The sequence below is a fragment of the Lampris incognitus genome, chromosome 2, assembly GCF_029633865.1.
Source record: "Lampris incognitus isolate fLamInc1 chromosome 2, fLamInc1.hap2, whole genome shotgun sequence".
NCBI classification, from domain to species: domain Eukaryota; kingdom Metazoa; phylum Chordata; class Actinopteri; order Lampriformes; family Lampridae; genus Lampris; species Lampris incognitus.
In genome coordinates this window covers 130525857-130597139 of record NC_079212.1, presented here as the reverse complement: position 1 = coordinate 130597139, position 71283 = coordinate 130525857, and the positions used below count along the sequence as shown (strand labels likewise).

The following is a 71283-nucleotide window of genomic DNA, read 5'->3' as shown; positions in this document are numbered from 1 at the left end:
AAATGGCGTCTGCACTCGGCAGAACAACAGGTTGATTTGTTACAGTGCAGGGGTCGCGTTCTCTCACACACACATACAGACACTTAGCTAAGCTCGACAAAATTTGGCTCTAATTTGCTCAAAATGTCACAATAACAATCTCTCTGAACTCTTTTAACATGTTAGCAAGTTACTAAAGTCACATTAACTGTTTATAATCCACAACATACCTGAAAACGGGGTGAAATAATCACTAAAGTGATAAGACAGGTGTTCCCTCAATGAGTATTTTATTGGAATGAGGAAATTACCGCGAATCCCCCTAGGTAGTGGGTGGAGACAGAAGCAATCGATCTCAGACTACCAGATCAAGACCACCCTGTAGATCACGTTCGACACCATTACCGCTCAAATTGCACAACAAAGAACAAAGAAAGCAATGAACACTGTATTGCTAATTTGCAACAGAATTTGAATGCACCATTCATCCTTCCAACCTGTCACACGTGCATTCCAGAGCGGTGACACCACATCTCCTATTGTGCTGTGTCTCTGGGGAAGCAGCTTGCCTGTGTCCTGAACAGTGCTTTGAAATCAGCTCAGGTTCACTAGATGTGATCCTATGTTTCATCCCCTAATGTGACACACGGTTTATGCTATGATGATCTATTCGAGTGTGACCTCATTTTAGGAATAATGTAATGTTACACTGAACCCTGAGACAAGGGTGCGAGAACATCTTAGCTCTGACCACATAAAACCCTGAAGGGGAAAGATCTTTTTGGGTAGTTTTTACATAGTAATTGTGAAGAAATAACAGTAAAGCAAAATCTGTAAAATTAATAAAATGACAGGTTGTAGTAGTAGAATTACCAGGAAGTATTGTGTAATTATAGAGTAAAATTAAAGCCGAATAAAGAGGGTTGGTCAGTAATTACATGGGAATTATACAGGGTAAGACAGGTGGGTTGTTTCTTCACATTGGCCTACCTCCCTGGCATGTTTGTTTGTGCTGTAGTACAAATGTGACGTGTGTACAACTTGTTGTCAGTTAGTCAATAAAGGGGAAAAAAACTCATTTACTTCCTGTGTAATGTCCTAAAAGAGTCCAGGGATAAAGGATAATAATAATAATAATAAAACTAATTCTGTTTAACTCATTAAAACACCTACAACAAAGTGTTTTTATAGCTTTTCCTCTTTTTAGTTATGCAGCAGATTATGATTTTAATCACTTCAGAATATTGCCCAATGGGCCAGTTACTTTACCATCACTTGACAATACAAAATATGTGAGGTGATTCAAAACACAAATTAGCCTTGTGTGTGTGTGTGCGTGCATGCGCGCACACACACACACAAACACTGCACCTGCACACAACATATATATACACACACACACACACACGTCATTTCAAGCCTGCTATTTGTCCTTGATACGATGTTAAACTGCAAACGTCGGGTCGTTGGCGACTAAACCGGCACCCCCACTTCAACCCTTGGGTTGTTGTGAAGGACACCCAGCAGGACTAAAAACAAAACCTGTCAAAGGGTGGATGAGTTCCTCTGTGAACCAACGGCCATCCATACCTGGAGAGGAGATAGGGACTACCAGGTACTCCTACTGAAACACAATGATGACTCAACCTGTTGATCCGTGATCAACTGCTGGAACACTTGTTAAGTGATAACATTAGAGAGAGGCTGTCACTGGAGCCAGACCTGACTTTAGAGAAAGCTGCAACACTAGCAACACAGATGGAAGCTGCTGTTGATCAGGCTAAAAAGATGACTGCTGATGGCGGCGCTCCAGTGCAGGCTGTAAAGTTCAAGCCACGCAACATGAGAAATAAACAGCACCATGCGGTTAAGTTCCCTTCTGCTGATACCCCTTCTCCACGCAGATCGTGCTTCAGATGTGGCTCTGACACACATTTAGCTAACTCCACTCAGTGCCCTGCAGCCAAAACCCAGTGTAAATTTTGCAATGAAAGAGGCAATTTTTCTCGTGTATGCCATTCAGCTCCTTCCAGTAATGTGCATGAGTTACCGTTAACTGATGTGACCGTGCTCTACTTAGACAACTCTGTCCATGCCCCAAAGAGACTGCTGTATAATGTCAGTATCTCTACTCCCACCACCTCTGCAAAGGAGATACAGCTCGTTGTGGACACAGGCTCTGCTGTATCTATACTGCCACACCATATTTACACTCAGTACTTCAGTACCAGCCCGTTGTCTGCATCTTCCACCAGGCTTGTGACTTATACACGGGATTGCCTTCCTGTGCTGGGATGCCTACAAGCCTAGGTATGTGTGGGGAACATCTCTGCTGCAGCCACGTTCTTTTTAGTGGAAAAAGGGACTGCGTTTTTGGGTATGGACTTGTTCACTGCCTTGCATCTTTCTATCAGAGGAAATACCGTTCTCACTTCAACCCCAGTGCCACCTACTTCTGTGATGTCTACAGGTACCACAACACCTCTGGCTACTGTGCCTTCTGAGATGGGGTGTGTTAAGAACTTTGTACACAAGGTGAAACTTGATCCTGCAGTCAAACTGGTGCACCAGAAGTTGTGGCGCTTGCCTTTTGCAATCTGGGATGACATCTCTGCTGAACTGAATCACCTGCTGAAGGCTGGCATCATAGAGAGAGTTGATGCCTCTGCCTGGGTTTCCCCCATAGTGGTCTCAGGGAAGAATACAGATGTGCACTGACCTTCGGGAGCCAAACAAGGCTGGAGTCATAGATAGCTACCCATTGCCTTATGTCAATGAGCTGCTAGCCAGCCTGCGAGGTGCTAAGCTGTTCTCCACCTTTGATTTGGTAAATGCATATTACCAGGTGTCCCTATATGATGACAGTAGAGACATTACAGCCTTCATTAGACACGAGGGGCTCTTCAGATATTGTAGAGTCCCCTATGGCTTGGCATCTACACCCTCTGCCTTCCAAATAATGATGGCAACCATCCTGCAGAGTGTACCTCGCGTTCAGAATTACCTAGATGACCTCATTGTCTATGGTGCCACTGCCGATGAGCATGACCGTAATCTTCAGTTTCAGTATTGCTGAAACTGAAAGAGGCTGGCTTGGTGTTGAATGACAACAAGTGTCACTTCAGAAAGTCTTTACTGCGCTTCCTTGGTCATGTTATCACTGCTGAGGGGATCCTGCCTGACCAAGAACACTTTGATGCCATCCTGAAAGCCCCGCCCCCATGTGATGCACCTGCCTTAAGGTCTTTTTTGGGCCTTGTGTCCTAGTACTCTAAATTTCTCCCCAACTTTACTACAGTTGTGGCCCCGATGTATGAGTGTACCAAAGACAAAGACACATTTACGTGGACTAATGCTGCTCAAAGCAGTTTTGATGAACTCGAGCAGCTCCTGGTGGCCAGTCTGGCCCTCGCTCTTTATGACCCTACTCCCCATTCAGTAATCTCTACAGATGCGAGTGACTATGGACTGGGTGGTGTTTTTGCCCAGTTACAGCCGGACGGCTGTATCTATATCTGAAACCAATGGCCTTCGTTTCCCATATGCTCACTGCAACAGAGCGCAAGTACTCTATAGTTGAAAAGGAGTCACTGGCATGTGTGTGGGTTACAGAAAAGTGGCAGACATACTTATGGGGCCGTCATTTTACCCTGCACACTGACCATCAGGCGCTCACAACATTGCTTACTACAAAAAGTATGGGTAGAGCTGGGATGCGCGTGGCTCACTGGTCAGCGTGTCTGCTTTGCTTTGATTATGATGTCGTGTATCGTCCAGGCTCCCAAAATCACACGGCTGACTGCCTTTCCTGTCTCCCTCTGTCTGTGCCTACTGACCTCTCTGCTGATGTGGAACCTGAACTAGTGGCGCTAATCTCCTCCACACTGCGCTCCCTTCCAGTTGCTGACTTTGAAGCTGCCTGCTTTGCGTGCCCTGAAATGACAGCTCTTTGTGAACAGATTCACCATGGTTGGCCACCATCCATCAAAGCGGTGAACCAGGGCTTGACACTCTACTATAAGATAAGAGAAAAATTTTCAGTTAAAGACAATTACATTTTCAGAGGTGCAAGGCTCTTAGTGCCTATCTGTTTACGCCACACTCTGATTGCCCTGGCCCATGAGAGTCACCAAGGGGTTGTCCATACAAAACAACATCTGTGTGACCTCTATTGGTGGCCACGGATGGACTTACAGGTTCAGGCCTGTATATCGTTATGTTTTCTCTGCCAGTCCAATGATAAAACGGCCTTCACCCACCCTGCCCCCCTGCAGCCTGTTGACTCGGTATGCTATTACACAAACAGATTACTATTCCAAGTGGCCTGAGCTTGCCTTCTCCTACAGTGCTACAGCTGTGGATATTATAAGGTTTTTAACTTCTGTCTTCAGCCGTCACGGCAACCCAGAATGCATTGTCACTGACAATGGGCCTCAGTTCACTTCAGCTGTCTTCACTGAGCATGGGGCATACATCATACCCGAACATCAGTCTACTATCCTGCAGCCAATGGAGCCATTGAAAGATTTCATCATTCCCTGAGAAGATGCATACAAACAGCAATTCTGCAGTCACAGCCATGGAAAGAGACTGTGCTGACCTGGCTTCAAGTGTACCACATGACACCACATGCCACCACCTCCACCTCACCCCATGAAATGCTCTACGGCCAGAAGATGGGTACCAGATTGGACATCTTGCCTCTGCTTCCTGTTGCGATACCTCCTCTTGCTGATGTACATGACAAAGTGCAGAAGAAACAAAACAAGATGAAGCTCTATGCTGACTCAAAACGTGGTGCATGTTCTCCTCTCTTTCGTGAGGGGGAGAGAGTGAGGATAAGGATTCCCCGGTCAACTCCTAAAGCTCACCCCAGATTCTCTGCCCCTGTAACAGTGGAAAAGGGAGTGGACCCCAACACCTTGTTTCTGAGTGATGTAAAAAAAAGTGGAATGCAACACACCTGGCCCATTTTCTACCTGTGACTGAGCTAGGACAGACAAATCATACACTGCCACACCCACATACAGATACAAACCTAAATGGCATCAGGACTGTGTTGTGTACTGACCAATACTACCCTGCACTAGGTTAAATGCAGAGCTATGCTCTTTGGGAGATAATGTCATTTCATTTGTACAGCATTGATTGGCATTATTTTCTTTTTTTATTAGTTGTACTAATACACAATCCATGTTCATGAATTTGATGGTTATATACTTAATCAGTTGACTACGGATTATACCTTCTGAGTGTTTGATTATGAGGGTTTTGTTACTACTTTTAGAACTTTCATCCAACGGTGAGTCATGTTTACCACTTTTTAATTTATTGTCGACGCAAGCAAGAGTATTCTTTTACAGAGAGGAGACGTCCACCCATCCATTATCCAAACCGCTTATCCTGCTCTCAGGGTCGCGGGATGCTGGAGTGTTCTGCAATGGTTTATCTTGTAACGCCGCTAGGAGGCACTGCTGGGTAATGAAATGTGTGTTCCACGTTAATACAGAAGAAGAAGAGAATGTAAGCCGTGTGGTTGGTGGCTAAGCGTATAACGTTGAACGCGTATCGATCTCAGTAAACCTTTTCCTGTTGTCGTTATTGACATCTACGATACTGTAGAGCCGAAGTAACGGAGAAGACCGTAGGTTCACACTTTAGCCGTGTAGGCAACTTTCTTTAATCCACGGTAAATCAGCGAGACAAACAAAACCCACAGCTCGACTGAGCGGAGGTGGCAAGAATAACCAGAAAACTGGCTGGACAACCATAACTTAACCCTGCGTTAACCTGCCAGGGCAACCATGACTTAACCCTTAGTTCCTGGGTTGAATTCTGTCCCCAATACGTGTCCACCACATGAGCCCCCCCAGAATTCGCCCTAGTAATCGAAGTCAGGCAGGCGCGGGTGGACGACAGGCCGTCCGCGGCGGCTCCGGATAACAGGGGCCGGAGTGTCTGTGGGAGGCATTGACGCGGGCCTGTGGAGGTCGGCCTGAGGAGCAGAAGAGGCAGCTCGGGCCTCCACGGGGGGAGGAGGCGGAGCTGGGGGACGACCGCGACGAGGAGGTTGGGCTAACTCCAACGGCTGCGTCAAGTCCAGGTGTGCGGGTTTAACTCGGTCCACTGAAACATGCTCGGCCGTGCCCCCAAAATCCACCACCAGGTGCTTAGTTCCCCGTTCCAGGACGCGGAAGGGGCCGTCATAAGGGGGTTGCAGAGGGGGGCGGTGTGCGTCGTGACGGATGAACACGTAGTCCGCTGACTGCAGACCTGGGGGCACCTGGGACACCGGAGCGCCGTGTTGGGCGGTAGGGACGGGTGTGAAAGCTCTGACCCCGTCCAGCAAGGAGGCTCGTTGGTCCACAGCTGACCAGGGACGCGTTGCATTGGGCATGAAATCGCCTGGGACTCGCAGCGGCGTGCCATACACCAGCTCCGCAGAGGAGGCTTGTAGGTCTTCCTTCGGGGCGGTCCGCAGGCCCAGCATGACCCATGGGAGCTTGTCAACCCAGTTGCAGTCCTTGAGAGTAGCCCGAAGCGCAGCCTTCATGGACCGGTGGAAGCGCTCCCATTGGCCGTTCGCCTGAGGGTGGTAGGCGGTAGTGCGATGAAGCTTGACGCCCAGAGCCTCACCCACAGCATTCCATAGCTCTGAGGTAAACTGTGGCCCACGGTCAGATGAAAGGTCGGAAGGCGTACCGAAACGTGAGACCCACGACCCAATAAAAGCCCGGGCCACATCAGCAGACGTCGTGGATGCCAGGGGAACAGCTTCAGGCCAGCGCGTAGTCCTGTCCACCACAATACCACGTTTATCACGGAGAATTTGATTTAAAACGAAACGCTCACAGTTGTTGCGCAGCCGGTTGTACAAATCGTAAAGATGGTTAAAAACAAGCATCTGCATTTTTATCGCATGCCGAAAGGGAAAACTCCAATCGAAAAACGAAGAGGAAAGGCGTGGATTCATGCGACCCGTCGGGAGGACTTTAAGACGCGGTCAGAAGAGCAAACGCGAAGATTTGCAGAGAACGTTTCATCTCTGGTATGTATCCGTTTCTTACACATAAGTATTGTGATTGAACATACCTAAGTAACGGCTCTCAATGTGATACTGTCCCAGTAGAGCAACTGCCAAACCAAAGTTCGAGTTGTTAATGCCTAGCCTTCCCCAAGTTTGACAACGATTACATCAGCTTTCTTGCATCATTATATTTGAGGTGATAATTTGACTCCAGCCTCCATCTCATAGCCATACAAACAATTCAACCGTACAAACAATTAAACTACGAGGGCTTACCTTTGATTTGATGAAGCAAAACTTGTTTTCCTTCGACTACGGATGGTAAAAGCAGTCTGGGACATGGCAACAAAGTAATCGTATGCTTCTATAGACTTGTATGCCTTCACTTGATTCTTTCGTAAATATACTTGGTGTTTCTACGAGGTATTCAGTCACATCCCTCCAGCCGATGTTTGGCAACTTCGTGATGTCACTTGTCCACTGAGCTTCAGCAAGCATAAACGGATCGGTAAGTTTTTCTCCAGTGCTTAGTGTAAGTTTAGACTCGTAATGCCTTCTGTATTCCTTGCTTAGACCTTCAACATATTCTGAGATTTCCGTTTTCTCAAATCTCTAACTTTTCTCTGTTTAAGTTTTATACGCTGTCATTTGTGAATTTTATAGGTTCGCATGGTGTTTGTCGGCCATGTTTTGCCACACGTTCTACGCGCGCATCTTGTTTACAACGCAGCTTTATATCACGCGATAAAGGGTCTGTGTGGACACCAATCCTGTATGCACTCTCTGCCCCCAGTAAAAGTCTCATTGCCATCTTTCCATGCATGGCTTTCTTCTTCGCCACGACACTTCCGTTGCCTAAATGCGCGCGCTATTTTTGATGATGTTAGCTGTAAAAGAATAGACTAATCCGGCAAAGTACCGGAAGTTAACAAGTCGCCATTACTGCGGTGGCGCTACCCTACAATACGCGCGCGTTTGAATGCAAGCTGTGCTAAGAAGTGTACAATTTTCTACTTTTATCTTTTTAACATTATTCAACGTTACATTTCACAACGATGTCTAGGAAGTCGGGAAGAAGCTGTGCAGTTCTCGGCTGCTCCGACAGTAGTGGCAAATTTCAACTTTGGGAAAAGACTGAATGCGAAATACACAAGCCTTTAATTCATGAAGATTGCCCCTGTCTGAGACCATACAGTTTACATAGATTCCCTGGCTGTGCAGAGGACCAAGATATTCGCCACAAGTGGATTAAGAATACCAACAGAAAGGATTTTGTTCCCAAGAAAAACAGCACGGTAGGTTTTGGTTAACAGTCGACAATCTATATTCATCTCACAATGACTAATGTTAGCATTAGGTATCTGCTGTCTGTTGCAAGTACCTTCAGACTCACTAGGCTGAGATGATTGACAGGAAACAGCACCAAATGAATAATTTGTTATTTTAAAACATTTAGCTGCGTCAGCCTCAGTGGACTTCAGCTTCTTCTCTCTCTAGTTTTCAGCACCACCGTTATGTCTTTTTCTCTTTGTTTGTCCATCTTGCTCCACTCCACTATTTTTCCAAACGTCACCACTTAACAGAGACAGGAAAGGGGCAGGGCCCAGGAAACGTTAGAATGGGCCGGACCAAAAGTAATTGGCTGGGAGAGAGAGACTGACAGAAAGGGCCGCTATGTCAATCCAGCATCTCATCAGTTCTCTAACAGTTCTCCTCTCCGGTCTATCACTGGTTACACTATCCATCAGTCTGTGCATATTCCTGGCTCAAAAGTACATGTTTCTATGTTTCTGACCACATGTGGTGATCCCTGTGGACGCGGTAATCCAGTCAGGAGGTTTGAGGCAGGCTATTTTTAGGGCACCTTTTCTAGCCTCTTCCCCAGGTGGAGTGAGCAGAGTGGATCCTAAAGACGACTACTCAGTCGTGGGTGCAGCCGCCAAAAGGCTCTTTCTACCTCATTCCAAGAGCCCAGTGACTGAATCTAGCACCCACCACCTGATGTGCCGGCTCATGAATAGGGGCTTCCAGATCTCACAATCCTGCCCTTGTCGCCACTTGCCGGCCGCCATACAACTTAATCCAGGATATTAGGTGGGGATTCCCTTTATGGAGGACGTCTGTATGTGACTTTGTTTAATGTAGGCAGACTGGTGCACAGACAGCCGATGGATCTGGGTCAGGATCCAGTAGCATGGAGTCCCAAGACGACTGGGGGTCCATTTCTGCTGCAGCCTTCATCCACCTTCCAAGCCATTGTGATGCTTCCCTGAAGTCATCCATCATCCTCCACTTGTTTGACCGTTGAGGTCTTGGTTGGATTTAGCATTGTCATGGACCTCCCCCTTGACCTTACAGTCATGGTGGACCCTACCAGGAGCATAGCTCCAGGGGGCATTGTTCTCGGGATCTCAGGACCATGCAAGTTTCTCCACCACAAGAAGGTGACAATCCACGGAGAAGACAGTAATACAACCACAAACACGCGCGCACACACATGCGCATGCACACATTCTCACTCACTCTGACATCTTTTAATGCTTTTATGCTCTCATATCTTCCTTTGTTGTATTTTACAAGCCACAGTTTGCCCACAGTTAAGGAAGGTACAGCTATTGTTATGGTGAAGTCAGTCCTGATTTTGGGGCATAATATTGATTTCCCTTTGTCAGGTCATTCTTTTTAAGTGGAAGAGCTGATCTATCTATTGAGCCTGGGGGTGTGCTCCTTTATCTTTTCTTTATTGTCTCATCCACAGGGACCCCACTATAAAACACTGTTGTTCAGTTATCATAACTGCATGGAAATGTGGGTCAGAGTTACTGACTAAGGTTGTTTGGCTGCACAGGATGACATATGATCTCGACGGTGGCCATTTGAGGATATAATATGCCCTTTGCAAGTGTAATTTGAGTGGTGTGTCCCCTGTAGCCTGTTATTTGTAACTCTGTAAGCTGGCAGGATGCAGAGAAGGAATGACTACCACAGACTGAATCTCCATCCCTGTTCTATTTGAACCAGTGGCCTACTTCTTGTGAGATGGAAAACAACACTTTGTTTATATACTATGTTCAACACGAGGGAGACTTCAAAGCCAGCAATCAGGATTCCACATGAAAGTACATCAATAAATTATTACAAAATGAAATTAACGCTTCATTTCGACACACTTTCAAAGCTGACCAAGTCATTTTGAAGCATGAGGTGGTTGAAGGCTGGCTTGAGAATTCTGAGAAAAAATTACAATGAAAAAAAGGAAATTTTCACTTACTCCTCCTGCTGCTGTCAGACCTATTTACTGCGTTTGCACTGCAAACCGATCAATGTCTAGGTCACAGGTTCACAGCAGTGCATTAACTTAGAGTTGCTCTGATCAATCTCATTGATTTCAATAATTGTGGAAATTCTGCCAATCATTTCCTCTCCATTTTTCTCCCTGTCTGTCTCAACATCATAACCCTATTAGAAAAACTCTCACATGCTTTACTGAAGGGTATTTGTTGTTGTTGTTGTTGTTGTTTTGTATTGTATTATGCCCTGGGCATAATCCATCCTTGGGGGTCATCCCAGGTCATCCTCTGTGTGGAGTTTGCATGTTCTCCCTGTGTCTGCATGGTTTTCCTCCAGGTAATCTGGTTTCTTCCCACAGTCCAAAGACATGTAGATCAGGTGAATCGGCCATACTAAATTGTCCCTTGGTCTGAATGTGTGTGTGTGTGTGTGGGCGGGCCCTGTCATTGACTGGTGGCCTGTCCAGGGTGTCTCCCCGCCTGCTGCCTAATGACTGCTGGGATAGGCTCCAGCATCCCCGCGACCTAAACTAAGCGGTTTGGATAATGGATGGATGGAATTACAATGAAACAAAATGAATGACTGTATTCACTGTCACCAAATGAATAAAATTTTACATGCCTGGTGCTCCGTTCGGTGTTTCTATGCACTGATGAATTCAGCTGTCTATGTGGGCTGGACTTGTCGGGAAGAGGAAGGAGGGCCGGGCGTGTTGACGGGAGTTGGGGAGGGTATCATTGCTGAGGATGAAGGTTCAGAGGAACGAGGGACGGGTATCAGAATCACTGACAGACTGGCGAGAGGCAGCTGTAGCATGTTGCCCCCATGCAAAAGCTTTTAATCTGAGAAATCTAGTTTCCTCAGAGTCATGGCTTTGATCCACTCGTTTATATTCCTCACATATTTGCTGACCCACCATGACAATTTCAAGCAGAGAAGGTCCACGGAAATTTAAAACAATCGGACGATATGCATCTCGGGTCTATCTTCCTTTAATCAACTCCGTATAACATTCATCAGTATCTTGTTCATTAAAACAAAAAGTAATTCAAGTTAATGCATGGAAGTAAGAAGTAATCAGACTCCAGCTTCCTTAGCAGTTTTTTTTTTGTTATGAACTTCCAGGGTGGCACGGTGGTGCAGTGGTTAGCACGGTTGCCTTACAGCAAGAAGGTCCTGGGTTCGAACCCCGTGGTTGTCCAACCTCGGTGGTCATCCCAGGTCGTCCTCTGTGTGGCGTTTGCATGTTCTCCCCATGTCTGCGTGGGTTTACTCCGGGTGCTCCAGTTTCTCACAGTCCAAAGACATGTAGGTCAGGTGAACCAGCCATACTAAATTGTCCCTAGGTGTGAATGTGATGGACTGGCGGCCTGTCCAGGGTGTCTCCCCGCCTGCCGCCCAATGACTGCTGGGATAGGCTCCAGCATCCTGTGACCCGAATTCGGATAAGCGGCTTGGATAATGGATGGATGGATTAACTTGCAACCACTTTACCCCACTCAAAGTTCAGACATGAGACACCTTGTGTCTCGTGACTGATGCTTCCTCTATCGCTGATCTTCGGCCGTGCTTTAGTCACTGGTGGATAGAGGTTCACTCTTCACATAATTACAGGCTAAAGGAAATGGGATCTGCAAAGTGTATGCACAGACATGCATGGCTGCCTCCATATTCACATGCAGTCACACAGCAGGGTGGTGTCATGGTAGGTCACCCTGTGGCAAGGGTGTCTCTCGGGGTCAGGTGTAGAGACCAGGGGTTTCCCTGACAGGACACTAAGAAACCACACCTCAGACAAGAAACCTTCTCCTGATGAAACACGTCCAGGCTCAAATAAAAACATTTACAATTTTCTTTTTTTCTTTCTAGCAACTGACCGTTGATTGTCTGCTCCAGTTATTTTGTGGTACACTCGTACATAGTGCTCAAAATAAACAACTGCTGGTAATGCAGCCCCTAAGACACAAACACAAGAGCATCTAAAGAGCAGCTTCATTTTTAAAATCAATAATTTGGATATGAATATCAATATACAAGTAGTCTTTTAGGGGCAGTACGGTGGCCCAGATTTTGTTTCACAGCAAGAGGGTCCAGGGTTTGAACCCCAGACTGTCCCAGGTTCTTTCTGTGTGGAGTTTGCATGTTCTCCCCGTGTCTCAAGGGGTTTCTTCCGGGTGCTGCAGTTTCCTCTCACCATCAAAAAGATGCATGCATGTTAGGTTTAAAACTCCTGCCTGTACCCATGACCAAGGTAATGGAAAGAAGAACTTTAGTTGGTCCCTGGGTGCTGCACGGTGGCTACCCACTGCTCCTATACAGTAGGATGGGTTAAATGCAGCTGATGAATTTGCCCACAGGGATTGATGAAGTATATCTTAATCTCAATCTTTCAGTTACAATCATTTTAACTTTTTTTTCTCCAAAATCAAATCAAATCTAAATATGATAACTCACTGATTTATTGCTGCTTTGTGGTTTGACGTACATCATGTACCCTTGAGAATAACAAGTAGAGTCCTCTATTGACCGAATAGAAGATGTGGTCAATAACAGTCTTTTCAAGTAGGCAGAGGCTTAATTTGGAAATGGTGTTTTTATTGATCAGAATTCCACTCCAAGATGATGAGATTTCTAACTGCAAGAGTCGGTGTAATTGATGAGATTATCACTGATAAAGGTTTACTGAGGCCCTGTCTTTGATTTGTCTCATTGACATAGCTCATATTCACATATGGGGAAAAAAAATCACTAATCCTGCAGGGCCTTAAAGTGTGATTCATCCAGTGCCACATTAACACTAATTTTAACACAGATGAACAGATACCCAAATGTTCAGTTGAGATTATGGCAGTTTAGTGTTGATCTTTCAGATGCAGTAAATCAATAATCAAAAGCATTTAAGTGATTATGGTGACAAAAATTACATCTCTCATTTGGTCCTGCCTGTATTCATAGGCTGTTCCAATGGTTGAATGTTGATACCATTAATGCTAATCTGTCTTTTGTATTCATAAATGCCAGCCTAATCCACTTCTTCCTTATCAAATAAAACCCCGTCTAAGTGAAGCAGCTCAAGTGGAAAACAAAATTGAGGAGAGTAGTCAAATTTTTGCTTAGACGGTGATTTCCAAGAGGATGGATGTAAAAAAACAACAAGAGTGAAATTGTCTTGCAAGGTCAGGATTTGCTGCCATGACTGATTTGACCATCAGTCCATAAATTTCACACTTTACATACAGGAGGTAGTTGAGTAACGCTTTACGATGAATATTTGATCTGTGATTTTTGAGTATTTCAACAATGAATCTACAGTATACTATACATCTTTGAGCTTATTACATACACGTCACTTGCAAATGCATCATCATGCCATAAACCTGGTGAATGTACGTTTAATAGCTCAAGTTGTTTAATTGTTGTATACAAATTAAATTGTTTGATTATTTCTTGAGAGCTTGATATGGTTCTAAAGATACATTTGTTGGATTACATGTTCATTACACTGTGCATCTGTGATCGTTGAGTCGAATGTAAGGATGTGATGTTGAAATCTTTGTGGAAATGTGCATTTGCCACAGTTCTCCGACACAGAGACTAGCCCCCAGATGGTAAATGAGGGTGCAACAGCCTGTTTATTTTTGTTTTATTACTTTATTGATCCCCGTGGGGAAATTCTTCCTCTGCATTTAACCCATCCTAGCTGTGTCATTAGGAGCAGTGGGCAGCTGCCGTGCAGCACCCAGGAAACACAGGGTTTATTAAAAATATGCTGTGACAATTTGTTAAAAAGAAAGCATTAAGGGCGTCCAGGTAGCATAGCGGTCTATTCCGTTGCCTACCAACATGAGGATCACCGGTTCGAATCCCCGTGTTACCTCCATCTTGGTCGGGCCTCCCTACAGATACCAGTGGGAAGCTGGATATAGGTATGTGTCCTGGTTGCTGCACTAGCACCTCCTCTGGTCAGTCGGGGCACCTGTTCGGGGGGAAGGGGGAACTGGGGGGAATATTGTGATCCTCCCACACACTACATTCCCCTGGCGAAACTTCTCACCGTCAGGTGGAAAGAAGCAGCTGGTGACTCCACCTGTATCAGAGGAGGCATGTGGTAGTCTGCAGCCCTCCCCGGATTGGCAGAGGGGGTGGAGCAGCAATCGCGACAGCTCGGAAGAGTGGGGTAATTGGTTGGGTACACTTGGGGAGAAGGGGAGAAAATAAAAAATAAAGTGTTAAAAGCCACCCAAACCATTTAAAATGACTAAAAGCAGGTGTCTTTAGAAAAGTGTTATGATCTTTTGGGCTGTGTCTTCCTGGCTCTGGTGTGAGCCTTTGTGGGAAACTTGTCTCAAGCCAGTCAGGCTGACTCCAGGCCGGTGCGACCCCGTCCCACTCACCACCATGTCCTTGGACAGGTTATGAGAATTGAGCTTTGGTGTCACTGCTGCAATGAGTAGCACTACTTCCCACAATAGAACATTAACTGTGACTTTCTACATGTCATCTAAAGCTGAAAATTGACCCTAGGTGTTAATGTGTCAGCCCTGTGCTGGCCTGGCGGCCTGTCCAGGGTCTCTCCCAGCCTGCCACCCAATGACTGCTGGGATAGGCTGCAGCATCCCGTGACCCTGATTGGGATAAGCTGCTTGGATAATGGATGGATGGACTAAACAGTTGCATCAAGGCAAGGCTATGCATTGCCAAGTCTTCAACCTTCAGAACATGGAAGTCAGAAACAGCTACTCATTTTAGGGATGAAAACAGCTTCTGAAATTCTATATCATCCAGTTGCTCTTCTTAAATCCTTTTGTATCGCAGATTATATCTTCAGTTAGATTCAAGACATCAAAGTTAGCGTCATTTTTGAACTGTTCAGTACCTCCATTCGACCATTGCCATATGGAAGCCAGTTAGTGGTTTTGACTACTGTGAATCTCAGGCCAAATTGACAACGCATATTACCTTTGGATAAAGTTGGTGGCTCACATATTCAAATTTTTCTCGGCCGCACTGTAGATCTCCTCTAACGTGTTTATCTAGAAACGTACCAAACTGATGGCTCTGAATAAAAATGCATGTTTCTTGGAAAAGGTTGTGTTGACAAAGCTGATTTGGTACATTTGATACTGATTGTGAGAGCTTCATTGTGAGAGCTTCATCATAACAGCTCCACAAAGAGACATAAGAGTATGGTTTTGAACAGACTTTCTGAGAGGGGTCCCAAAGACAAATATCCACTGCTGTGTCCGTTGATGGGGCTTGTAGCCTAATTCCTCTGTTTCCAAAAAAGCACTATCCCCTACCTACCCCGCTCCCAGCCACCGATGAAACAAAGCTAGCTCCCAGCGTCGTCACAGCTCGGCACACCTAAAGACAGCACAGCACCGTGGCTCTAGTTACAAGAGCCAGCTCTCCTCTCGCTCCTCCCTCACCCCCCCCCCCCCATTCAAAGGATGAAAGGCTGTGAAAAAAAGGCCTGGCTTATTTTCTGGAAGGAAAAGCAAGCGTAGCTCTTTGGGGGTTTTTTTTCTTCTTCAATTCAGTTTGCATTTACAGACAAGGTGTTGCCACTCCAGAACAAAGACAAAGGTGTATTTAAAAATAAAAAAAACAAACAAACAACAAAACAAAAACCAATGCCCCCCACCCACCCCGTCCCTACATTGTGTTGGTCAGGATAACATTGACAGACAGGCAGAAAGAGAGACAGACAGAAAAAAAGAGACAGACAAACAGGCAGAAAGAGACTCTGACTCTGACAGACAGATGGGCATGCAGACAGACAGACAGGCAGAACAAGAGACAGATGGGCATGTTTATAATTGATCTAAACAGGTACTATTGATGCACAACATGAATATACATTGTTATGTATATATGGGGGAAAAAAGATTGGGTGTTGAGGTCCTAGTTCACAGGCAGATTCAGAGTTTTTGGGAAGGGGGCCCAGATGTTATGAAATTTAGCTGTTTGCTGTTTGTTAGATGCAGTGATTTGTTCCATTGAGAGATTTTCTGTTAACGAATTGAGCCATTGTGATTTTACTTGTATGTTTTGAAGTTTACCGTTGTCCTTATTCACAGGTCAGTTAGCAGATGATCTCTCACCCTTTTTCTCATCACCTATTTTGGACACCAAGCCGATAAGCTAGTGACATGACGTGATTATCACCTTCTCTAAGTTCTCCACTTAAGTGACAGCAATTTCATGAACCATCAAAGGCAGCAATATATGCCGCAACACTCCAAATTACAAGCGCCACAATTTCAATTTGCCATGCAAGAGTGACCTATCAATGCCTCTGATGCCTTGCTTGATGTCTTTTTTTCAACCTCGCTTGCTATCACACGAGATGAAGCTACCCAGACTGTTATAGAGGAAATTACATTTTCATTACTCCAGAAGCTTTCCTTCCCATCCACTCCTGCCCTAAAAATTGACAAATTCTTACATTACTTGGTTTGACTTTCATCCTTGCCCATTTTAGATCATCAATCAGTCAACTTATTTGCATTTGAATATGCTGCCAACCATTGTGTACTACACTTGAAAGATGACCCCTTTTGCTCTGAGACGACAAATAGGCATTTATTGTCCAGTCCCTACCGCATCCTTCTGAAAAATAGCTACTGCTCTCGGCCAACCCAGTGGAATAACTCTCTTTTTCCTTTCTACCACATACACCTGCAATATTTGAAAACATCAGGGGCACTCTTATAAAGCCGACAAGGAACCCCATTAAGTCCCTGTGCAGAAGAGGCCCATACGCGCCACACAATATCTTGCTGCTCCATCCCACCGTGTCATAAGCGCAATCCCCTCCGCATCATCCCAGGACTCACGCTCTTCGTCCCAGTATCCCTAATTGTCTCCCTTATCTTGGTCACTCCCCCTGCCCAAGTTTCTCTCTCCTGTTTGTGTATGTGTGCTTCAGGATTGGAGGCAGATGTGTGGCAGGCAGAGCAGAGGTCCACCACCTGCATCTCATCTACAGCAATCAGTCCTACTCCTTATATACCCAGCCTTGCCATATCCACCTTGCCAGATCGTAGCGCCTACATAGTCAGTTCTATGCTGCCAGCCTTTAAACCTTTCATTGTTTCCTATTGAGTACCAGTCTAACACAGCTTTCTGTGTTTCTGTAGTCCCGTCTGCTCTGCCCAGCCCCTGCCTCCAGTCGTTGGTCTGTCTCTGTGGAGCCCCACTTGTCTTCCTGCTTCCTGGTTTGGTCAAGGTCCCCCTCTAGTGTGTGCTCTTGCCCTGGACCCAATGTTCCCTGTCTGCTCCTTGCTCTACCAGCTCCTCGTCTTGTCTGGCATTACTGAAACCCCGCCTTGAGTCTTGTCTGTGTCAGCATATTGCACTCCCAGGTCACTGTCCGTTTATTCCCTTGCCATCAGGGAAAAGATACCGCACCATCAAAACCTGGACTAACAGGCTGAAGAACAGCTTCTTCCCTAGAGCTGTAGCCTCAATCGCCCCCACCCCACCCACACACACACCCCTGCCTATAGCTGCTGAGGACTAACTGGTGCTAAAGCCGTTGCAATATGGACAACTATGTGCAATAATCCCATGCACTATTTTGAGCTTTAAAAGCCGCTGCTCTCTTTTATTGTGTCATTATCATTTTTGCTACCTCACTTATTTTTACTACCTCACTTGTTATACTAAATGTTGTTTGTCCTTGTTTTTATCTTGCTTTTAATCATTAACCTTGTCGAGTGTTGCTGGTCTGAGAGTCACCAAACGACATTTAGTTGTGTGCGCACAATGACAATAAAGTATCTTATTCTTATTGTATTTGGCCTTGCAGCCCCAGTTAACACCTTGATGAGCTAACATCAACCTGATATTCTTTCTCTCCAATTGGTGGGATATCTGCCAAAGACAGATGTTCCCAAGCCCTCTCACTATCTGTGTGCAACCTGTGATGGTAGTCCTCTAACTCCTGTCTTTCCACATTTAAACTGCCACTTTTTTTCCTTGTTGAACAGCACCCTGAGACAGATTCACTTTCATTGAGAAAAGATTTTGTCTTACAGCTTGAACACGCACACACACACACACACACACACACACACGCATGCAGGGAGTGGTGGCTAAAGAAAGGTTTCCTTTGCATTTCCCATTCTCACCGTCCTTCCCCATTCTCACCGTCCTTCCCCCCAAGGGACGCCAGGAGTAGTGGGAAGCCCTTTTCTTCAGCCTTTTGCATGTTTTTATTTGGGAGAACATGCAGAGTATACCGATAACCACTGCACACTGAAAGGCCTTGGGAAGAACATGCACCCTCCCCCCCCAGTACCAACACAGCTCCAGAGAGGAATCAAGCCCAGCATCGTTTTGCTGTGAGCCAGCAGTCCAAGCACTGCACCACCGATGCCCCATTGTAAAGATTTCTGGAGGCCGGTGACATAGGCAGGACTGCCGCGATGGGACGGCCGCTCGGGGTACAGGTTTCAGAGGCGGTGGGACGGCCGCTCGGGGTACAGGCTTCGTAGGCGGTGGGACGGCCGCTTGGGGTACAGGCTTTGGAGGCGGCGGGACGGCCACTCAGGGAACAGGCTCCAGAGGTGGCGGGACAGCCGCTCAGGGAACAGGCGGCGGGACGGCCGCTCGGGGGCAGGCAGCGGGACGGCCGCTCGGGGGCAGGCTTTGGCGGTGGCGGGACGGCTGCTCAGGGAACAGGCTTCGGAGGCGGCAGCCCGGCAGATACACTGGGAACAGACTGGTCGCAGGGGCGGCTGATGGCTCAGGAACAGACCACATGTTGGCAAAGGTGGCCGACGATTCGGGAACAGACTGACCATTCTGGAACAGGAAGGCACTAGGCAGCTGAGACTTTGGGGCGCTAGGCAGCTGAGGCTCATGGGCGCTTGGCAGCTGAGGCTTGTGGGTGCTGGGCAGCTGAGGCTTACAGGTCGACTGGGGTGGCCAGCGACACAGGAACAGGTGGAATGCATTGGCCGGTGTGGCCAGCGGCTAGTAGATGGACAGGACATTGGCCAGCTGCCAGGGGACATGGGGCCGGCGGAAACTACGAGGACCTTCCCGGGCCTGGCGGGTTCCCCAGAATGGGTTCAGGGCTGGAGCCAGCTTAACACCATCCGTAAACTGGTGGGTTACCAACCGGTAGACGGGTGGCAGCTAGCAGGGCCAGAGCCAGCAGACTGGAAGATGGGCTGCTGGCTAGCAAGCCGGACAACCCCCAGCCAAAGTCTGTTCACACCAGACCCGGGCTTGGACCGAGGCATACATCGTCCTGGAAACATTGAACCATCCGCTGGGTCCATAGTTGGTCGGATTGTACTGTTGCGCTTGGAGCAGGAAGAGGACCCAAGTGCAGACAGTGGAGACAAACTGGGCTAGAATAAAGCTTTAATCAAACAACAAACTTAGAAGGCTCGCAACAGGACCTGCATGTCCTCTCTCACCACATTCATAAACCTCCTCTTTAGCCTTCCTCTTTTCTTTTCCCTGGCAGCTCCATATTCAGCATTTTTCTCCCAATATACCCAGCATCTCTCCTCTACACATGTCCAAGCCATCTCAATCTCGCCTCTTGCTTTGTCTCCAAACCGTCCGATCTTTGCTGTCCCTCTAATATACTCGTTCCTAATCCTGTCCAGCTTCATCACGTCCATTGAAAATCTTAGCATCTTCAACTCTGCCACCTCCAACTCCCCCTCCTGTCTTTTCATCAGTGCCACCGTCTCCAAACCATATAACATAGCTGGTCTCACAACCATCTTGTAAATCTTCCCTTTAACTCTTGCTGGTACCCTTCTGTCGCAATTCACTTCTGACACTCTTCTCCACCCACTTTACCCTGCCTACTAGAACTAGAAAGAGTATATGAAAATAAATTCCTAGGTGGGATACTAGACCACACAATCTGCTGGAAACCTCACATAATGTGCAAGCAAAGCTGGCAAGGAGCATTGCAGTCATGAGATAAGCAATAATTCTGAGTCATAAATCATTGCACACTCTGTATTGTTCATTTATTTCACCATATCTGATCTACTATGTGGAGATATGGGGTAACACCTACAAAACCAACTTTCAGCCATTATGTATACTATAAAAAAGAGCCATAGATAATAATGTGGGATATTGTGAACACACCAAGCTATTTTTAAAGTCAAGTGCCTTGAAGTTCAGGGATTTAGTAGAATTTAACACAGCACAAATAATGCACAAAGCAAGACACAATCTACTACCGAGTTAATGTACAAAAGACATTCTCAGATAGAGAAGGGGAATATAATTTAAGAGGTAAATTCAACTTCAAGAAATTCTGTGTTCGTACAACTTTGAAGAGCATGGGAATTTTTATCTGTGGGGGGAAATTGTGGAACAGTCTGAGCATGGAAGTCCATTAGACCATAGCATCCATAGGCTTAGTGGTTGTGTGAGAAAGGGCATCCGACGTAACATTTTGCCAAATCATTATGTGGATTGACAAGACCGCCGTCGGTGCCGTGCGCTTACAGGGTGCCGATGGAAACTATCAAATCCGGTGTGGCGAACCCTGGGGAACGGGGAACAAGCCGAAAGAACCGGAGGTCTGAGCATGGAACTCAAAGAAAGTACAAACATTACGCAGTTGAGGAAGTACAAAGGACTGATTATCAAGCGATATAGGGATAACGAAGAGTTGCGTGAACTGTCTAAGTTTTGTTTATTTCTAAACATTTCTTATTACATTTTTTTCTCTCCCATTTTTCTTTTTTTGACACCGATTGGATATTTGGGTTGTACGTAGCATTGAGGTCTGTTATTCTCGGTACATGAGATTAGGATGTGTTTTTCGTCCCCCCCCCCCCTTTTATTTCTTTCTCTCGTGTTTTTTTTTAATGTTTTTGTTATTTTTTTCCCTTATTGTTCACAGTAGTTGAGTTTGTATTGTGCAGCACAACTTGCATTGAATTTGAACTATACAGTAAAGTGGAATTGAGTCTGAAATGTATAGTAGCTGAATTGACTTAAGAGTAGGTGAGAAGTGTATACTTCCTCCTACTCCTTTTCAAACATGTAACAAATAATCCGATGCATACGGAGATTTGTTTGCCGAGTTTGATGTGTGGCTTTGTTGGTCACTTCAGATTATTGGCAATGGATTATCTGCACGTTATATCCTGCTTATTTACATCCTTCCACCCATTACCCACACCGCTTATCCTGCTCAATCATCATCATCATCATCAAAACTCGCTTACTGGTAGGCTACTCGTTACTGTCATTTATGGTGACGCTAGTTTCACTCCTGTCCTCTGCTCGCTCAGCCCCCCCCCACACACACACACACACACATACACACACGGAGCAGAGTAGAGAGAGACGGTGAACCAGGTGAAGTGAAGGTAGCATTACTTGAGTTGACAACAATTACACTTGTTACGATACTGTAAGTGCAATAAAAGCTTCGCACGACCCCCAAAGCAAATTATCGTTATTATCTCATCTCATCTCACCTTCAGCCGCTTCTCTGGATTCGGGTCGCAGTGGCAGCAAGCTAAATAGGGCACTCCAGACGTCTCTCTCCCCAGCAATGCCCTCCAGCTCCTCCTGGGGGATCCCAAGACGTTCCCAGGCCAGATTGGACATGTAGTCCCTCCAGTGACTTCTGGGTCTACCCCGGGGTCTCCTCCCATTTGGACGTGCCCGGAAAACCTCCAAAGGAAGGCCCCCAGGACGCATCCTAATCATATGCCCGAACCACCTCAACTGGCTCCTTTCAATGCAAAGGAGCAGCGACTCAACTCCAAACTCCCTCCGGATGTCTGAGCTCCTCATCCTATCTCTAAGGTTGAGCCCAGACACTCTACGGAGGAAACTCATTTCAGCCGCTTGTATGCTCGATCTCATCCTTGCGGTCACTACACAGAGCTCATGAGTCATGACCATAGGTGAGGGTTAGAACAAAGATTGACTGGTAAATTGAGAGCTTTGCCTTCTGGCTCAGCTCCCTCTTCACCACAACCATTACTGCTGATGCTGCACCAATCTGCCTGTCAATCTCCCGCTCCATCCTACCCTCACTCATGAACAAGACCCCGAGATACTTGAACTCCTTCACTTGAGGCAACAACTCATCCCCAACCCGAAGGGAGCAATCCACTAGTTTCTGATAGAGAACCATGGCCTCAGACTTGGAGGCGCTGATTCTCATCCCGGCCATTTCACACTCAGCTGCAAACCGCCCCAGTGCGATGCTAGAGGTTGTGTTCTGATGAAGCCAACAAAACCACATCATCTGCGAAGAGCAGAGATGCAATTCTGAGGTTCCCAAAACGAACACACTCCTCACCTTGGCTGCGCCTTGAGATCCTGTCCATGAATATCACAAACAAAATTGCAGACAAGGAGCAACCTTGACACCCACTGAATACGTGTTTGACTTTGTGCCGAGAATGTGTACACAGCTCTCACTTTGGTTATACAAGGACCGGATGGCTTGTAGCAACTGCCCCGGTACCCCATACTCCCGCAGTACCCCCCACAGAGTGCCCCGGGGTACACGGTTGTAAGCCTTCTCCAAGTCCACAAAACACATGTAGACTGACTGGTCAAACTCGCATGCTCCCTCAGCACTTCCGCAAGGGAAAGAGTTGGTTTGTTGTTTCACGGCCAGGACGGAATCCGCATTGTTCCTCATGGATCCAAGGTTCGACAACCGGTCGGAGTCTCCTTTCCGGCACCCGAGAGTAGATTTTCCCAGGAAGGCTGAGCAGTGTGATGCCCCAATAATTGGAGCACACCCTCCGGTCACACCCTCGTTATTATCTCGTTTCTGTAAAAATGTCTGTAGATTTTACGGTGAAAAACTATCAAACCATGACAGTAAAAGACCGTAAACTCTATATAGGTCAATACAGTTTCTGTCTCAGTCAGTGAGACACCATATATATATATATATATATATATATATGTGTGTGTGTGTGTGTGTGTATGTATGTATGTATGTATATGTATATATGTATATACATAGAGGCTCCCAGTAGCTGCTCGCATCCAGTTTAAGACTCTGGTGCTAGCCTATAGGGCAGTGAAAGGAACAGCTCCTTCCTCTCTCCAGGCCATGGTCAAGCCCTACACCCCCGCCTGACCACTTCGCTCTGCTGCCTCGGGACGCCTGGTTGGCCCGTCGCTCAGAGGCCCCTGCTGCTGATCGACCCGGTCACGGCTCTTTTCTGTCCTGGCCCCACAGTGGTGGAATGAACTCCCTACTGATGTCAGGACCGCGGAGTCGCTGCCCATCTTTCGGCGCAGGTTGAAAACTCACCTCTTTAAGAACAACTACCCTGTTACTTGCTCTTAGCACTTATTGTATTCACTCATTTATATTTCTTGCGCTTTTACTTTAACGCTGGTTTTGCTCTTAGATGCTTGTTTAGACAGAAGATGCACTTATGACCTCTGATGACTATCAGTTCTCCTGATTTCCTACGTTAAATGCATTTATTGTAAGTTGGTTTGGATAAAAGCGTCGGCTAAATGACTGTAATGTAATGTAATATAAAAGCCAGTGATTCAAGTAAATTCTTTAATATACAGTACAAGCCTGTTTCATGCCATAAACAATCATCAGCTGTCAATATGATGATTGCTTCTGGCTGATAATCTTTGGCTGATATATAATCAGCCAAAACAATGTTTACATCTCTTTTCTGGAAAAAATACATTAGCTACTCCACCGTTAAATACCCTTGTATTGTTTTTATAAAGGAAATATACCGTAATATTTATAACAGCCAACACTGTAATTTTTGCATTTATTTTTTGTTAAAAATACATTTTGTCACCGTTAAATGTACTAACCATTGTGCTGATAACGGTGCTAACCAGTCTGGTTAGCGCAGTTGCCCGTGGTGTGGGCTATCCGGGTTCGATTCCTGACTGTGGCGGATTCCTGGCTGCCCCCTGAATTCGCTACATTAATAATCCATCCATCTATTATCCAAACTGCTTATCCTACAAAGGGTCGCGGGAATGCTGGAGCCTATCCCAGCAGTCACTGGGCGGTACATTAATGATATTGTATGATAATATAGTAGATAGTTGTCTACCGTAGTTGTTACGGTAAAGTTCTGCCAACCACAGCTGCCAGTTTTTGGTACTGTAAAAACAAATGTTTCACAGTGTAAATTCTCCGGCGTAATGTTAACGCGTGAACTCGGCAGCAGCAACACACAAAATAGAAAACGTTGCACTTCCTAACGTTTTGTATTCATCACACGAGGTATGAGCTGGGTCCAGATGTGGACCAAGGTCTGGACTTTGAGAAGTCCTGTCCTACATTTTTGGTAGAGCTTTATTTTTTTTATGAAACATAAATAAGAATCAACCAACTCCCCAAAAAAAACCTCAAGAAGTTTTTGCATTGAAGTGTTATTGACACTGGTTGGGACACAAAAACGTTTGATTGTCAGTCTGAATTTGTGTGTGTATGTTTTTCCTAAAATTACGAATTCTAGTCACTTATTTTTGCTCCTCTTTTTCTCCTCTAGAACGAAACAGGCTGTTTATTTTTGCTCCTCTTCTCCTCTAGAACGAAACAGGCTGTTTTCAGTGATGTTGCACATTTTTTTTCCATGCAAAAACTGTACGCTGGTCTGACTGGCTGCCTGACCGAAGGGGGCAAACAGGTCAAAACTGATTAGCTGTTCGCTGGAGCCCATGGGCAGCATCATCATTAGGCTCCATCCTGACTGCCTTGTTCAGTCCAGTCGTTTGTTTCTGACACCCTGGTGAAATGACAACTAGTTGTTATATCATGTTTTACCAGCACATACAAAAATGAATTTAATACGGTTCCACCCATGCCAAAGCTAAGCAAATCCCATGCTACAGAATAGGGTTCTTGAGAGGATATTTCTATGGCAAAATGTTGTCTTTTAAATAGATTATTTTGATTTTATTATTCATACACATGGAAAAAAATAGAAAATACAAGAAATCACACAGTGATAGAAGCCATGCAAAATGATCCACAATTATTTTCTTTCATCATTCAAGCGCCGTGAGGAGGATTTTTGAGAATCAGGGTAGACTAATACAGCGTGCCACTTCATCTACCACCATTTGGCAAAAATCACCTCAAGTATTGTTAAGATAGCACCTTAATGGGATGTGTGAGTGAGTGTATGTAAATGTATGATTGCCTAGAGGGGAGAGAGAAAAAGAGAGATACAAAGATAGTGATGAAGACACTGCTAGCTAGAATGTTTCTGGACAATGTGCCTAGGTGTTTGAATGCATGTACCTGTGTGTGTGTGTGTGTGTGTGTGTGTGTGTGTGTGTGTGTGTGTGTGTGTGTGTGTGTTTCTGTGACGCATGCACATTTCTGTGCATTTACACAGAGTAACAGAGGTATTTTGACAGATGTTTCCTGACAGATGCTGTAACCCCCCCTAAGCCCTGATACCACTGGGGCCAAACCACCTTTCATATCATTTTCCATCCTGAGCGGACACAAGGCACAGGAGTATGAGCAAAACTGAAGCCTTGTTTCGGTGTTTCATTGAGCATACTCGCAGCCACCTTCCATTTTATCTGGTTCTCCGGCCCTTTTCCACATATATGCCAAGAATTTAAGCTGTTGCATGGCAAAGCCTACAAAAAAGGGGGGGGGGACTTGGAGGGAATTCCTAATTGTCAACCACAGCAATGAAGGAGCTTCTTGTTTTTCCCTGGGGTTCGGCTGACAGTTGAGCTGTGAGCGCTACAGCAGAGCATGGTGGTCAGAGTATCATGTTCAATATCCTCTGGCCAGAAATATTCAGCTAAGAGAAGAATATCTTTGCAAAACACATGACAACCCATTGAGACATGCCAAACTTCCAATGATTTGGATGCTGCAATTTCAATGCATAGGAGGCCTCATAAGTCAACAGGGCTGGTAAGTTTGAAATCCAGGTGAAAAATGAACTGTCGTATCTACTAAGTTACATGTTGCATTTAAAAAAGGGGGTAACTTTTGACAAGAATGCTCCCAAACCAACGTATTTCTCACTGATTTAGGAGCCCATGAACACACCTTAATAAATGCCAAAACACCACAACAACGAGACAGCGAATAGTGTTCAGCATAACAGCTTTTATTAGGCAAATGATGACACACTTGACTGTTTAAAGGACAACAGCATACATTCAGATGAGGTCATCTGTACAGTATAACGAGTAGAGGGGGAGCGGGGGAGATGGTGTATGGCATCAACATATATGTGGGCCCAGTGCTCATGGCAGCGTTTGGCTGCAATGGTTGTTTTTCTCCATTCACAACAGCTTAAGTCAAGTCAAGTCAAATTTCAAGTCAAGTCAAGTCAATTGTACGGTTAGCCTAATCAAGTCGGGGTGTCCGGCGTTGATTTGTAACATTTTCATTAGATTAATAATTCCTTCTTGTGATGGGCAAAGTCGAACCATACCTGTGAGCGTTTTTGTCTGCGCTGTCAAAATGAGAGGTTTAAAACGCCCTCATCCCAATCTCCGGAACACTGGATGCGACGCGTGCAAGCGTCAGTGATCAGATCAGTTTGATTGGTTTATTTTCTGTGGGAATGTCCCACCTGGCCGCGAGCGACGCGGCGCGCCATTCTGGGCGGGAGTTTTGTCGGACGTCCTGTGTCTATTGACTTCCTGTCACTCACACTGAAAAACGCCGTGTCAAGGGCGCGGAATGGGTCCAGTCTGATGTGGAGCGCACAGCTGGTTGGTACGCGGGTTTGTTACGTAACGGTTTCAGTGTGGACAGAGAGCCTCCGACGCGACGCGGAGGTCGGACACCCGCGTCCGGTTAGGACACGGTGTCAAACGGGGCTCCACCTAATCTTGCCTAATATATGAAAGTATTAACCTTCAGTCCGTTATTTTGGAGGGTTCCTGTGGCAACCATGGGTTTGTTTTCAGTTTTTAGCGTAACGCTGTCACGGTCTATAGTGCGTGTTTTGTTTTGGGGGTTTTTTTTTGTATCTTCCACGTGTTTGACCATCGGAGCGCGCGTGAAGGTGACGTGAGACTGCGTGCACTGCGGCTCAAGCGGAACACCGAGGAGAGCGCGAGGCGCAGGTGTGTGTACACGTGTTGCAGGGGCTTGTGCAGGAGATGGACACTTTAATACTGCGTTTTGGCATCATGTCAGTCTAAACCACGTTCAACACATTCCTTTCTTGTCTAAAAACAACAACAAAAAACAACACAAACAACTGTTGCACACTTCCAGAATAAAGCTATAAGGCGCTGAAATGACTGCGTTGGAGGAAATCCTGACTGTAAGGCTGGATTTCGTTTTCATATTCTTGAAAGGCGGGTGCCGGATATACGTGCAATTATATAGAGCAGCAAGAGGGTTTCTGTGTGATTCGTTAACGAGTCTTGGCAAACTTTTCTTTTTCCCGGTGCACCAAGTATACGGGAATAAAATACAACGCTTTGACCGAAGTTTTTCCCCCCGAAAAGTAACTCCTTCGAAAAGAAAACCTGCTCGAGATATATATATATATATATATATATATATATAAGCAATGACTTTAGAACAAATGAACACAACTTTCACGGGATGTAATTTTAACACCAATACATCACTTCTATTTTTTTTAAGTGTGGGACAACAACATCAAAATTCAAATATGACGCAATACATCCATTTTTGATGATGCAGTTTTCTGGTCAGTGTAATCCATTTGGTGTGAACTGTGACATTCTGTCGAGGCTAAGGTCCGCCTCGCAGTCCTCCAGGTCACAGACGGAGTCGGTGGCGTTGTCATTGGGGTGAGAGAACTGTGATATCCGGTCAAACGTGGCTTCGTGGTCGATGCACTCGACCACGTTGGGAATTATGTTCACGTAGGCGTTAGCAATTTCTTTGTGTATGATCGTGTCTTGGTTGTATGAGACCAGCTCGTTGCTGATGTTGACCGTTTCTACCTGCGTGTTGGAGCAGAAGTAGCGGCAGCCCAGGAGGCTTGCGAACGCCTTTCTGAACTCCGCGTTGAACGCGTATATGATGGGGTTCAGCGACGAGTTGGTCCACCCGAACCACACGAAGACGTCAAAAGTCGTCTCGCTGACGCACGGAAGACCCGCGTCCTCGCCGGTGGCCGGCCTGTCGCAGAAGGGAACCACGCAGTTTAAGATGAAGAAGGGTAACCAGCAACACACGAAGACGCCCATGATCACCGACAGAGTTTTCAGAACTTTGGTCTCCCGTTTGATCGACGTTTTCAGCGTGTTGTGGTGTTGGCACTCTAGTCGGTTTGTCCTGCAGCTTTGCGCGTGTTCCGCCGCGCGCTCGAGGCTAGCTATCCTCCGAATTTGTATTTGTGCAATCCTATATATTCGGGTGTAAGTCACAATCATTATTGCTACGGGGATATAGAAGCTTATCAAAGACGACGAGATGGCGTACTCTCTGTTGAGGCTGGAGTCGCAGCTCTCCTCCGGCTCGTTCTCGGAGGAGTTGCGCGTCCCAGTCGTTTCGTCATCGCTGGCTTTGTGCCAGTTGAGTTGGACGGGTATGAACGAAATAAGCACAGACAACAGCCAAGCTACGCCGATCATGACAAAGGCAACTCGATGGGTCATTTTTCTCTCGTAGCGGAAGGGACTGGAAATGGCCCAGTATCGATCCACGCTTATGATGCAGAGGTTGAGGATGGACGCGGTGGAGCACATGATGTCAAAAGCGACCCAGACGCTGCAGAAAGTACCAAACGGCCAGAACCCCGCGACCTCGGCCACGGCTTTCCAGGGCATCACTAGGACGGCCACGAATAAATCCGACAAAGCCAGGGAAACTATGAAAATGTTGGTGACTTTGGTCCGGAGGTGCCGAAAGCGCATGACCGCGGAGCACACCAGAATGTTACCCAGTAAAGTCCATACGATGAGCAGGGACAAGAGACAACCCGTGAGGGTTCGTATGACCACCTCCTTACTAAAGTTGGGTGTCGCCTCCGTTTCGTTTGTGTTCCACATAATCTCTCCGGGGGGGAGGCGGGGGACTACGGAGTCGCTCCCGTGCACCGATGCCGATCTAATACTTCAGGTGAAACTGCAGTCCGGTGCTCCGTGTGCATGATCGAGCGCGGCGATTGGCAGCCGGTCGGATTTCCCGTAATGTTTGCCGCTGTGGCTGACGGAGAGACCCGGACGGAGAGGAAGACTCGGGATGCGCCGAGGCGGAACCGAACAATTTGTCCGGCGCGTCAGTGAACTGAAGCGCGGCGTGCGTTTGCGAGCGCATGTTGCCGCTTCGCCCAGTCGCGTCCGTCTGACCCACCTCACCAAAAACGATGCAGCCCCTGTGTGTGTATGTGTGTGTGTGTTGTGTGTTGTGTGTGTGTGTGTTGTGACGCGGGGCTGTGCTGAGGGTTGCGAGAGAGGGTGTCGCTTAGAGCAAATGGTCCAAGTCGCGCGTAAAACGTATGCGCTATCACGCCTCCTTTGTGCAGTTACGCGCAGCGCTGGACTCCTGTGGCCCCCCACCGTGTGTGCGTTGAACCGGAGACCGACTGGATTCTCGTGCCTCCCAACAAACAAGTAGTCGAGTGTAAATGACAACGCCCGGCGACCTGTGCGCTGTTACAACGCCATCAGCGTTGGCTTTTGGTTTTAAGACTTCGGCCGCGAATCGCCGCACCTGGAAATCTTCCCCCCTCTCCAGTCAGTAAAGTCATATGTGAGGAGCTTGCGTTAACGACTTTGTTATCAGTCGATGAAAACCCGTCAAATGGAGATTAGGTTTATGTTTCTCTTCATCCGCTGGAGGAGTATTGGGGTCGAGGAGGGGGCTGAGCTGTCCATGGTGCTGAGAGTAGGAGGCGTCGTGCTGAAACTGGGGAAGAACTTTGCTCAGCGTGCAACACATCACTCTCGTGTTCTTTCAATCATAAATAACTTTCATGGATGAATGTACTATAAGCTCGCGAGCTGTTAAGCTGTCCTACAAGATGGGAAATGTGTTTTGCTTTTTTTTTTTCAAAAACAACTGACACATCACCCATATACCATAAATCTAACAATGTTCCCAAATCCTGTTGGTCGAAAAAGAAGAAGAGGAAAAAAGCCCTACACGAGCCACATTCTCTCAACACGCACTGTGAAGCGGCGGGCGCAGCATCAGACTGTTTCCGGATGTGAGACGTCACGGTTATTTTTAGACGCGTCTCTCCGTGCCCGTCCAATCGGTTTGACACTTCGTCAACCTAACCCTCCGTTCGAGCGCCCTGTGCGTTACTGAGTAGTGTGGACTTATGGCGCCGATTGATCCAAGGATGAAGTCGTACTCAGAACTAATACGCAGAAGTGATAACACAAATGGAGAATTTCACTAAAAAAAAAAATTCCCTACGTTTCTCTCCTTTTGTCTCAACACGATGGATTTTTTTCTTTTTCTATCAGACCTTTCCAATATTTACGATAGTGTGCGTTTATTTAGCCTAGCGATTTCTTATTTCAATTGTTTATTCGCCCATAGCTATGAAAATAAAGACACAAAAAACCGAATAATTTGCTATGTTGGAACGGCGTCAAACTAAAACGTGAGTTTTTGGCGCCACCGTGTGGTGTTTAGTGCCTGTGCTGAGAAAATGTAAAAACCCTACAAGGGAAAAAAACTTTTTTGAATATGAAGAATGCTACAAAATAATAATAATGATAAAACGTAATAATAATAATAATAATAGTAACTTTATTCATATAGCCCTTGTCATAAGAGTCCCATTTTGCTTTTATAAAAACAATCTTTAGAAGACACGGCATTCTCTCCTTGTGTAAATGAAATTCACTTTGGATGAGAAAAGAGAGGAAAACTGTCTTTATTATGATAGGCAAAAGATATACTTTCATCGCTATTATTTGCAATATTGCATATGAGCACCACATTCTTCAGAATTTCATAAAAATCTTGTCACAGTCTCCGTATGATTTTGATCAATATGGCAATATATACAGAGATGATTGCCGTTTGTACTTATGAAACAAGCAATGACCACAAGTTGGCACATAGTGAGATCACAAAAAGAAGATAGCACCAGGTTGAGAACTTAATGGATGTCTAGCTGGCTAATCATAATACCATGATTTATCATAAAATTGTACAGTACAATTGTCTTGTTTTATCCTTAAGTAAAACTATTAATTTCACAGGCTTGGACCATTTACCATGCTGATGTTTCAGATGTAAACTCTGGGTTGGTTTTAAAAAATAAAAGGAAATAAAAGTGGCACACATCGGTATGATCCTTTCAATCAGCATGCTTTGTATCTCTGAACTACAAAAATTTTGAGAAAGCACTTTCCAATTTCTGTGAAAACAGTAACATAGTGTGATCAATTGTAGGACTTGGATTTCTGTAGATTCCAGTTCTCAACAACTGTTCTCATAATTACAAATTAGTGCCATATAATATTAATTTGCATTTAACCTTGTATTGTGAATTTATATGAGGGAGTCTTTTTTTTTTTGCATTTTTCTGGGAAATAAATCGGTTTTTTGTCAGTCCACTTCTCAGCAACTCTGGGGTCCATTTCAGAGGACTCCAGTGATACAGAAGTGGTAAAACCTAACAGCATTATGCTGAATGCAACCTCTATTTTGTCTTGACAGAATAGCAACCATCAGAATATAAGGACGACATTGGTAATATTGGCAAAATTATAAGAGGAATATACAAGGTGTGTAAAGATACAGTTATGAGAACTACAGTCCAATATACACAGAATATTCAAAGTATAATGCTGCACTAAAACATTGACTTGCTTAGTGTTTCAAGTGTTGCATGCTTTCTCATTGAACCACTTGAACTGCTAAATTAAGTTACTGAGAACATTATCCATGCACGTTTCAAATACAAATAAAATAGACGAGAACATTCCAAGAGCATAGTGTTGCACTTCTGCCTTTCTGAAATACAGTACTATTCCCTTTTTAGACAACTGAAACTGAGATGTGCTTCAGTGGTTTCATCTAATATTTAAACATTTAAATGAGATGTGGCTAATATCTGGCGTACAGTTATCAAGTACATTGTCAGTAGTTCGGGTGAGATATTTCAAGCTTGATTGTTTACGTTTACTAAAATTAATTGTGTATGTTACATTATTTAACTTGACTCACCTGTTAAAAACTGAGATGTGCCACTGAGGTGTGACAAGTGTGGTAGTGTGTCGTGGGGCCTAATTTGGATTTGAATACTTCGAAAAACAAAAAAAGGCACCTTCAAAGAGCATATATGTAATACCTCTTGTTCCTGTGTACAAGAGACCTACTGAGAGGAATTTCTTACACATTTATCCATCTCTGCAATCCCTAAACTGGGGGGATCTGTATTTTGTTTGCCCCCCCCGACTTACTTTTGAGTCTGTGTGTGAGCCAGAGTGCCTCCTGAATAGTTCTCCTATACACTCTGAGACACGTGCCCGGCAGCCACTGGTGACAAGTGTTCCTGTGCATGTCAGCTAGCGTCGTCGCTCCCCCATTCTTTGCATTCTTTGTCAGACTCGGCGGAAAACCTCAAAGAGGGAAGCAACCGAGTGCATGCGATAAAAAAGGTTCAGAGGAACAGCAAAATTGAGAACAGTGGTCCATATGCTGAAGCCGAATGTCTCCTGTTCCAGTCCGTTGTCGTACTGTGGCCTGCAGCCAAAGGCAGGGAGGATCCACAGCTAAAAGACATAAACATCACATGAAATAAATTTAAATTAAATTTGTCACCTCAATGTGACAACTTTGATGAAACACTGCCTTGTTTCTATCTTTTTTGGGGGGGGGTTCCCCTCTTCTTCAATCCGGCCAATTACCCCACTCTTCCAAGCCGTCCCGGTCACTGCTCCACCCCCTCTGCCAATCCGTGGAGGGCTGCAGACTACCACATGCCTCCTCCGATACATGTGGAGTCGCCAGCTGCTTTTTTTTCACCTGACAGTGAGGAGTTTCGCCAGGGGGATGTAGCGCGTGGGAGGATCACGCTATATCCCCCCAGTTCCCCCTCTTCCCTGAACAGGCGCCCCGACCGACCAAAGGAGGTGCTAGCGCAGTGACCAGGACACGTACCCACATCTGGCTTCCCACCCACAGACACGGCCAATTGTGTTTGTAGGGACACCTGACCCAGTCGGAGGTAAACACGGGGATTCAAACCACCGATCCCTGTGTTGGCTAGGCAACAGAATAGACCGCCATGCCACCTGGACACCCACTGCCTGGTTTCTTATGGCTTTGTTCTGTGATTGATTGGATTGGGAATTTATACCATCTGAAATTTTGGTAAAATGACCGTCAGAATATGACAAATTTGTGTTTTGAGTTTTGGCTTAAAGAGATCTAAATATTTTCATCAGCAAAGTCAAACTCACTAAGGAGACACTAACTTTCCTTGAAATGAAGTCAAAGAGAAATTTAAACAAAATGTACTTCCTGGCTAAAGAAGTAAATTCTGAAGTTGAAGTTAAAGTTAAAAGGAAGTTAAAAGGCTTACCGAGATGTTGCACATTATGAGAAAGACGGCAATGTTTTTCAGAATTTGTCTCTTCATGCTTGGGAGCGCCATTACATTGTTCCCAACAGGCAGGGGCACCTCAGAAGGCTTCCTTGGACATCTGTACACATGTCCGTTTTCCTCTTGCTCATTCTCCATTGTGACACAGGCCCTGTCTGGAGTGTCATAGGCTCGGTTGATAATGCCATTATATGGCGGGGCCAAAGACGAAGTCACAGAGAAGACTTCTGGAGATGCCGGCAACTCTAGTTCATCCCTTTCCCCGTCCTTCCACTGGCGATATAGGGACTCTATGATAAAGAGATTCTGGACATACTTCTCCAAGATGATGAGCAGAGAGTATATGAGGTTGGTCCAACGGTAGGGTGGGTTGCTATTGGAGCCTAGCACAGCCACTACACTACACCAAGACATGAGCCATGAACCCACTGAGGAGCCAAACAGCAGCTCTGTGTCCAGCTGCCGAGAGGGGTTCTTTGTGGTATCCATCGGCATGTGGTCAGCTCGGTAGATTAGCAAACCAGCAGCCCCACCAGAGCACATGAACACCAGCATAATGATGCCATAGCAGTAGAACATAGAAATGGCAGACTGGCGTGTCTGCAGGGACTCCTCAACATGGATGATGTAGACTACCAGGACCCCAATGGTGCTAGCCAGAGCAACCAAGCCAAGAATTGGGCCCAGGATCAGGCCATGGGTCTTTGTGGCCGGCCTCTTCCTGTTACAGGAAAGGTCGATGGTTCGTCCAATGTTCTTCCACATGACAAACAGCATCGCAGAGACAAAGATGTGGTACTCAATGTTGAATGGATAGAGATAGTACAGGCTGCTGGAGAACATGGAGCAAGCACTGGTGGTGCAGTTACAGTGAGGTTCTGAATGAACTGAAACATAAATTGGAAAGAGATGCAGTTGATGACAGATTAGAAAAAAAAGCCACAACTTTTTAATGTCATCTGCTCTCTAATACTTATTGTCTGTGTTTTAAGGCTGTAATCATCATGATCTGTCATACCATCACTATATACTGGCAATAAGAAAGGGAAACTAAAGATGATTTCTAAAACTAAGAGATGTGAGTATATTCTATCAGACATATTTCATTGTACTCAGGTCAAATAAGGTTAGCTAAACATCATATACACCAATACATTAATTCTGTATTCTATAAGTTAAATGTTTGTTAACTACTGCCATTCATGTTAGTAAATATTACTGGAAATTCCACAGACTACATCACATCAATAAGTACTTTGAATGAAGATACCCTGATATATTTCATCTTAGCAGTATTATATCTCATATGAATGCATCACAATAACCAAACATATACAGTTAGACCCTGCAAAGGAAATACAACTTGTCTAGAATTGAAAATTCAAAATCTATCAAGGATATATATCTAACAAGTAGACAATGCAGTCAAAGAGAGCCTTTAATATACCTTTTACAGATTAGGTTTACTGGGCACACAAGCTCTTTTACAGCATTACTCTGGTTTTTACTTAAACAATGGCACACTCATGCATTGACAGACAGGATAATGCTTTTTTTTTTTTACTTGCTCTGCCCATGTGAACCGTGCAGCACATGCTACAGTATAATGCTGCTGCCCCCTACAGATCATTTAAATGCATTCCTGCTGTGTGTTTCTCGTCTCACCCCTTGCCCCTCAAAGCCCACGACCATGGTCCTGCTCTCTTTAATTAAAAAAGGAAACAACAGCCAGGGTGCAGCCAGCCTCACAGTCAGCCGGATATGAGTAGAAGAAGCCTAACCCCCAACCCCTGGCTTAGATGTATCAGTTACTGTAATTGCTGCACCCTTGGGAGTACGCGGCCTGGGACAAAGCCGTCTGAGGTCAAGTGGGGGGGGGGTGTATACCAGGGAGGGGAGTGCTGGTTGAGTGGGGGAAAGGTCTGGGGGTAGGGGCAGCAGAAACACTGTGTTTCTCTGGAAACCCAATAGAGAGACACCCAACACAAACGACACCTAGTAGGACTGTCTTGGTAACCTCCCTTCCCCTCACAGCCCTCCTCTCTTTCCCTTTTCTTTCATCCACTGAAATGAGCTCTCAAGTGGGCTATTGTACTGTTCTGCTCGGTACAAGCCAGCAATCGACCCCGTGGCCCTTACCTATGGTGAGGTTTCCGTAGCCCAGGGCATACAGCCTTCTCTTATGGTTGTTCAGAAAGTGCTCTGCCTCTGACATCACACCGCTGCACCACAGCAGGAGGTTGGTGAAGACTGCATGGATTACACCAAATCTGAAGCAAGAGTTGAGAAGACGACACGCCTTAGAACCAACAAAAGGCACACGAATGACCGGTTAAAGATGACTTCGTGAGAGTACCAAGCAAAAACACATTATGACATAAAATCAGTTGAGACTGTTTTTGAGCTAATGTGCATCAGATTTCACATCAGGTAACGTTGCTCGATCACAAGAGAGATTTCAAAACTGTAATTTCCAAACACTCTGGCTATTACCAATGGCTTCAACAAAACTGTTAGAAACTACACCCATCTTTCTTTTATTTATATATATATATATATATATATATATATATATATATATATATATATATATATATATTTGTGTACATCTGCTATTTCCACATACCTCTCAAAAGTTTCAAAGGTTTTGATGACATCTTTGATGTGAAACCAAAGAAAATGCACCTGAAACAATAGCCCAGAACAGAGATCCACAAAAGCACACATTAATACGCAACGGGAATAGTTGTCCCAGATACAATTAGACAAGATGTTTGGTTTTTATTTCTTCTATAAACAAACAAAAAACAAAACCCTCTACTATTAAAGTGCTTTGAGCAGCATCGCCCTTGTCACTTTCAGTTATAACGTGCGCAGTGACAGCAATACATGCAGCCCCTCTACTAACAACAAAGAGCACATTATTCAAAGACCTACCTGGTCAAGTGGTGCTTAGAAGGGGGGAAAAAGAGGCACTGCTGTAAGATTATCACATTATGGAGAGCACAGTTGGGCAGTGAACGTACTTGTGCTATGGTGTGAGTCGCATGGATGACAGGGTATACCCCCAACACAGCTGACACGCAAGACTGGTAGCCCACATAATACCCGATGCGGAAGGCGTCCATAATCAATGACAGGAGCGCAAGAAGAGTCAAACCACCTTTCAAGAAACAAGAAATAAACTGTATTAATGAACGTGTGACGTTTGGTTCGACTACACTTGCAAGGGATTACACTGAAATCGACTTGGTGGTACTGGTGCAGGGCTACACGCCGTCGGACGAGAAGTCGAACAAACAAGCAGACGTCAGACTATACAAATAGTACGTAAAAAAAAGCAACTGGGGTACAGGAAGGAAGTATATCCACAAAGCGCCAGCGTACCTAATGTATAAATATATAGATGATCATTTCGTTGGCTTACCAAAGGTATTTATCTCTGATTCCGACCAGAACGCTATCTTGTGCGCAATCTTGTGCCAAACCCATATCCGGCACTCACCTCTTATCCAACATGTGGTGGCATGGGCATCTTTCTCAGTGTGCAGGTTCTTCTGTCTGTCCCTGATCAGGATGTACCACATCATCCATATCAGCTGAAGGATCATGAGGCAGGTGATAAAAGACAACAGATGCTCTTCCCTGACGAAGGGGCCGTGGTGCGCAATGGCCAGCATCAACGCCGCCCCGACCAGCAGCAAGTTGGTCCCGTATTGCCCGCTCAAAATCTCCGCGTTCTTCTTCGGGTACTCCCCCACCAAGTTGAGTTTCAGCTTGGTGAAAATCTTCTTGTCGTGCTCGGAGCTGGACGACGAGGAGGAGCTGTGACAGTACTTGTTCAGGCACATGATATCAAGGCCGCTGTGTTCCACCATGCCGCCGGCGAACAGATCCGCGGAATCGCGATCTCGAAAAGAGGAGAAACAAGTCAATCCCCGGGCGCTATAAGTGCATTTGAGGGAGGCCAAGTGCGTAACCTGCTGCTACAAGGTGGGGATTTAGACGGATAGGTTCCGTGCCAAACATGCTCACTCAATCTTCAGGGCTGGCTCAGCGGTCACGCAGTGGAGAGCCTGGCCGGGAGAGAACTTGATAGACTGCGCTGTCGGGGTGAAATACACATATCTCTTCCTATACCCGAGGAAAAAAAGGGGGAGATTGCATGTCAGTCTTTGGTGATGACTGGTAGGCGCCCGTTTTTAGCTGCCATATGTTTTGGCTGGAATCACCAGACCGGCTGTGCCAGCCACAGCCGTTCACTGTGTCATACAAACAGAAAAAAACACTTATTTACCCCCACAATAAAAGATGAAGAAGAAGAAAAAACATGTCCTCTCAAATCCTCTTCTTGGAATGGGTTGCCGGCTTGTTTTTTTTCTCTCCAAAATCTCTGGTGAAATCCTTTCAGAGCGGCTATCAAGTGCTAAAGGTGAGGTGAGAGGAAGGTGACATTTAACTATCGTGCAACTTTTTTTTGCACAGGTGTGAGTCGGAGGCAAGTGGACCGTCCTCACTTCAAATCCCTGTCCCCGGGTCCCACCGCAGCCCTGGCTTCTCCATTTCCACTTGCCCCGCTGAGGTGAAGAAGTTTGCCTCTCATGGGGCGGAAAACACGAGTCAAATTTCAATAGTGCGTTTAACAATGGCTTTTTTGTGAGTGACTCTCGTGAAGGCGAACAGTTGGACCATCGGAGCCGATGGCATTCTTTCCAATGATTATCTGACATCTGATTGATTATACGCAGCCTGCGCAGACGACCGAAGGCAGCATAACAATAGCGGAGCTGCTGACCACAGTGAATGGAGCGCTGATTGGTGTGATATGAATTAAGGGGAGGGGGCACTCAAAAGGCCAATTTGAAAATGCAAAACTCGAAGCGGTTCTTGATCAGTTGCACACAACTGGTGAAAATGATACAGGGCAGGACTTCACAATAGGGGCCATTATATTTTCACAGCCCATCTCCATCGGGTGGTGCTGAGTAAGCGTTTAGGGAACACTGTCACGAATGCTTTTTACGCACGGGGCGGGGGGGGGGACCCCAAAATCCCCTCTCAGAATTTAACTCCGTTTTACTGAAAATAGTGGCAACTCGCTTTTCATTCACGATACCACTGCATGGCATGTAAGCTTTTGGAGATAAGGGTCAAGGGTCAAGGGGTACCCCCCCCCATGGCTTTAAATCACGAGACGGCCCTTTATCGCGAGGAAAGCCTTGACAATAGCATTACGCGCATTGGATTGGCGATCAAAGGTTGCAGCTGCAGCATCGGCTTGTTAATCAGTGGCAATCAGCACGATAAACTAAATAGTGCGACCCCCTCCGTTATCGGGCCCTGTTAATGAGCCATTGAATGTGTCTGAACATTTTGATTGGATTGAAAGTGCTCATTTAGCGAGCCACTGTTTCCTCTCTTCCATCCCAAACAGCCATGTTGACTGCTGGTTGTGTTTGGACGGGGTCTGCTGAATAGGCCTAATAAATGCAAGCAGCACATTCTCGATATCAAAGGTTGAAAGCAACATCTGTTATGGCCTCCGTTGCTATACTTTCAGGTCATTCCTGAGAGCAAGAGTCACCTGTCACAAAGCAGCAGCACTCCAGTAGACTATAATTAACCGATATGAATGTCTAACACTTCGTAAACTCCTGGATAATAATGGATAGTTATTTTTATTCATCTCCAGCAGTTGTATATAAACCGACACCTCAGCTGCTTGTTGAAATGGTGCAGGCACTACTCGAGTTATACTAATATATATATATATATATATATATATATATATATATATATATACACACACACATATACACACACAATTAGCCAAAACATTAAAACCACCTGCCTAATATTTTGTAGGTTACCCTCGTGTCACTGACACTGATTGTACACATCGAGGCATGGACTCAACAAGACCTCTGAAGCTGTCCTCTGGTATCTGGCACCAAGACATTAGCAGCAGATCCTTTAAGTCCTGTAAGTTACGAGGTGGGGCCTCCATGGATCAGACCGGTTTTTCCAGCACATCCAACAGATGCTCGATTGAATTGAGATCTGGGGACTTTGGAGGCCAAGGCAACATCTTGAACTCTTTGTCATGTTCCCCAAACCATTCCTGAACAATTTTTGCAGTATGGCAGGGGCGCATTATCCTGCTGAAAGAGGCCACTGCCATCGGGGAATACCGTTGCCATGAAGGGGTGTACCACGTCTGAAACAACGCTTAGGTAGGTGGCATGTGTCAAAGTTAACATCCACATGAATGCCAGGACCCAAGATTTCCCAGTAGGACATTGCCCAGAGCATCACACTCCCTTCACAGGCTTGCCTTCTTCCCAGTGCATTCTGGTGTCATCTCTTCCCCATGTAAACAATGCACAAGCACCTGATCATCCACATGATCTAAAAGAAAACAGGACTCATCTGACCAGACGACCTTCTTCCATTGCTCCATGGTCCTGTTCTGATGCTTATGTGGCCATTGTAGGCGCTTTCGGCGGTGGACAGGGGTCATCATGGGCAATCTGACCAGTCTGCTGCTACACAGCCCCATACAAAGCAAGCTGTCATGCACTGTGTGTTCTGACACCTGTCTACCATAGCCAGCATTAAACTTTTCAGCAATTTCAGTTACACAAGTAATTATCCATGTGGCCATTTAGAGATTTTTTGGTGCGCAAATGCGTTTGTAACAACTTTTTACAACATTCATGTATGTACCTTAATAAGTCAAACTACTGAAGCAGATTCAGCTTTAATACACAGTCTGTTCTGCGGGTTGTTTTTGAAAGACATTAAAGGTAGTATTGGTATGTAAACATTCAATAAGCAATGAAGTATAAGGTGGTGATACAATTCCTCCTGGCCACAGAAAAGCTAATTTATGTGAAGGTCCACCTGGAGCGTGTAATTACACCTTAAAGAGAGAAACACCAACAAAACATGTGTATTAGTTCCAAATACTTACAACAAATCTGAACAGCCAATGACAAATTTAATATCGCTGTGGCTTTAACTGATCCTGTTTATTATACGCCATTAAAAAAATCAATAGGTTTGGCTATTAAATGAGCTTGAATAAAAGAATTTGGTCAACTATGGGTTAAGAAGACATCACAACATGCTAAAATTAGTTATAAACCATTTATTTATAACACATACATTTTACAGTTTATACATGGAATCCTTTCATCAAAAGAGTTTTCAGTTTAACATAAAGTTGGACTTAAAAAAAATAAATAAGAATTCTGGTTATATAAATTGTGAAGTATCTAACAAAAAAATTAATTTGTTCAAACAAATTTTAGTGACATGGAATCCAAGAAGTTATAGGCCACTGGAGCTGCAAAACAAAAGGAGGTTTAAATTGTTATTGGGCGAGGACTTCCGGGCTTACATCCACAGCATCACAGTCTCTAGTTGGTCTAACAAAAATTACATTTGACTTTGAGAAGAAATTGAAAAATTAAAACTGTTGTTTTTGCTAATGGGCTACGCATTCCTAAGCTAAATTACAGTTGAAGTCAGAAGTTTACATACACTTTAGCCAAATACATTTAATCTCAGTTTTTCCACAATTCCTAACATGTAATCCTAGTAAACATTCCCCTCTTAGGTCAGTTAGGCTCACTACTTTATTCTAAGAATGTGAAATGTCAGAATAGTAGAGAGAATGATTTATTTCAGCTTTTATTTCTTTCATCACATTCCCAGTGGGTCAGAAGTTTACATACACTTAGTATTTTGTTGCATTGCTTTTAAATTGTTTAACTTGGGTCAAACGTTTTTGGTAGCCTTCCACAAGCTTCTCACAATAAGTTGTTGGAATTTTGGTACATTCTTTCTGACAGAACTGGTATGACTTAGTCAGGTTTATAGGCCTCCTTGCTTGCACATGCTTTTTCAGTTGTGCCAACAATTTTTTATTGGATTGAGCTCAGGGCTTGACTTTGTTGTCGTTAAGCTATTTTGCCATAACTTTGGAAGTATGCTTCAGGGTCATTGTCCATTTGGAAGACCCATTTGCGGCCAAGCTTTAACTTCCTGGCGGATGTCTCATTTTGCTTCAATATATCCACCAAATTTTCCTTCCTCATGGTGCTTTCCAATTTGTGACATCTACCAGTCCCTCCTGCAGCAAAGCACCCCCAAAACATAATGCTGCCACCCCAAGTGCTTCATGGTTGGGATGGTATTCTTCAGATTGCAAGCCTCCCCCTTTTCCTCCAAACATAACGAGGGTCGTTATGGCCAAACAACTCAATTTTTGTTTCATCAGACCAAAGGATATTTCTGCAAAAAGTAAGATCTTTGAGCCCCACCCATATCCCTGGCAGAGGTCTCCGATGTAGTTACGAAGCTCCTCGGTGGCAAGGTGCCAGGTGTGGATGAGATTCGCCCTGAGATGCTGAAGGCTCTGGACATTGTTGGGCTGTCTTGGCTGAAACGCCTCTTCAGTGTTGCGTGGAGGTCGGGGACAGTATCTGTGGAGTGGCAGGCTGTCCCTTGTCTCCGATTCTGTTTGTGATATTCATGGACAGGATTTGAAGGCACAGCCAAGGTGAGGAGTGTGTCCATTTTGGGAACCTCAGAAATGCATCTCTGCTCTTCACAAATGATGTGGTTTTGTTGGTTTCATCAGAACACAACCTCCAGCACGTACTGGGGGCAGTTTGCAGCTGAGTGTGAAATGGCTGGGATGAGGGTCAGCACCTCCAAGTCTGAGGTCATGGTTCTCTACCGGAAACTGGTGGATTGCTCCCTCCAGGTTGGAGATGAGTTGTTGCCTCAAGTGAAGGAGTTCTAGTATCTCGGGCCTTGTTCACGAGTGAGGGTAGGATGGAGTGTGAGATTGACAGGTGGATTGGTGCAGCATCAGCAGTAATGTGGACATTGTACCAGTTGAGCTGGAAGGCAAAGCTCTCAATTTACCAGTCAATCTTCGTTCCAACCCTCACCTATGGTCACGAGCTTTGGGTACTGACCGAAAGGGGGAGATCGCTGATATAAGCGGCCGAAATGAGTTTCCTCCATAGGGTGTCTGGATTCAGCCTTAGAGATAGGATGAGGAGCTCGGACATCCGGAGGGAGCTCAGAGTAGAGCCGCTGCTCCTTCGCGTCGAACAGAGCCAGTTGAGGTGGTTCGGGCATCTGATTAGGATGCCTCCTGGGTGCCTTCCTTTGGAGGTTTTCCAGGCATGTTCAACTGGGAGGAGACCCTGGGGTAGACCAAGAACTTGCTGGAGGGACTACATGTTCAATTTGACCTGGGAATGCCTTGGGATCTCCCAGGAAGAGCTGGAGGGCATTGCTGGGGAGAGGGACGTCTGGAGTGCCCCTACTTAGCTTGCTGCCACCGCGACCCGATCCCGGAGAAGTGGCTAATGATGAGATGAGATGAGATAAGTTGTAAGATCTTTGTCCCCATGTGCAGCTGCAAATGGCTTTTTTTATGCCGATTTTGGAGCAGTGGCTTCTCCTTTGCTGAGTGGCCTTTCAGGTTATGTCGATATAGGACTTGTTTTACCGTGGATATAGATACTTTTGTACCCGTTTCCTCCAGCATCTTTCACAAGGTCATTTGCTGTTGTTCTGGGATTGATTTGCACTTTCCGTGCCAAAGTGCGTTAATCTCTAGGAGAGAGAATGCGTCTCCTTCCTGAGCAGTATGATGGCTGCGTGGTCCCATGGTGTTTATACTTGCGTACTATTGTTTGTACAGATGAACATGGTACCTTCAGGTATTTGGAAATTGCTCCTGTGGTTGAACCAGACTTGGGGAGGTCCACAATTTTTTTTCTGAGGTCTTAACTGATTTCTTTTGATTTGTCCATGATGTCAAGCAAAGAGGCACTGAGTTTGAAGGTAGGCCTTATAATGCATCCACAGGTACACCTCCAAGTGACTCAAATGATGTCAATTAGCCAACCAGAAGCTTCTAAACCCATGACATTTTCTGGAATTTTCAAAGCTGATTAAAGGCACAGCCAACTTAGTGTATGTAAACCTCTGCCCCACTGGAATTGTGATATAGTGAATTATAAGTGAAATAATCTGTCTGTGAACAATTGTTGGGAAAAATGACTTTTGTCAAATACAAAGTAGATGTCCCAACCAACTTGCCAAAACTATAGTTTGTTAACATGAAATCTGTGGAGTGGTTAAAAAATGAGTTTTAATGACTTCAACATAAGTGTATGTAAACTTCTGACTTCACTGTTTAACTAACAGGCTTCCTACTTGCATTTACCTGCATCTTGAGAGTCAGAGGGTAGCCACACACTGCAATTATACATAAATATAAAAACACAGGGCACCGAAATCTTGGTTTTTGCTGTCAAAATCAATATACCATATTTCCCGGTCTATAAGTTCTGTTTTTTTACTCGTCTGGCTGGTCCTGCGATTTATACAATGTAATTTTGTTGGACGAACACACTGCATTTCAATTATGGCCAGTAGACTATTTAATCTTGTGACTCAACTGAAAATACTGCACCAGAGGACTGCATTGGGGTTGGGATCCCACAGGACAACACAAATCTCACGGAAGCGAGCACTGTTTAATCTTGTGACGCAATTGAAAATACTGTACTAAAGGACTGCATTGGGATTGGGATACCGCGGGACAACGCAAATCTCACAGAACCAGGCAGTCTTAATTTTGCTGCAGGCAGGGATGGGTGATCAAAAAATAAACTGCAGCTCTTGGGATTTAGCTAGCGCTAACCAGAACGATGGACTAAAAAAATGAAGTTGAAAAGAAGATCAAAGCAGGTCATTACAATACAAAAGAAAAGCAAGGCAAGTCTGACATTTGGAAAAACTTCAGTTGTTACTGACAAAGATGGAAACAAACTGGACTTTGTTAGTTGCAACAAATGTGCAAATGTATTGATCTACAACAGGCACAGATCTGGCATACCTTCTCCATTCTCCCCGTCAAAGTATAAGGTCTCCTTCAAACATAAAGCACTTCTTTTTGCACATTTTCAACAAGATACTACTGAGAAATTTGTCACAGTTTGCTGTAGACATTCGGCCGTAAGACTTTGTCGCTGTGAAAGGCTTTGTTGACATAGAATACTGTAGAAAGCCTTTATTGTCACTGTACAGAATACAACACCGATCAGTGTGTTAAAAGATACAGGGAAATGAAACAAAATAAAACAACCTCAGCAAAGCAAACAACCACAGTCTAAAATAAGTAAATACAATGTAATTTTGCCCTAGAATAGATGTACTTATTGCACTAGAATAACTAATTATTGCACTTGTATGATCACAATTATGCACTAGAAGGTAATTTTGCTATGTTATTACAGACAGGTATGCACCTTTTTATTAATACTAAACAGTAAAATAACGTTTTCCCTGTGGGACAGGAGAAGACACAAACTCAATGGAACTCTATTGCACAGATGTGAATGGTCAGAATGTTTGTGGGAGCAGACACTAATGTCAGAAATCTAGCGGGAGTGGGATTAGGAAAACAGTCCTGCACAGGGCTCTATATATACTGTACCACCATATAAATGCGACTTATACACCGATGCATTTTTTTCCTGAGTACGATTTATACTCCGGTATGACTTGTAGTCTGGGAAATACAGTAGTAAATCTAAAATAAATATGTCCATTTCCATCATATTCTCTATCGAATAAATATTATTCCCTGCAACTCGGGGCGGGGGGGGGGGGTAAATGCAGCTCTGTCTCTTCTATGTGCAGAGCACATCAGGTTTAGAATACTCCACAGATAACACAAACACTAATCCTATATAAAATGTAAGGAATCAAAAATGTTCTCACTACACCAGTTATTCTGCTTTGGTTCACAGATGTTTGTTTTGTGAACCTGCTCCTGAAAAGAACACTGCTAAGGCCCTGGCGTACAGTCTCCTATTTCTAAATAATATCCATCCATCCATTATCCTAACCGCTTATCCTGCTCTCAGGGTCATAGGGATGCTGGAGCCTATCCCAGCCGTCATTGGGCGGCAGGCGGGGAGACACCCTGGACAGGCCGCCAGGCCATCACACAGGGCTGACACACACACACACACACACACACACACACACACACACACACACACACACACACACACACACACACACACACACACACACACACACACACACACACACACACACACACACACACACACATTCATACCTAGGGGCAATTTAGTATGGCCGATTCACCAAAATGATATGATGAATGATGAATGATTCGCTAAATGATATGTGAAAAGGAAAAAAAAAGCCCTGGTTCAATCAACTTTTTCCAACATTTGAAAGGTGGAGTCTAAATTTTAAAGACCGGACTGCAATGTCCTTCATTTATTCAATATTGTAACAGAAGATTATTACAATTCATGAACATGGGATCAATGATCACAAGAAAGTCAATAAAAGCATTCACAATTGTATAAAGAACTGAATTATGCTTCTGTGGAATATGACTCACCTGTCAACTTCAGCCAAGTAAGGAGATGAACATGACCACACCCATGAACTGTGTGAAGAGTATGAGTGGAGTAAAGAAGGACCACACTGGCCAGAATGCTATGTTAAAACTGAGGGGAGAAAGTGCAAATAAAACATAGGAATATGTTGGTCATTACAAACATTTGCTGATAAAAACATATGGGGGATAACATTGTCAATCACTCGAGAGCTTGGGTTCTTAAAAAAATAAAGAATAGTACAACACATCAGATGTATTGATTCCCTGTACATCACCGTCTTGCCATTACTGCATAATTTCAAGGGGGTTGGGGGGTGGGGGTGGTAAATGACTAAAAATGGCCAAAAGGTGTGCAAAAACAGGAATTCAGATAGAAATATTTAATTGTTTGAACAGTGCCTCCTCCCCTCAGAAGAAACATTCAGGCTCCCATCGGCTAAGTGCAATAGATACAAGAACTCTTTCCTCCAAGGTGCAGTAAATATTCTTGATTTTTCCATTATTCAAACTCTGTTCACTCCTCTGTACTTTGGTACAATTACATGCATGAACTCCATTTGTTTCAGCCCCATATTCAATCTTATTCCGTTTTTTATTGCTTGTTTTATTTTCATGTTAATTTTGATTGAGGCAGGATTTTTCATTATGATGTGCTGCAAACCAAGTTCTCCCATGTGGGACAACAGAACTAATTAGTTAATCATGGCTCAAACAAGAATGTAAATAAACCCTAGAAGGAAAGGGACTTTACGTTTTCTTAAGCTATTTGATGCAGCAAACCAAAGGGGATGACTATCATCCGCCTCAGCTCCTGCTCCATTACAAGGACAATCTCAGAGATAAAAGGATTAAGTACAGCTGTAAATACCATGGTAAAGGTGCCATCTTGTACTGAAATAACACAAAGATGCACACCTATTTCAGAATTACTCTTACAACATCAGTCTTTCCTGATCTGCAGGGAAGAGCTGATGCATTGGGAATTTTAAGAGCGGTAGAGAGCAATTTTCATTGTACACTTGAATTATGGTGTTTTATCAGTCATGCCTCAGCTACACAAGATGAAGCAATTTGTTTAGACCCAGCTTGCCCTGAATACAAATGGAAGTTAAAGTTTGCTTCTCGAGCACCTGTACTTTGAACAAAGAGGTTCAACATTTCTCCAGCCATCCATGCATCCTTATCCAAACCGCTTATCAGGGTCGCGGGGATGCCGGAGCCTATTCCAGCAGTCACTGGGCGGCAAGTGAGGAGACACCCTGGACAGGCCGCCAGGCCATCACAGGGCCGACACACACACATCAAAGACATTCAGCTGGTCATGCTGAATGCCTTGTGTACCAGTGAAAATAACTTGAATTAAGCACACACTACAAGAACCACTGTCAAGGATTTTCATGAACATTCCTAATCCTTTATCCATAACATTTCTTCAGAGGTGCAAAAAAATGTCCTGCAACTTTAGCTCTCCAATAGTATAATGGAACAGAAACACACACTGTAAAGTGAAAGTCCGTTGATTTGTTTTACCTGCAAGATGCTGCAATGAAGGTTGCTGTGGTGAGGGGGGGGATGGCAGGATACTCTTGGTCATAATGCTGAATGCCATTGAACCACTCTAGGTACACAATGCAAAACATGGCCAGAGACAGGCAGATTCCGAGGAGTACCAAACCCACATAGAACCACGAACTAGACAAGAAAGAAAATAGGACAAATGTAAATGAAATTTAGTTAAGACCTGAGGGAAAAAGGGCTATAATTACTTGTGTAATTGAAACATACAATCTGCTGTGGAATCTCTCTCAGTTTAGCCAGTAAGGCATCTCCAAGTCATAAGAGGAAAATTAAGCTTTTACTTTGCTGACACGTTGATGAACAGCTTATCAATGAAAACATCAGTTTTGCATAGAACTTTCAGTATCAAGTGAGACACTAAAGTACCATTTCAAAACAGCTTGGAAAGTGTGACTTTAAGTGTGATGAGACCACCAAGCCACTTTTCATCAAGAATCATTCATGACAGATGAAATTAACACATTTAGCTATGGCTAAGCCTTTACAGCAGTTTTCAGACATTAAGGGTCTTTCAGATGATTTAAGCACCTTTTGATGTCAACACTCTCCATGATGACATGAAGGAAGTCCACATAGTAGGTCACAGCTAGAGATGCCAAGATCCAAAAAATTGAGTGTCTATTGACACGAGGGAGAGGCTTTGCATCCTTCTCTTCTTGGCCTGTAAGATGAAAGAAAAGGAAAAGAATTTTATTTGGGTGTTAGGAAGCCGGGTATCATGACTACATGACTTCTCGTGAGTGAAGGCTCTAAACATCAATCTCAGAAAGTTTAATCGGTTCATCTGGACACAATGTTTATTGAGAGAAGCATTTCATCACTCATCTAAGTGACCTATTCAGTCTCAACTGACTGCAGGTATCCCCACCCCTATAAAACAACACACATGACAACGACCGGTTTCATATGCAAACTGCCGGGACCATTAACTAGAGTTACAGTGGCAGTGTGTAGTAGTTACAAAGGACTGGGGAATAGTTGCAATCACAGCATTGTAAGTTTAGTTTACTTTAAACGTTTATTTGGGAAGAGACAATGTACATTAATCAACATTTGAAACAAACGTAAATGGACCTGAGTTAGCTAATAGGCTAGTTTCCATCGGCAGCCCCTTTGCCTAATGTTGTTAGGCAGCGTAGGACATAGTTAATATACAAGAACAAGCGCAAACAAACGAAAGTATATACAAAATATACAAATAATGTAGAAAAAGATAATAAAGATGGCAACAGATGTACTCTTAGCCCCCCCCCCCAGTTCAGGGATGGTCATCCTGTTCACATAGATGGCCTCTTTGACTCCCCATTCAAACCAGCGTTCCTCTCTATCAAGGATGTGCACATCCTCATTCTTGAAAGAGTGGCCACTGGCCTGTAGATGGGTGTAGACTGTGGAGTCCTGGCCTGATGTGTTAGCTCTTCTGTGTTGTGCCATCCTCTTGGCCAACATCTGTTTAGTTTCCCCAATGTATAAGTCACGGCAATCCTCCCGGCACTTGACAGTGTACACTATATTGGCTCTGCTTGTGCCGTGAGACCTGATCCTTGGGGTGGACTAATTTTTGGCACAGCATGTTTTGGTGTTTGAAAACAAATGAGACACAGTCTCAACTGTTCTGACACCCCCGCCACATACAGAATCACCACTGGTTTACACTTTGGCAGCTGTTGTCCTTCTCCTCTCGTCGACTGGCTGGTGCACTGTTTGGGCGTCTTCCTGGCTTTGACCATCGCCTAGTTAGAATAACCACACTTAACCAGGGCCTGTTTAATGTGGGATTTCTCCCCTTCCCCGGCCGCTGTATCAGTTGAGACATTGTCAGCTCGGTGGTACAGCATCCTGATGACTCCACTCCATCATCCACTGTGTTCCAGTGGATGATGAGTCAAACCTTAACTACTGATCCGTATGTGTTGGTTTACAGTAAACATCAACAATCAAATGTCCCCCATCACCAATTGCAATATAAGTCTAAGAAGGCTAATCTGTCATTTTTCACACACTCCCTGGTGAACTTGATGTGGTTGTCCACGGAGTTAATATGGTCAGTGAAACGTGGTATGTCCTGAGATTTAATGTTAACCCAGGTGTCATCCACAAATCTGAACCAATGGCTAGGTGGTGTCCCTGGATAGGATAGCCCTCTTTTCCACTTCCTCCATATAAAAGTTGGCCACTATAGGTGAAACTGGGGAACCAATAGCACACACATGCCTCTGCCTATAGTACTGCCCCCTGTATGTGAAGTACGTGGACTGAAGACACAAGTGAACTGATTCAACTCTCTGTGACTTCCTTACCTGGATTATTAAGCATGCATAAAGACGCTCTCACATCAAGTTTCATGCCAAGAGAACTTGAACAAAGCGAAAGCGATATAACTTAAGGACCAATGCAAATAAAATCTTGGATGATATAATTTTTGCAAACTGTTGTATATTTTGCTCTGCAGTAGTTTTACTTGAGGGTGGGTCTATGTCACCAATTTTTGACATCATCACAGATGTTATAAAATTTTGTAGATCCTTATATGTAGGGATGCACCAACATTGATACTGGTATCGGATATCCGGCTGATACTAGGTTAAAAGAAAGTATCAGTATCAGACTTAACCCAATTCTAAAATCTGATACCAACAGCCATAAGTAACATGTCATAAATACATGGCAACGTGGCTTGATTTACTGCATTTTTGGCACACGAAAGCCTGGTGGTGGGAAAAAACAAAAAAACAAAACTTATTTTACCTCAATTAATTTGCTCACTGACCCCAAATGAATGGTCTACACTGTTCAGCAAAAGTAATGGCTTGGGTCGGTACTCAGTATCAGCTAATATTTAAAGATCCATACTTGGAATTGGTATCGGCATTGAAAAAGCGATATCAGTGTATCCCACTTATATGTTTAACTTTAAACTGTCACTGCTCGAATAAAGCTCTTAGAAATATCAGAGTAAAAACAAAAATCCTTGGGATTTACGCAACACTATGACATGACAAAATAACAGTTTCCTGCTCGATGATTGCCAGCAGTTTAGATAAAAAATGTGTCTAGAAAATTTGTACCAACCTGCAAGACAAAGCCAGAAGTGAAAACCAAAGAGTACTAAAGGGTAACAGTCGTTCTGAATTTACTACAAACACAGGAATTATCTTTCCCCTAGGATCTACTAACTTTCCAGGTTTAAGGAGCTGTTGAGGTGGAACAGATACGATTACTACTTGGGAGAGCTATTCACCGCTATAGCTATGTAGCTGATTAAACATATCAAAGCCAGTTATTGGCTGGTGAAGTGCTTGAGCAAGAAGGCCTGTCCAGAAAGAGTTCAGGATGAACTCCATGCCCTAGCCAGATAGTTAGCCTGCATCTTTGTTAATCAATCTTACATCTACCTATACTTAGCAGCTGGATATAACCGACACCTGCTCTTGCAAAAACGATCACTTATGGTGCCTCTGACTGGGGTAAGGAAATCAAATCAAATCTCTGCAACGCAGGGGTCAATTGATAAAAGAGTACTATTCAGCAAATGTTGGGTCTGCTGCTTTTCATATGCATATCGTTTTACATTGGAAAAGAGGTGACTCCCGGACGGAATGGAGTGCAAGAGTATAGTTTTCCTCTATCATATTGCATGTAGAGCTGACATTGTTTGCAGTCAAAACAATCAAGAATTGGTGGACTCTTGCCAGTGTGCGCTTCAAGATTAGACAATTGTCTACTGTCCGAACCGCGCTGTGGTTCCACTCAGTTTGAAACGTGATGCATTTAAAATCGCACATTGCTTTGCCACGACGTGCTGGGTGTTTCTTTTGAAGCGGACAACGTGAAGTTTAATCGGATCGTTTTCAGGCGTTCGAACACCGATCGTGCGAAGGCGGGGCGCTTAACATAACGCAAACATGACTAAGCGGTGGACCTTCTCATTGACTATGACACATTAATTACGCCGCCATACGCAACAGATACATTGGGCTTACTCAAATGCAAAGTAGTGTCATCTGGATGCGAAGAAAAGGTGAGAATAAATAGCTTGCCATCTAGTTATCCCATACGTTTCGCGCTACCAGCCAGTCAAAGCTAGCACTCAACATGAACTGAAATTACACATTATTCTTACTTTTCTCTTCATCGTCACCCGTTGCAGATCCCTTCATAAGAAACTCGGCATCTCTTTTAAACCTGTGACGCAACGTCGCTAACTCGCTGTCATTGAGCATTTTTTTGTTTTTAGCCCGTTCTTAGCTGCACAGGCGCCGATAGCGAGTGGTTTCAGTTTAACGTCAAGCTGGGCGTGCTGCACTTCCTGTTTAAGGGCGAGTCCGTTTCGTATGACTCACTTCTCAAGCGACCGTTGTAGTTTTTTGGGGGTCGACTTGCTGTCGCGCCACGTAAAAGCGTGCAACGTGAGTGCACATTTAAACGAATTGTGGCTTGGGACATAATTTAAAACTTTCAAATCCCCCAATAAAAGTATCAGCAACATACACTTTACACATTATGGGTTTGAAGTCACTATTCTGTTTTCAGCCCTTTTCATAATCTGGATGTACAACTCCAACACCGACACTGCTCGTTAAACATGTTAAAATAGACTGGGCCGAGGGGGTTGACTTATAGCTTTTAACTTGGAATCACATCAACTTAACACAAAATGTGGGCATGGGGAGTCGTCCCAGTATTTAATACATGTGACTGTGAGTAAGATAACACAGTAAGGAGCAAAAACCATTTTTCAGTTTCTGGTTGATCCCAAATTACATAAGGATATTCTTGCCCTGTCATGAAATGGACCAATGATATTCTATGCATTGTAAAATGGGAAATATCAGGTCTAACTGAAACCATTGCTAAAATGGGCTAGAACATCAAATTTTAAAGCCACTAAGAATATTTCCACAATGCCTTACTGGTTAAAACCCATTTAATCATGGACACATTTACATCTCTCCAACAAGCTATGCAGAATCCTATCATCTTGCATTCTGTTGTATCCTGAAGAACACAACTGTATCTTAATGTATATATTTACATACTGCTGGCAAGGATTTGACATTACAGGCATCTTTGTTTTTTTAGTGCTGCCAAGTCCAAAAGGCAAACACATGGAACATGAAGTGCAGAGAGGGGAGACATTCCTTACTTTAAAAATAATTAACCATCATTTCTTACCCTCTTACAATATCCCACCGGATCATCATAGATGGACAATGTAGGGAGTTTAAAATCATCATTCATAGTTCAGTTATGTACTAACAATACATGACAACATTGTTATGGACATTAATTCACCAGGACCCTTGATGTTCACTTGATCATCCTATCATCACTGTCTTCATTTCTTACAGTGGGACACTCAAGAGACAAGTAAATGATGTGTTCATCAAATGTCATTCGTAGCTAGAATAGATGCTCCTGGTCCATTATCATCACAAAGGAGGCAGTGAAAATACATTCAAATTAGCCCCTACAATACTGAACACAATTGCATGGATCACATACTGTGTACACTTTGATGTTTAAATGAACACATCATTATCATGATGAAACTATTTGATAAAATGCCTTTGCCCCCTCACTCCATTTCCATGCACTCCACATAGTATCTTATAGACAATAGTCAATGAAAAGGATCACTTTTCATTTATTGCTTTCTTGTGTGCATGACTGTGGACTGACGAAAAAAAAACCCACCCAACCACAACCATTGGTTGTGGTCCCAATTAATGAATTAACCTCTTGAAAAGAGACTTTCAATTAGCCAATGTGTGCCCTTTTTAACATATTTTGTCCATTTCCCCCCCATTGTATTAAGTACCAAGACAGGGTCTTAATAACTGAGTATAGAGTGTAAACTTCCTTTTAACTTGTGTATTTCGCATGCATTAGGTCAGGCAACATGCTTGTTACAGGTATTTTGCTTCCAACTGCAAATCCTTAAAAAGCACAAGAGCCATGGATTGAGGGCTGCTTGAGAAAATATGCCGTTCGTTGCATGCTACCATAATATGTCTATTATTCACTCTATGGAGGTTAATACAAGCAGAAAAGCCTAGTCATCTTTTCCCTACTTCTCCATGGTCATACAACAAACACGATTTTGAGCGGTTATGTGAAATGCCTTCTGCACAAGGACAACCATAACACTGAAGTTAGCTATGTGTTTTTTGCAGTCTGAAAAGGATAAAGTCGAGATATATTCATAATAGTAATATTGATTTTCCACACTGTGCAAGATGAATCTGCCACCACTGTAGACTGGAACATCTAGTCTACAACATTGAATTTTGTGCCATGTTTTAACCTGCCAATCTATGGTTGTTTTCAGCCCTAAGATGCATGGATACCTTGAGTTTCTAAAAACCCTTTAGCGTCTGGATTAAAACAATGAATAAAGTAATCTTACAAGTAATCTATTCTCTGCTGTAGGCCAGAAAACGCCATTTTAATACTAGCAAACTTGAGTAACAGCTTCACTAATACCCAAAGTATGCAATATACAATTACAGGTAAGCAGTGTGATGAATGAGTGTCAGTGTTAAACCTGCTGGGATTAGCAGAGCTTCATAAAGCTGGGCAGATTTCCTCCTGTAGCTGTGTGTGTATGTACAGGGGAAAGAAGCTGTTCATTCTAGCGGTGGAAAAATCAGACAGCATTAAAACTTCACCTGAGGCTGACACTAAGCATCCTGCTTCTATGGAGCTTCTGTGTCCCTGGCCAAGTGAACTTCGTTCGGGGTGCCGAGGAATGTGCATTAGCCCTGTCCCGTGTGAGAGTCAAATTCACCTCAGGTGCACCCCCCCGTCCCTCCCCCCCCCTTCTAACATCCAATCCCACAGATAAGGTACCGTTTCCCAGCCTTACCGTGAGCCTGGAATGTGATACAGAGCTGCTGACCACCACAATTGGCATATTATCCATACAAAAATGACACATTCAAGGCAGAATGCACCAACACTAACTTTTGCCCAGCGTGAATAACGAACAACCCTCTTAAAACGTTTCCAACAAGTGGTTTATGTATGTAATCAGATAAAATTTGGTGGTGGAAATTTGTTTTTTCTTGAAGCTAACTTTCTGGATCTTTGACAATCTGAAAATTTCACTAATTATATTTCAAATATGTGGATGACTACATTGGTACGCTATTGACATCATACATGTCACTTCACTCACTGACTGCTTTATGATGCAATATTTGTCACACAATTTATAAATACTTCAGTTCTTGGAGCAACCATCAAAAGGCTTTTATGTCCAATTATTTTTATTGTATTATTTCCAGTATTTCATGCTATTTTTAAGTATTCCTTTCCTCAGGAGAATTGTTGAAACAATAATGTACAGCATAAAATTTAATTGAGAAACAAGACCGTTTAATCACTGAAATTACTGAATTTTTATAAAAACATTAAATGTAGATTACAAAGGGCAATGCCTTTCAAAATTTTAAATTCATGACAGTGGGGTGAAAGATGGTACAGAAGATGAACAGAAAAAAAAGTGAAAGATAAAATAATTCTACTTTATAAGTATAACTTTTTCTTTCAAAACCTTAAATTTTGGATTGCCATTGATCTTCTTGTTGAAAAGTGCCAGTAGCTCCACCTCCGATTTAAAATTGCTGTCCCCGCTGAATGAGTAGTAAGCTGCCAAAATCTGTGAATGAATTACACAAAATGCTGTTCCAACATTGTTCAACCAGAGACCAGCTCCTTTTCAAAAATATGGTTTAATACGCCCAATAACATAATATTAAGAATGCAATCTGTTAGATTTGGAGGCGAAATGGGGTGGCGTAAACCACCACCCCCTACCAAAGACTGGCACATGTGCTGCGTAAAACTCAGTAAATTCACACTTCAGCAACACAGCGAGAGTAGAGTACCAGAGTGCCTCACCTTCTTCCTTAGTTTCTTTACTGACAGTTCCTGTTCAGGTGTTTGTTTGAGGACTGCTTTTATCGTTCCATTCCAGCTGAATTTGCCTGCGAGTCAGATGTTATAAATTAGCCATCATGAACTGAAAAGTGAAGGTCATCTGCATTCAGCAACTCGGTCAGCTAAAGAAACTACACTGACCCCTATTGGTTTTACTTTCAAATACCTCAAATCCAAGAAGCGATCCTATTGAGAAAACCATGTTACCTTTGGAGGCTGCTTGTTCCTCAGTCTCCTCTATTACATGCACCTCAGCTTCATCAGTTTTTTGGTCATCTGGAAGAGATCAAATATATAAAAGGTACACAATTATTTAGGTTACTAAATCTCACTTGTGACATTTAATCCTACAATTATCAAATAAAAAAGACTTGACTTCACAATCACAGTCATTGATAGAGAAAGGAAAGTGTTTTCCCAGTACTAAAATAAAGATCAGAGAGCACAGGTTGAGCATGGTGGTCTACTGAGAGCACATGAGAAGCAGAAATAAGATCAGAAGGTTGCTTGACTGGAATCCCTGGAAAAATGTGGTAGGGAAAAGTCAAAGAGTATTTCTCTCCGCACTTTTGACATCGTCTGTGGAGGGTACACTTAAGCAAGGCCATAAACCCCTAACCACTCAAATGGAGCTATTTAGTAGCTATCAGAAGGTTATTGTTTCAATGATAAGCTCTCGGGTGCAAGTTTGTGTAACTGTGTGAATGTAAAAAAGGTTGTTAGTGGTAAAGTTCATTCAGAAATTTAAGTTTACATGGATAAATGATAGATGACGAATGGATGGAAAAAAGTCTTCCAATTATGCAACTTAAGATCTACTGTAGCACATTATAATCAATTTACAGACAACACATTATCATGCACTGTTTACGAACTACAAGTGGATCCAAATTACATTTACTGAAAGTAGAGAGACATCAACAAAGTATCTTACTGATGGACACACCTTCACAGACTTCCCTGCTTTTCTTCCTCTTCTTTCTGGATGTTTCATCTCCCCTACTGTGTCCGTTCTCCTCTCCATTTCCATCTTCCTCAACACCTCCCTTTCTTTTTTTATTCTTTTTTTTCTTTGTGTAAGTCTGCTCTTCTTCCACCTCCTCTGTGTTACTTTTTTCTGCACCTTTCTTGACCTTTCTATTTTTCTTCTGACAGGTCTCTTGGTGCTCCCGCTTGTTCACTTTCTTCTTCTTCTCTGAAAAGCCATTCTCCTCTTGACTTTCACAGATCTCTACCTTTACCTCTGCTGCAGTCTGTTTAGGTACTTCAGTCGACTTGGTGGTCTCCTGAATCTGTTCAATAATAAAAAGATCACGAAAGCTGTCATAATGAGAAGAATGTGATAAAGTGAAAGTTTTATCTTGCTGGCAGAACTTTCCACAGCAGGAAGATTATTATTACCATCCAAGTCAATGTCCTGTAAAATTTCATTTTAGGTAATTGACAGAGCTTATGTTATGGACAAAAAGCAACAACATTTACTTTTAACTTGGTGGAAAATCTTCCTTTAGTGTAATTTAAATAGACTAACTTACATTGCTTGTGGCTTCAGAAAAGATGTTCCATACTTCATCTTGCAAACTAGCACCGCTAATTCTCAGACTGTTTCTCATCCAGTTCTATAAGATGAGGGACGAAAAGAGCCATGTTAGAAGCTGGACTGAAAATTGATTAGTCTGTGACTGCAAACCATCAGCTTGTCCTGAGAAACCCAGCCTAATCTTTTCAAATATCAGTATTTACTACTGCAACAAAATCTATTTAATTTTAGGCCAGTGAATAGCTGGAGACTGAATACATTTTCATCTTCCACACAAAGCAACGGCATTTTCCCTCCTAGTCTTCTGTGTGATAGATAGATAGTAATCTGGAGGTAACAAATCCTGGCATCAAAATGTCTTCTTTTGCATTGACTAGTTATCGCCAAGTGTATTCATTAAACGCTCTCGTTAAGTGCTTTTTTTCTAAACCTGATACTATATTGCTGTTTGTGCCAGGGGACCCCGTTAAGTGCCAGGAGGATTGCCATGAATTGTACACCGGGGAAACCAAACAGATACTGGCCAAGAGGATGGCACAACACAGAAGAGCTAACACGTCATGACAGGACTCCGTAGTCTACACCCATCTACAGGGCATTTTTTTTCAAGGATGGAGGATGTGCATATCCTTGACAGGGAGGAACACTGGTTTGAACGGGAAGTCAAAGAGGCCATCTATGTGTAGAGGGAATGACCATCCCTGAACCAAGGATGGAGCCTTAAGGGCCCTTTCACACTTATGTTGTTTAGTCCGGACTTTCAGACTTTCCAGAAAAGTCCGAACCAGACTGCCAGGTGTGAAACCTCTTGGACCAGGGTACAGGGATCAAAGACTCGGTCTTTGGCCCAAGCTCAGGAGGTAGTCTCGGTTCAGACCAAGGTTCATGAATGTCTGATGTGAAATCAAAGGTTCGGACTTTTGGATCAATCATAGGAAGTGATAAAACAAGCACAAACAGTAACACCTAGCAACAGTGAGCGCGCCTGGCAACAACGAGCGCACCTGGCGGCAACAACGAGCCAAAAGTTCAAGTCAAGGTCCGCTGGTATGAAAGCAAAAGTCCTGAACCTAATGACTATAAAATAACAGATGTGAAAGCACCAGAACCAGACTCTGGTTCAGACCTTGGTTTGGACTTTCAAGTGTGAAAGGGAGTACATCTGTTGTCATCTTACAATGAAGTGATTGCCAACTATTCCCCAATGCTCTGTGAATAGTACACATTACCATTGTAACTCTAGTTAATGGTCACGGCAGTCTACATATGAAACTTGATCATTGTTTTCGGATGTTATGCCACTATGCTGTTTATAAGGGTGGAGATACCTGCAGTCAGTTGAGACTGAAGAAGTCACTTAGATGAGTGATGAAACTTTCCTCTCAATAAACGTTGTGTCCAGATGAACTGATTCAACTTTCTGTGCTTATAGTAAGCTTGTGAACAGAGGTTTCTCAGTTGTGCGCCAATTTACCTGTCAAGGACTGTACAATTTATTAAGGTCCATAAGGGAGAAATGACTATAAAGCCAAAACAGTAGCAGTAACCTAATATGGTGGTCATGGTTAGCCACAATTGCAAAGTCGTAGAGTATGTCCCGATGCATGTCTAGTTGCTTGAGGTCTTGTTTCTAGTGTCATTACTAACCTTTGTTATCTTCCATTTCATCAAAATTAATACTTTGATCATACACCACACAGAGAATTGCAAAAGAAACAGGTAAAAAAAAGAAATCACACAACAGAAATTAAACTATTATCTGTTATATCCAAATTTAAAGGAACAGACCAATAGGAGATATCAAATCACCAACCTGAAACTTAGCCTTCTTTCTTGGGACATTATCGTACATACTGACTTGATTAAGCACATCCTTGAGCTTTGTGCTGATCCCTGGTTTGTTCATGGCATCATGGATTCGCTGTTAAAAATGATCAGTATCTTATCTTGCAGATTATTCAGAGTGGTTTGACTCCTCACATCAACACGGAGACTTGCTTGGCAAGGCCCTTACAATTTTGAGAGTATGTCACGACATGTTAAAAAACACACACACAAAACATGCACATGGCCAGTACAGGTACCTTACCTGAATCCATTGCTGCTGTTTCATATCCCCTTTGTTTGACTTGGCCTCATAACCTTTGCCTCCATACTTCTGATCTTCGGAGATACATTTTACGTGATTTTTATAGTCATCGCCCCTATTTGCCACACATTCAGAGAAAGCAAAAAAAAATAAAACACGCTTAAAAGACTACATATAGAGCTAATCAAAAATCAAGAAAGCCCCATCCTCTATGCAATGTAATTACCAGAAGTCTTTTCCGCAGTCTATGCACGACAAGACTTGGCATCCCCGGCACATAGCCACGTGTTTATCGACTTGGGCTTTCTTGAGCGATTCACCACACGCGTTACACGCGAAGAAAACCATTTTGAACGACGATACTTGGTTCGACCGTCAAATCTGCTACTGCTGACCGTCCTAGGATCTGTTTAGTTATACTGAACCCACCAAGCCCTGCGTGCATTAGGGTCACCAAAGTGGACGTGGGCTAACGTTTGCTAAAGTAAGCCAGCCAACACCGGCGCGTCGTTACCGGTAAACGGGGATCAGAAGCGTCTGTGGCTTGATACCAGTATCTAAAAAGCCAAGTAAATGGGCAGGGTTGTAATGTTAAAGTTGCCCCGCAGCCTCAGCTCTTGCTAGCTCAAACTTTTCAAAACACACGTGACCAGTTTCAGACCAGCGTAGCAACAGAATATCTTCCGTATGCATACACACGTCAGAAGTAAGGTTCCGGGCAGGATAGTTCCAATTATTGTACCCTCTGTTATGACATTCATTATTGTATGTTTTGGGATTTTAGTCCATTTCTGAAGTTATTCCGTTAATATGCAAATAACTTCATAGATGCTGGCTCTGTGTTTTTTTCCACAAATTATTGTGGTATAATGTCAGTGTGTTTGCGTGTATTTAATACAAGCTGTACCAGGAAATGAAACATGACGTTCGAGAGACGAGCTACCGTCCAAATAGGAAGGTGAATTGTGGAGGTATATTGTGGGTCGAGACCATGGTTGAGCGAGGTCTTCTCGTGGTCCAGAGCTTCACAGTTGGTTGTTGTTAGTGGGTTTAGGTTTTGTTGTCATATTATTTTAACTTTTAAAATCTGTATTACTGCGATGGCAAAAAAAAATGGCCGCAAGCTGTAGTTGGACCTCGGGTTGTATTATTGTGCATTCAACAGTGAACCAGAACACCTTCGTTGCTTTTATCGTCCAGTTTTACATGTATGTGCGCAACGTGTACAGAAATGAGGGGTTTGCTCAGGAGTTGTATTCGACGCAATATCCGATATTCACTCGAATGGTTATTCTATTTGCCAGCACTTGCATCAGTACAAAGTTAGCCGTGTGTATTTAACATACAAAAATCCTGTTTTTCAGCTGCTGCTAACATTTGCATCTCGGTTGTTTCGACGAGTGGAGCTCTGTGAGCTCTGTCAATAGCGGATGTACGATGGATACGTTGTCCAGTCACAGTTCATACCTTCTCCAGCAGCTGCAAGAACAGAGGATTCAGGGGCTTCTCTGTGACTGTATGTTGGTGGTCAAAGGCGTCTGTTTTAAAGCTCATAAAAATGTACTGGCTGCTTTCAGTTCCTATTTCAGGTGCGCATTTATTAAGATTACACTTAGTTTTTTTGCAGAATATCACTTGTTCTGTAGACTACCATTCATAACCAAACATAAATCTAGAATTAAAGCTGAAATGCATGATTTCTCCGATCTGTCCCTCCTTATGGCAGTAAGAACTACAAACAATGTGTGGTAGCTATTGTCACTTGTGTGGTCAGTTCAGCAGTAAAAAGTTCCCACCCTTTTAAAAATGGCGTCCTCGAATTAAAGCTAACACAGGCAATCTACTACAAACTTTATCAGAGCACAGTTCAACTGTGATATTGATAGTAGACTTGATAAATTATCTGTCCAACAGAAGCATTGCCACATCGTCGTCACCTTCGGTCCTATTTTCTGTTTGAGTATACATTTGTTTTCCACTGCACCAGTTTTTGACCGACCTGATCAAAAATGTCAAAATTTCAACAGCGGTATAAGGAAAGTGTCTCCAACCATGCTGCCAGCTAGGATTATGTAATCTGGCTCCATGGTCCAGATGGATAATATCACTATTTATTAATGGGGAAAAATCCTGGATTTCAGCTTTAAACATTAAGAAATGATTTAACCAAGCTGACTTCTACTTTTGTAGGTCCTTATTTCAAAATTCCCCCAGCCAGAAGAATGACGTGTTCCACTTGGTTATTCAAGACGTCAGTGGCATTGGCCAAATTCTGGACTATATGTATACATCCCATCTTGACATCAACCAAGATAATGTACAGGCGCTGCTGGACATTGCCCAGTGTTTGCAGGTTCCCAATGTCCAGAGCATGTGCAATGCCTTCCTCAAACCCTGTCCACCATCAGTGGAGCCTGCGCCATTCTCTCTTCCAAGTGTCCTCACCTCAGAACATGACTGCCTCCTAGGAAGTGGACTTTCTCAAGAAGTGGACCTACACAGTCCATCTGAAACCCAAAGGCCTGGGTTGAACAGCGACCTGGACCACACCAAAAGATTACCCATTGGAGTGCCTAATAGCAGCTCAAACTGTGACACATCTGGTGGCACGCAGGCACCTGTGGAGAAGCAACTTGTCCATGGCTACAAGCTGCGTAACTTCTACAGCAAGCAGTACTTCAAACAAAGTGCAGAGCAAATTAACAATGCATCCTTGAATCAAGGTCCAAGCCCTTTAGTGGTTATTGAAGAGCAGCAGCGTTCACTCGGGGTCAGTCAGGGAGCCAATCACACCCCTGTGTGCTCAGGAAGCACTGTTAACCCACCCCCCCTCTGTACCTCAAAACCAGCTGAAAAGAGCCCCGGTTCTTTGTTACCGCCTGTAGATCCTTTACCTCTTCCCAACTCTGACCCAGCAGACGCTATGCTCAACAAGCCAGTGCGTCCAAAGAAAGCTGTCTACCTAAAAAAGTACAACTACCTACGGTCACAGAAGGTTTTGGAAGAGATGTGTGCTGAAGCAGTCAGTGAACCAGTCCTCAGCTGTCCCAAAGAGAGTAACCAAGAAGAGTCTTTAGTCCAGAATGAAGCTCCTGAAGCTCCTGTAGACTGCCTTACAGAAGGCAGAGATGAGGTTCCTGAGACGGCAACAGCTGTCCAAATTCCAAGTCCCCCACCTGTGGATGAAGAGGACAAAAATCTGAAGACGGTGTCAAACCCACCACAGTCAACCGGACACAAACAGTATTGCTGTGTGGTATGTGGAAAGATCTTCAAACATCCAAGCAACCTGGAGCTTCACAAGCGCTCACATACTGGTATTTCCCCTTTTATAATTGCCTCATAAACAAAGATGAAAAAAATGGTTGGAGGAATTGGGGCAATGGTTATAGTTTTCATATTTGTTATTGTTTACAAGAGACAAATATGCATTTCCTTTTTTGGCAGGTGAGAAGCCCTTTCAGTGTAATGTTTGTGGGAAAAATTTTTCACAGGTACAGTCTAGTGCCCAGCTTTAATTTTGAATTGGTAGTCTCTTGAGGTGACGCTAATGCATTTTTTTTCCCTGACCTGTTTTTACAGGCTGGCAATTTACAGACACATTTGCGAAGACACTCTGGAGAGAAACCATACATCTGTGAATTATGTGGAAAAAGGTAAAGTATATTTAAATTGATAAGTTGTTTTCATGGGGCGTCTGGGTGGCATGGTGGTCTATTCAGTTGCCTACCAGCATGGGGATTGCCCGTTCGAATTCCCATGTTACCTCCGGCTTGGTCGGGCATCCCTATAGACACAGTTGGCCGTGTCTGCGGATGGGAAGCTGGATGTGGGTATGTGTCCTGGTCACTGCACTAGCGCCTCCTCTGGTCAGTCGGGGCACCTGTTCGTGGGGGAGGGGGAACTGGGGTGAATAGCATGATCCTCCCATGCGCTACATCCCCCTGGCGAAACTCCTCACTGTCAGGTGAAAAGAAGCAGCTGGCGATTCCACATATATTGGGGGAGGTCTGCATCCTTCCCCGGATCGGCAGAGGGGGTCGATCAGCGACCGAGATGGCTCGGAAGAGTGGGGTAATTGGCCAAGTACAATTGGGGAGAAAAGGGGGGAAAATAGAAAAAAAAATTGTTTTCATTGCCTATTGTTCATCTGTCACCTACAGCTTTGCTGCAGCAGGGGATGTTCAGCGTCATATTGTGGTTCACACTCGAGAGAGGCCTCATCTGTGTGACATATGTGGCAGAGGTATGTGATAGTTCCAAGCAAACATAACTTTCACTAAATTCAACATATCATTTAGTTATCACAATGCAACCAACACCATGACATTTTTAAAACAACTCATCTGCAAGTGATTGACCCCCACTTTAGCTGTCTGTGTTAGAAACCCTTTTTGGATAATTGAGACTTTTTTCCATTTAATTCACAACAATGCCTCTCTTCCTCAACACCCTTATGTAATTGATTGTCCAGGTTTCAGCAACTTTAGCAATCTCAAGGAGCACAAAAAGACTCACACAACCGACAAGACATTCACTTGTGATCAGTGTGGAAAATCCTTCAACATGCATAGAAAGTTGCTGAAGCACAAGATCCGCCATGCTGGGGAAAAAACGCACCGCTGCGACACCTGTGGTAAAGAGCAACCTGTTATTTGGCTAAATTATGCTAATTTTGGTCCTGCACCAAAGGGGCATTCACAAGGTTTTTGCTCATATGCAAAAAAACATGAAGCATGTTCAGTCAGCTTGAGGCCGCTGGACGTGGGGGGTAGAACCGTGCACATTTCATTCTGTCATTCAGTCATTGGACAAAATATGACTATCTGCAAGGTGCCCCAAATTAAGATATTTTAAATTTTACTGCTTGAAATGGGCACATATAATGCACAGAGTCAAGGCAGAGGTAGAGGAAGTGAAGCGCTTTGACTCATTAAAATGAATGACAGGTATCACGCACATGCATGTTAATAATCCTGTGTGCAAGTCAGTCAACCACAGATGTCAGAATGGATGCAGAGACAGTTGAGTGTAAAAAGATATGTGGCTCTGTTCTTTTTTACGTTTTGCATATTCCTTCGCATTCCAAATAAATAGTTCAAGGCTCTGTAATCTAGTTTAATCTGTTCATTTGTACATTCATCATGTAGAACATGACAATCTCGCAGTATTTTCCACTCATTGTGTGATATATCTTGTATAGGAAAGTGTTTCATTGGCTCAGGGGATCTGCAGCGTCATGTGCGTTCACATACTGGTGAGAGACCCTACTTCTGCAATGCCTGTGGGAAAAGTTTCACCCGCTCTGCCCTGCTGAGGAGACATCGTAACATCCACTGCAAAGGAGCCCCGGACCACACACCAATCGCAGACACCTCTGATCAGCCGGGCAGCTCAGATGGAGCTGCCTCGTTCTCCAAACCTCACAGTCACAGCAAACCCACTGTGGCTTCCACTGATCAGAATTTCCCCAATGTGATGCCCAGTGCAGAAACAGAGAAATCTTCACCTCCTCCTCCGTCACCACAACCACCCCCACATATAGAGACTCCACCAACCAGCATGCATCTCACCCCAGCATCTACCTCTAATGGCCTCCCAGAGTTACGTTCTCTGGTGCCCCAGCACCTGATCTCCTCTACCCACCAGGAGAAAGGTTCCCCACCACCTGCCGCAGACCACCTGAAACTGGCCAGAGCCCACCTACCTCAGGAGGCTGTGTATGGTCTTTATGTGGACAATGGGGCCTTAGCAGTGGAGATGGTGGGGGGTCTAGCTGGGAGGCCCTACCTGCCTCCAACAGACAATCACTGTGGCTCACTCACAACATCTAATAGGTCCAACATCGGCCCCTATAGGGCCAGTGAGGGCCAATTTATCTCTAGCGTGACACTCTGGGGCCTGGCCATGAAAACTTTGCAAAATGATAATGACTTGGAGCAGTGAATGGCTGGCCCATGTTTGGACTTGCACAAAATACCCCATTCATGAAACTTGTGCTGTTTCGCTGATATCCACTTGATATGTATTTTGAAATTAAATGAATGCAAGGGGCGGGGCCTTGTACATCACTGATTGAGAGCCAAGGGTACCTACCACTACATGCTAGTTTTCAAGAAAAAAAAAGAACAATGTGACACATGCAATACTTTGAAGGCCTAATTTATTGGGTTCTTAGCTGGCTTAGGTCAATGTAAAAAAAAAAGTGCTTTCTGATTTGTTTCTGAAGTAATGAAAATACAATTTCATTTGTTCTTCCCTTAACAATAGTCTGTTGCCCAAGGATGGAAGGGAGCCAAAATCTGTCCAGCTATGTGTTATCAAAACCTAGATAAAGAATAAATTATACTCAGGTATTTTAATTTGTAAACTTTTTACTGTGCTTGATAAACCTCAAAATAGGTAAGCTTTTTTATTTATCAGTGTAAAATATGAATGTACCCAAGTCGTACAATCACAAATGCATAAAATTTGCTATTTCATTTGTACATTACAATATAAATTGATGTTAAAGAAAGTAAATCAACCATCATAAAATCATAAATCAGCCATGCATCCAGCAATTTTACAGGTCATACATCTGAGGGTATAGTAGCACTGTATTACTGCCATAGGTAGTGCCTTATGACAATAACAGGGTTGTAATTTGCAGATCAATTCCTGGATCATGCGTTGCTGTACGTGTGTCTTAGTGATTAGATGATGACTATAAAGCCGCTACTGTTGCCTCATTGTGTTCCGCAATGCAATGTGAACTCACTTCCCACGGTTTATAATGTCATCAATTAGACTACAGGGGGAGCCCGAACATTTGTGCGACAGTGTGTGATGTAATTTGGCCCTCTGCAGCGCCACATAAACTGCAATGTGTGAGAGCTGGTCATCACCAGCAACCCTTACTCTATACTTTCACACTTATGGGAAAAATGCTTTGTATTAGTCAAAGTATAGTAAAAATTAATACAATATTATGTGACATCTGTCCACTCTTGCTAAGTGTCCAAGGGAAAGAATATTATTTATGGACTTAGTCTGAGACCCCCCCCCCCACACTTCCAGTCAGAGCCACCCCCCAGATAACACCACGGGAGACCCAATCATTTTCATTGTATTGGAACAGTTTTTTGTGGTATTTGATTCATATATTTCTGTTGTGGCCGGGTGAGATTTTCAACCACATGTAGAGGGCAATACATGTTATCAGCAGGCAGGATTAGTGCATCTGCATACCCAGAAATCGCGTTTTGTGTGACACACAGGACGAGTAATTTGTAACATGTATTAGTTTGCAGCGTCCATCCATCCATCTTTTATCCAAGCCACTTATCCGAAATCGGGTCGCAGGATGCCAGAGCCTGTCCCAGCAGTCAAGGGAAAATGTGTGGTAAAGAAAACATTTTTGATTATTTCATATTAGTTATAGTACAGCCATATCACCCCCCCCCCACACACACACACACACACACGCATACAAATAATAATGGGGCCCTCTCTCGATGTAATCTGAACCCTGTTTATGGCCTTGATCTGGCTGTTACGAGGATTAAGTATGTTGATATAGTTATCACCATATGTTTCACAGTTTTTACAATCTAATAAACAATCACTGTCATAAACAGTGCACTGGGGGAAGCATTCATGGCAAGATAAGCAGCTGATAATTGGCTACCATTGTCACAACATACAGACCCTGTTCCTTCACGCCCACTGGATTAGTTGCCTAGCAACACATGGAATAAGTCTGTTGTTATGGCATCCACTCTCTTCCAGTGCCCTCTGGATCAGCCCTTGTTCTAATGATGGACATGGACAGGAATCCTGGGCAGGAGAAACCGCTTGACCCAATTGCTTTATAGGCTCTTAAAAAGTCCTCATCAGATGTACTGTTTAAACTTCATGAACTAAAATGTTGTTCCTGTCTGCTCATCCACTGCTTTTGAATGATGTGGAAAAGTTACATGGTGTACATTAAGAGCTCAAACCGATATAACTTATTGTGATATGTGTAACGATTTCTTTATTTGCTCTAGGTTTTCACCCCAAGACTGTACATTTAAGACCACAAACGATATTGTTTTAAACAGCTGTCCAGTTTGAATTTGAATGTATGTTGAATTATGAGTCTGTGTGTGTGTGTGGGGGGGGGGGGGGACGTTTTTATCTGGGTCACTGCGTGTAAGGAGAGCCCTCCTGTGTATACATCATGGAGGCAGACAGCAGCAACACAGTGAGAGCCCTTGTCTCATCGATGATGACAATTGTGCACTAATGATCCCAAGGCACCAATAGGCAGTCCCGGTCTTCTGGTAAGATTTCCAGCTTTTGTCATAGCAGCTAGATAATCCTTTGACTCCTTACCTTTGCAGTGTTGAGGACTAAAGGTCAGTGAAGCGAGCCCAGACTAGAAGGTCATGTATTCCAGTCCCCCAAGCATCTGAGAGAAATTGTGGGGGGATGGGGGTTCTACAGTAACCAACAGAAGCAGACCATGGGAGAATGGGTAACTCACAGGTGTAGAGTCTATGTCTATGAATGCTTAGCATTGTAGTGACGACAAACAGCTTAGAAAAATGAGGCTTAAGTGATTTGCTATAGATGATATAAACTGAACACACCGGGGAACGAGGAGGTCCTGCTACCCTCTCAATATGTGTTAAATATGTCTTTGACATGCGTGCAGGGCTATACAGTGCCAACATTTACACATCGCATCTATACAAGCAACATATTAAATCGTCACAGAGAATATAAACAACAATAAACAGAAACAATGTTTCATTTGTGTAAAAAGATATACTCTATATATAAGAGTCTTATGTACTTCACTGATAGTCCAGCTTATTACATATTCACATTTGAAGGAGTGTTGTCATCAGCCACCAGACTTGGTGACTTTATGGTTATATTCTTGCTTCCCGCGTCCATCAGTTTCTGTCCATGTCTCCTCACGCCTCCTCTTCCCCATCATGCTTGTTAATCCTGATTATGCACGCTGTATAACTGGTGCAGAATGAAAGCCGGAGCTAATGCCATTTTACCCAGAAACATTTCCAAAAGCTAGCCCTTTGTTTCGATATCTAATCATGTTTCATTTGCTTTGTGCTCTCATAGGCATGTGGATAGGTTTAATTAACAGCTGACTGGGAGAAATATGAGTTCATCCAAAATCAGCTATGAATGAGTGATATTTCACCGGAGAGGATGAGCAGGATAAAGGTTTACTGAGCGCAGGTTCTACATTTGACATTTGTTGTGGAAACTCAGTATCCTATTATTGATTTTATAATATTTGGGATCCCACAATGATTACATATGACATGTTACCTTGCATATTGCACATTGTGTACTATTTAAAACATGCAAGTTGCTATTTATTTATGGAACTGGTGATAGAGAATACTGCTGGTGGAGTGTATATGCTATGTCATGTGTGTGTGCGCTATGATATGCAGAATATATGTGTGTATGCTGATCTCATATCTATGATGTTGTGTAGTATTGTTAGTATTAAGATTAGGTTTAGTATTATTCTGATCCCAAGGTGATTGACCTCTACTATCTAGCTACCTCCGTTACTCTACCCTGTTGATGTAATTTTTATCCTCTTTGCTGCTATCTACACCTGAATGTCCCTTCGGGGATGAATGAAGGTTATCTTATCTTATGATCCCTAATTCCTTTTATACTTTCATGCTCCCATTTCTGATAACACAAAACTGTCCTTAGTTGTCAGAATATCTGAATTTTTATTTTAAACTCTCAATATTCATTGCTGCACTTCAAAAATAAATCAGCACCTGAATGCGCTTTGGCCCGATTGTTGCTTGAGCCATGCAGTAATTGCTGTGAGAGTTTTGGCGTGTTTTGCTGCTGGGCCAGATGAATGAGTATCTGACCCAGTGTCTGTGCTATAATTCCTCTGTGTGTTGCAATATGAAAGGGGCTTAAGCAGAGGAGAAGAATGCTAATTGTTCCCACTGTCACTCTGCTGTCTGCTCACTCTCTTTTCCCCTCCCTCAGTCTATAAATCCCCTTTCTGCTTCAGTTTCTCTCTTTTTCTGTTTTTGTTCTCCCTCATCTCTTGTATTCAGGTACCAACCAGCTGAACGCCAGTGGGCCACTCACCCAATGCACAGTGGACTACAAGGACAGGTGATGCTACATATTTCCATTTGCATAGTCTTCCTCGGGGTCTCAGAACAAGCTTCCCTATGATAAATGTGTCAGTCTCTCATGTGATGAGGCCGTTTTACTCTGGCGTTACTCTGTGCTCATGCACAGTCACCTTTCTTCTGCTTTCTGGCTGTGAATTTTCTGCTGCTATACCAACTGCCCCTTATTCAGACGTACTTGCCTTCGGCTACTGTACCCAGGTGGTCCCAGTCTACGCCTGCACTACAGTTGTACTTCTCTAAGATTTATTTAGACACCTGTCAGTTTGTGTGATAAGTTATTCTTTGTCACCCCACCCATGGTAAAAAAAACCCCAAAACATACAAAATAGAAGATTGTTCAGCACATAACATCCTCCAGAGAAAATGGTTGACAGTGGGAATGTATAGTTAATTTGCTATCATATTGGCTCTAGATCAATATTTATGATATCAAGTAAATTTTAAAGCTCTTCTTCACATATTATGAATAAACAGGGTTGAGAGAAGATTGGCTTCATTTGAGGTCTTTCTCAGGTGCATTGTACCTATTTGCATACTCTTAATTCACATGCACCCAATGTACAAGATCAAGAACATAGTAAGACCCATAAGGAGCATGGTTAAACCATTACAGTGTCAATGCAAAATGTTAGTATAGCATACCTTAATTCTATTAATGTCTTTTGTTAACCTCAATAATAGACCCAAAAAATAATAAATTGTTAAACACAGGATAGATTTGAATAACAGGCTTGGGTCATTCATCAGCACAAGCTTTGATTTTATCTGCAACGAATAAAAGAAAACACAAACTCCATGAACCTTTTAGGGAGATGATCACTTTTCAGAAATTGTGTATTTTTCGTAAATAGCATTGTGCAGACCTTTTTGTTTTGGATGAAGTAAAGTCATGCTAGAAATTGTGTCTTACAGTGAAGCAAAGCCACCATAGACCTCTGACTGGGGGTGCCGTGATGCTTTCGTAATCTTTACTGTCTCCTCCTCTGTGCAGATTTCTGCTTGAAACTGTACAGTCACATCAAATTCCAGCTTTCTGAGAGCCAGCAGTTGGGCACTGGCTCATTATCTGAAACAGATCCTAGCGAAGTGGATAAGTCCACATGAGAGACTCTTCTTGCTCAGATCCTTTTGATTTTCCTGTGGTGAAAATATTAGCCAATCAGATTTAATGGTCCCTTAATCACATGGACAGAGCCCTTCAGGCAAGAAGTGGATGTGAGTGGTTTAGTCTGCATGTGTGTGTGTGCGCGCACGTATGAGAGAATGCGTGTGTGTGTGTGTGAGAGAGAGAGAGAGAGAGAGAGAGGAAGAGAGAGAGGGAGAGAGAGTTAGGGGAGAGTACAAGAAATGATTGGAGAGATGCTGTAAAATTAGCCACGCTGTCAGAGCAGTTTGCACTTGGCTGTATAAGAATTGTCATCAGCGTAGCAGACCCAGGGAACCCCCCTCCCCCCAGTCCTATCATTTTGCCTCCGGTGAGGTTCACACACACACACACACACACACACACACACACACACACACACACACACACACACACACACACACACACTCTCTCTCTCTCTCTCTCTCTCTCTCTCTCTCTCTCTCTCTCTCTCTCTCTCTCTCTCTCTCTCTCTCTCTCTCTGCCTGGATGATCTGATAAGATGGCACATGGCTTCAGCTCCTCCAGTGGGGCTGG

General features: G+C 43.9%; 5 protein-coding genes across 6 annotated transcripts; 1 reads left to right on the top strand and 4 right to left on the bottom strand.

Annotated features, from left to right (window-relative positions):
- Positions 1-27878: 27878 nt before the first annotated feature.
- On the bottom strand, positions 27879-29281 carry drd5a (dopamine receptor D5a). Its single transcript, XM_056274466.1, has one exon. It carries the CDS (start codon positions 29276-29278, stop codon positions 27971-27973), a length of 1308 nt encoding a protein of 435 aa, XP_056130441.1. The 5' UTR covers positions 29279-29281; the 3' UTR covers positions 27879-27970.
- Positions 29282-32797: 3516 nt separating this feature from the next.
- otop1 (otopetrin 1) lies at positions 32798-37679 on the bottom strand. Its single transcript, XM_056275318.1, has 6 exons — positions 37307-37679; positions 36828-36964; positions 36428-36486; positions 35941-36071; positions 33781-34688; positions 32798-32968 (listed from the first exon to the last, which is right to left on the bottom strand). Exons 1-6 carry the CDS (start codon positions 37677-37679, stop codon positions 32798-32800), a joined length of 1779 nt encoding a protein of 592 aa, XP_056131293.1.
- Positions 37680-40587: 2908 nt separating this feature from the next.
- Positions 40588-52139, bottom strand: tmem128 (transmembrane protein 128). Of its 2 annotated transcripts, none has more exons than XM_056273889.1 (5): positions 51978-52139; positions 48383-48515; positions 47807-47968; positions 46277-46385; positions 40588-40723 (listed from the first exon to the last, which is right to left on the bottom strand). In XM_056273889.1, exons 1-4 carry the CDS (start codon positions 52075-52077, stop codon positions 46286-46288), a joined length of 495 nt encoding a protein of 164 aa, XP_056129864.1. In that variant the 5' UTR covers positions 52078-52139; the 3' UTR covers positions 40588-40723; positions 46277-46285. The 2 variants fall into 2 exon arrangements, with proteins under 2 accessions (XP_056129864.1, XP_056129863.1); XM_056273888.1 differs by lacking the exon at positions 40588-40723 and adding an exon at positions 40937-41149.
- Positions 52140-54764: 2625 nt separating this feature from the next.
- On the bottom strand, positions 54765-60056 carry lyar (Ly1 antibody reactive homolog (mouse)). Its single transcript, XM_056273887.1, has 8 exons — positions 59654-60056; positions 59428-59542; positions 59152-59259; positions 57334-57417; positions 56745-57090; positions 56006-56074; positions 55760-55845; positions 54765-55517 (listed from the first exon to the last, which is right to left on the bottom strand). Exons 1-8 carry the CDS (start codon positions 59773-59775, stop codon positions 55380-55382), a joined length of 1068 nt encoding a protein of 355 aa, XP_056129862.1. The 5' UTR covers positions 59776-60056; the 3' UTR covers positions 54765-55379.
- Positions 60057-60864: 808 nt separating this feature from the next.
- zbtb49 (zinc finger and BTB domain containing 49) lies at positions 60865-66393 on the top strand. Its single transcript, XM_056301735.1, has 7 exons — positions 60865-61016; positions 61618-62744; positions 62875-62921; positions 63010-63083; positions 63591-63673; positions 63902-64063; positions 64631-66393. The coding sequence occupies exons 1-7, from the start codon at positions 60865-60867 to the stop codon at positions 65371-65373; spliced, it is 2388 nt and encodes a 795-aa protein (XP_056157710.1). The 3' UTR covers positions 65374-66393.
- The last annotated feature ends 4890 nt before the right edge of the window (positions 66394-71283 follow it).

Coding starts and splice junctions, on each gene's coding strand:
- drd5a (XM_056274466.1), bottom strand. CDS start 29,278: ATGTGGAACACAAACGAAACGGAGGCGACACCCAACTTTAGTAAGGAG.
- otop1 (XM_056275318.1), bottom strand. CDS start 37,679: ATGGTGGAACACAGCGGCCTTGATATCATGTGCCTGAACAAGTACTGT. Junction 34,689..35,940: donor CTACGGAAACCTCACCATAG/GTAAGGGCCACG, acceptor TTTATGTTTCAG/TTCATTCAGAACCTCACTGT. Junction 32,969..33,780: donor TCATAATGTGCAACATCTCG/GTAAGCCTTTTA, acceptor TATGTCTTTTAG/CTGTGGATCCTCCCTGCCTT.
- tmem128 (XM_056273889.1), bottom strand. CDS start 52,077: ATGCTCAATGACAGCGAGTTAGCGACGTTGCGTCACAGGTTTAAAAGA. Junction 48,516..51,977: donor GGGTGACGATGAAGAGAAAA/GTAAGAATAATG, acceptor TTCATCTTACAG/GCCAAGAAGAGAAGGATGCA. Junction 46,386..47,806: donor TTCATTGCAGCATCTTGCAG/GTAAAACAAATC, acceptor TTCTCCCCTCAG/TTTTAACATAGCATTCTGGC.
- lyar (XM_056273887.1), bottom strand. CDS start 59,775: ATGGTTTTCTTCGCGTGTAACGCGTGTGGTGAATCGCTCAAGAAAGCC. Junction 57,091..57,333: donor TTTCTGAAGCCACAAGCAAT/GTAAGTTAGTCT, acceptor ATTATTGAACAG/ATTCAGGAGACCACCAAGTC. Junction 55,518..55,759: donor TAAAGAAACTAAGGAAGAAG/GTGAGGCACTCT, acceptor ATTCATTCACAG/ATTTTGGCAGCTTACTACTC.
- zbtb49 (XM_056301735.1), top strand. CDS start 60,865: ATGGATACGTTGTCCAGTCACAGTTCATACCTTCTCCAGCAGCTGCAA. Junction 61,017..61,617: donor GCTTTCAGTTCCTATTTCAG/GTGCGCATTTAT, acceptor CTACTTTTGTAG/GTCCTTATTTCAAAATTCCC. Junction 63,674..63,901: donor GTGTGACATATGTGGCAGAG/GTATGTGATAGT, acceptor TTGATTGTCCAG/GTTTCAGCAACTTTAGCAAT.